Source organism: Athene noctua, chromosome 4 (genome assembly GCF_965140245.1).
Source record: "Athene noctua chromosome 4, bAthNoc1.hap1.1, whole genome shotgun sequence".
Classification (NCBI taxonomy): Eukaryota; Metazoa; Chordata; class Aves; order Strigiformes; family Strigidae; genus Athene; species Athene noctua.
In genome coordinates this window covers 25,645,894-25,713,607 of record NC_134040.1, presented here as the reverse complement: position 1 = coordinate 25,713,607, position 67,714 = coordinate 25,645,894, and the positions used below count along the sequence as shown (strand labels likewise).

The window sequence follows — 67,714 nt, the reverse complement described above, 5'->3', positions numbered from 1 at the left end:
CACCTCTCTGCAAACCATGCCTTCTTATGTTTTTAAACCATCACAGCTAAGGTCACTTACTCTAGTTACTACCTGCCAACCTTAGTATCTGAGACAATTGGGTCCTTTTGCTCGTTTAAGCCTGCTGCCTGAGTATTGCATGCCTCTGGTAATCATGTTCTAGAAGATGGTGAACTGCAATCCCCATCCAGACAGCTTCAGCACTTCAGACGAGGCTCATGCATTCCCAAATTACCAACCAGTGATTTTAGGAAGACTTCTTTTACCGCTTCACTGTTGCCTTTCAGAAGGTGATAATGAAACACAGGATCCTACAAGACTATTACTTGCTGCTTGGAAAATCCAAAGAACAACAGAAATCAATACTAGAGCATCACAAATACAAATCCTTTCTTCCTTTTCCTCTTTGAGAGCTGAGAAAGAAATCAGACCGTGCTTGAACTCATTCACGGGGCCCACCATTATTTTTCCTGTTATCTCTGGGTCATATGTTTTAACTCTTTGCCTAGCAGAGTTTTTTTGTCAAATTACTCATGGTCTGATACAATATTTTATAAGCAAAGTGAAATGCCTTGGATAAGAACTGCACTTACTTGGTTTAATAGTTCCATTTGCTTTAATTTTAAAAAAAGTCCCCTTTTTTCATTCAAGTAGACATATTTCCTTACAGTTAATAGGAGACAAAACAAACCTGTTCATATTTGACAAGCACCTTGAAAAACTATTCAGGAACAGTCACTCATCAGTCTAATCCAGCCGATGTCTACAATGCTTATTGGTAAAGTGTGGTAAAAATATAGTATCTGAGTGCCTCAAAAAGAAAGGAAATTTTAGTACAACATTTGCAACATTTGTGATAACTTTACTTGGGAATATTTTGGGTTTTTATTAAAAACTAGCTTAAAAATCCAAGTAATAAAAATACAAGATCTTTCAAACAGTTTTAGAAGGTATTAGTCTGATGTCTGTCACCAGCTCAACAACAGATGAAAATGTCGTAAGAACAACATATTACTAATGAGACAGAGTGTAGAATCACACAGGTCATGGTAAGCATCTGGAGCAAACTGCACCAAGTTCAGCAGTGTACACATAAATGACCATTTCAGTGCTGGTAATACAGACTTAAAACAGTGCTATGACAGAAATCAAACTGTTTGCAGAGAGTGTTTAGAAACAATGCACAAGAAAGAATTTTAAAGCTCTATCAGATGAAACAAAGAGCATTTAGATATGAACACACTTTGGTGTAACTGGTGGTAAGGGAGAAAAACAATGCTCATGGGACAAGAGTGCTTCTGAATAGCCATATGGTAAAGCTGCATCTGGTCTTTATGGTCTGTCCTTGCAGTAGAATGGTATTTTAATGCTATGTAGCTCACGAGCTATGTAAGGTGATACGGCAGTGTAGAAAATGGGATTATGTGTAAAGTCACCTACTCTTTCTGGTTTTACAACCTATCAGGTCTGCAAGATGTGATCTCTCATTCTCATGATTCAACATCCACACTTTCCTGAAGATAGGTATTTAGGTGCTTTATTTAAAGAACAAAAAGGTCACTCCATCTTTTATGTTTGTTTATCCAGGATGCAGGAAGACCAGTTTGTTTTCTACTCAGCCTGAGAGCAGTCCAGCCTGCCTCCCATCAAAGGTACTAATCACCAGCCTCCAGGCTACATTGGGCAGCATTCCTTCTCTCTGCTTCCTGATGAAACTGTTACTTATATAGGAAGGGGGGGGGGGGAAGTTTCATTTGTGAAAATGAGAACCAGAACAGGGATCATATGCCCCAGTCCCTAAAAAGCAAACACTCCCTGGTGCTCCATGGACTGGAATCCCAGTATTCAGGTGAAAGCCCTGAGCACCAGACTTCCTAATAATTTTTGATTTTCGGAAACAGTAAATCTCTGTTCTTTTTTCCTTCTCAGGCTAGTTTCTCTTTACAGTAGCCTATTAACTAAGGCATACTACTATCACATTAACTTCTTTGGACTGAGGAAGAAAATCAGCTCAGGCTTTCCACATCCTGCAAATATCATCTACAAAAGAATACCAATTATCTCCTTGTCCAGTCACGCTTTAAAAAAATGCAAAGAAAACCCCACCACTGCCTTTCGTACAGAACCTGAATATACAGGCTTGTGTGAGGCACACTATGAGAACATGTAGGCAATGAAGCCTCTCTTGTAGGCTGTGGAGGAGAAGCATCAACTCACTTGATCCCAGTTGGGGTAGGATTGTAGAGCAGTACAACTTTTGGCCGAATGTGCCTGGCCATGGGTGAGGGCAGAACCTGGGGCTTCTGTGACTGTGGATTCACCCTCTGAAATACCATGAGACAAACAGGAAGTTTTAAGTTTCCACCCAAGGTGCTTTCAGAGTTCAAGTTGCTACACAGTTGGGCAGTTTTGGATTATGTTTGAATGTGGGCACCTACATTGAGCTTCAGTAGCATTATAAGCCTCTGTGCTTTTCCCTCTGGATTATGCATAATGATGATTTTCTACTGCTATTATATAAAACAGTCTAAGTCTTTATTTGTGATTTGTTTCATGTAAATCTGTACCTTATTTAGTCCCTTATTAAGGGCATGATACTAACTGGTTGCAGTCCTCTGACTTAAGTGAGCTCTGGCTGAAGTACTACATTCTTATCCAATGACATTGTATCTCCAAATGCTATTTATATATCGTTCCAGACATTTAATAAACAAAATTTGAATGATAACTGTTATTATAGCACATTTGCCTACTTCGTATGCTGTAGGAATGCATGCCAGCTACATTAGTTACTGATTATCTTTGTATACAAAAGGCTTTCTGTTACTACTGATCATGAGTAAAGAATAAGAGTTGAGCTACCGTTACAAATCCTGCCTGCTGCTGTCTCTGTGTTTTTGCGCATTTCAGATGTCATGATTAATCCTCCCTCCTCTTCATTTCCACTAATACATTTGAAAATGACTTACCAGTGATTGTGTGAGAATTTTAAGCTTTTCCTTTTGTTTGGAAGCTGCTGTTGCTATGCCATCATTTATATTGTATTTTATTTAGGTGGGTGTTAGGATATGATTGGACAGTTTAATAGGCTTATCCCATTATGCACAGTGTTCTGATGGTGCATGACCTCCTTTCAGTTACCTGGCAATTGCTATACAAAAGAGAAATGTTGGCTTCCACTTGGAAGTTGAGCAGAAATATTATCCTTGATGAATTTGTGTGCTCATATAGTGTGAAGATATACCATGAAGGAAAGCAATTCAGCTTTGTTTAACTACCTTTGATTACTTTTGTCTTTATGGGCAGAAAACAGTTTTGTTGGTGTTTATTTATATTTATAATTAGTTTTTAGATTTATGTATGGCATCCAGGTGCCTGTAGCCACAGAATCCTAAAAGTCTCCAATCTTGTAAAGACTTATGCTTAACAAATATTAATTTCATATAATTTTAATGTTGCTATTCACAGTGCCTGTTATACAAGGATATAAGATTTACTCACTGTTGGTGTGTCAAAATAAAACCCACAACCACTGGAACTTTGAAAAGCAAAAACAAGCAGGAAACTTAATTTACAGAAAATTCATAGGTGAACTAGTTACAGATTTAAGCACATACTTGTAGAATATGAAAATAATGCTTGTATATTAAATATTCTTCTATAGTGAATTCCAGTTATCCTTATATGATTTGTTCTTATATAGCAAAAGTCTCAAGTAAATCCTTCTGCAACTCAAGTATAATATCTATGTTTTTCATAATATGCTGTGGACTAAGTTCACAGCCTGCAGGAAGATGAAATGTATTGATATTCTTCCAGCCCCACTTTCATAAAATGTACTGAAAAAAATAAAATTCAGGGGTAGATTTAAGTTGTGACCAGTAAACAAACTAATAACCTTGAAGTGAAGTCCATCAGTCTACTCTTAAAGCATTACCATGTTTTGGGGTTTTTTTTGGCAGAGTTTTTAGTACTATGCTAATTTCTTCTCAGTCTATAGACATTTCCCCCTAGCCTCATAGGCATGATTCCCTACAGGACCATATGTTTACAACTTTCATTGGAATCAATGTGTATTTATCTGCTATAAAAAGAAACAGGCTAATTTTAAAGGGGTTTGGTAACTTAGGGATGTGTCTTTCTCTAGGAGCAGCCAGGGATTCCCTTACACTTGAGTTCAGTCGGGGCTGCCAGCATTCTTTATGCTAGTTATGGCAATTCCCACCTCTGGATAAAATATTAGTGCCTTTGCTCCTAGTTCAAGGCTGGTTGTTCACAAATTACATTTGTCTGTTTTTTTTTAATGTTTGTCCTGGAATTAATCAACTCTAAATTGGTTTCATTACCTTACACAACACTTTGATGGAGGAATTAGACCAGCTATGAAGAAGCTGTAGCTTAACACCCATTCCAGCTTGCAATACTAACTTCTCTCTTTGGTGTACTCTTACTGCCTTTGTTTCAGTTCTTTATTTTGGTTCTACATCCTCTTTCTCTGATGCAAGACAAAGTTAGTAAAGACTCTAGCAATAACAAGTTTCATCTTGTAATTCTGTAGTTTGTTGTAATTGTTCAGTTGGCTTAATACACCACTGTGTTAGTTTTTTTTTATCCCCACCCACCCATCCCCCACCAAGTTGTGAAATTCTGTTTGGAACAGAACAGGAAATGGAGCAAATAAATTCCTTGTCCCTGGGAAGACAGAATGATACAGATTGGGTCATCATCTTGACCATATCTGTACTGTTTCTGAGGATGCTCTAAAGCCATCTTAAGGATGTCTCAGTATACATCAGTTCATTGATGGCCCTGCTGTCAGACACTTGCAGAGTTCTCCAAGTGCATCCACTCAGTGTACAGCACACAATAGCACATGGGAGCAACTTCTTCAGGTCTGGTCTCCTACTTGAGTACAGGAGTACACAATCTCCACACGTTATCTCAGTTTAATCTTTCCCCTTACCTCCTTCTTGTCATGTTTCCCTGCTGCCTCTTTATAAATGAAGGAAAGCAGGACCTCATGTGCTGAGGGGCAGGTAAAGAATTAAACATGAACCTTTGCAATAGCACTGTTAGGGAGCAGCGGGTAAGGTTCCTGCTTAATTTCTCTTGTCAGCTCTTGCCACATTGAAATTTATCACAGAAACTTCAGAGATCCAAGTGCATGCTTTTTTCTGTGATGTGTCAGCACCATTTCATACTCTGGTCTCACAAACTTGTACCACACGCCTATTATTCCAGGTCTCAGGCAGCTGGGGACCCAGCATCACAGGTACTGAGGAAGCAGAGGAAATGCAACAAAGGAACACCTACTATTGAGAAGTACTTCAGATTTGGACTATTTCAAAAGCTAAAGTTGTCATTTTAATTCCTCAATAATAACTCCTTGTTTTCATGCCTCCTTCTTATGGATGGTCTTGAAATTCCTTCCCATCTCAGTTCTAGATGACAAGGCATGAGTTGGACTTGGAACTCTCAAAATACTTCCAGGGACAAAAATAAGATGACAAAGCCCAAAATTTTAAAAGACTGGTAATGTTGCCTTCAGGTTTCATAAAAAAAATATTTCTTTATTCAGAAAAAAAACAGATTAATAGATGTTTCTGCCACATGGTGGCAGTCAGGTGGAAAGGGACTGGTGACCAATCTATCTCAATGTCTTAGAAATGTCTCCTTTTGAGAATCAGTTCAGATTTACAGCATGCCAAATGCACTGGTTTAGCACACTTAACATGCATGAAAAAAAAAGTCTAAAATACTATATATTTATTTTAAGCCTTTAATTTGTCCTTAGCTTTTATTTTCAGAAGGAAAGAACTGCAGGATTTGATACATGAAGAAATTTTATGCAATGTGACAGAGCTGATTGCATTGAAGTCAATATTGAGATTCCCTTCACAGTTACTACTACATTCAGTAGTCCCTAGGGTCCTATTTAGGAGTATGGACTGCATTACTCAATGGACCAGATAAACATGTATCAATAAAAACCTGTCTCATCTTTGGTTTAGTATAGAGAAATGAACACAGAAAAGTGGAGGGTGTGAACCAGCATTTTCTGCACAAAGTAATAGCCTATCATTTTAGCTTTCTACTCTAAAGGACTAGAATTTGATTAACAGCACACTCTGTTTCCTCAGTACCCTTATTACTTTATTTTAAAGTTAATTTTCTATGCCACACAGATGGACCTCAACATGAATGATTCAGATGCTGCCTTTGACTCTGCACAGCCAAGAAAAACTGATGTGACAGCCACAGAATGCAGGGACTACTCCTTTCCTTGTGTCCTCCTGTGACAACTTTGAAGTCTGTAAGGGAAAAGCAGGCATCCAGTGTTCTTCGCTTACCATCTTAGCTAACAAGTTAAGTTAGTATTTACTGGGTTTGAAATGGCAAGTTTGACCTTTTATGAATAATTTGCTAAATTTGATCTGTGTTCAGTCTGGCAACTAGTCATTCTCCATGGGGTACCAGAAGTAATTCTGACAAAGAGGTTTCTTTACCCAAGAAGTACTGGGTCTGTTCAAGCTACTGAAAATGCAAAACCCCCTTGGATTAAAGCAAACTGGTAACCTCCAAATAACCCTCTCAGGCTCTGCAAGTGCACACAACAGCATGAGATAAAATGAAAAATTCTGCTTTAAATTAGACATGCAGAATTATGCATTGAGTCATGGCAGCATACAGTATGACAGGCTCTGAGGCTAGGGTATGCATTGAACTAATTATGCTTAGTTCAGTGAGGCAACAGAAATGTGCAGTATGCAGATATATTATCTTAGTATGTTCATGGTATTAAAAGGCAGTTCAGTACACTTTGTATTTCTAACCTGGAATATGATGTATAGTCCCACAGCAAACAGCTGTACAGCAAAATCACTGTGACTTCCCTGTTTATTTGGGCTAAAATCCCCAAGATAGATCACTATTTCTGAAACATCTGCCCCAAGTTTGTCAAATTCTCATGACAGGCTTTCAGTACTTGTTAACAGAAGAACTTGCTTTGCAAATCTAAACCTAGACAAAGTTGCATAGTATTACCAGGTTACATGCACACAAAAGAAATAAAAGCCCCACAAAACAGGCTGCATTTCAGAAATCAAGATATTACTTATGATATTTAATTAAAACAACTTCTGATTTAAACACATCTTCAGTCAACTTTTAGTTCATAAACTTTTAGTTCAACTGATTGGAGGTTTTTTGGTCCTTTAAGGGTAAAGGTATTTTTCTTCAGAAACAAGATCCAAGAGTACTCAGAACAACTCTTAATAAATGCAGAATCTTTTCAGTCTGAGTTCTCAGATGTTTGGTCCTAAAAATCCTTACTTAAATGATGCACTTCTAATGCTGCAAAAACCAATTAAGGTAGTAGTTTTACTATTTTACTCAGTCTTTCGTTGAAGATTATTTTTTTCTGGTTGAAAGAAGTGTTTTTCAAGAGCGTTGACCAATTCATCTAGTTCCTTCTTCAGTTGCTCAATGTCACTGAGAAACAAAATCCACAAAAATACAGAAAACTGTCACAGTGGAGAAGCTAAAAAGCACATTTTCAATCTGAGAAATTTTTAATCCTGTTGCATTGTTTTGGACATTTTCTATTACTTCTAGAAGTATATACCCTTTATTTCTCATGGTAATACACTGATGTTCGCTTCCAACTGATGTGCATTAAGGCACTTAAGACTATGGAGAAACACAAACCCACAATATAATCTAAAATAGAACATAGTTTGAGTTCGGCAGATCTTCTATTACTAAATGTATGTGATTAGAAATGTAATTTTTATACTTGTAATATTATTTTCAGATTAATTTTCATCTGTGAGAAAGCATTATTTTCATTACATAAGTTAATAATTGCTTATCTTTAAGACTATATGATTTCCAAGGTTATCAGTCCTTATGTAATTACTAAACATAAAAGGGTTTAAAATATATTAGAACACTTTATATAGTTATATAAGTTTAAAGCAACTATGTATGTGAAAAGAGTGAATATACTGACTTCCATTTAAGGCAGAAAGTTTTTCTTGATACTGTTTTTACTGAATCTGAAACCAAGTTGAAGGAATTTCGGCGACAAGAATATATCAATGAATTTTGCAGAACTGAAGCTTTATGCAACTATACTCTCTAAAATAATTACTGCAGTAATGTTATTTGGTCATGGAGAGCCCCTTTCCCACCAAAACAATACCAAAAAGCCACACAGCCCCTATTACACAGTTTTTACTGCTGTGACAATACCTGTTTCCAGGAGGCGCACAAAGTTCAGTATAGTATTTGATCTTTGGTTCCGTCCCACTGGTTCTCATTGTGGCCACTCCTCCATTAGCAAAAGTGAATGTTATCATTTGGCTACTTTTACTAGTGGGAAGTATCTAGAAATAGAATAATTTTTTAGAAGCTTGAAAGTGACTCTATATAATGAATTCAAGACAAAACCCATGACTTGATGTCATATAACTACAGGATCAGCTAAAATTAAGTTTTATTCAGTTTTCTTCATCTCTGTGGTCTTGAGACTACAACAGGCAAATTACAGCCTTACCCTCAGCATTGAATCTGGTAGCAGTACATTACTGCTAGGTAGCTTGTTTCAAGCCCAGTCAATATTTTACTGCAAACAGAAATTGCTCTGTGATGGCATTTCCCAGGAAGAAGAGAAACATGGGTTGTGGAAAACTAAAGAACCCAAAGCCACATCTCAGTAGACGGTTTAACTTACAAGAAAATAATGAAAGATTGCTGTAGCAAGACAGCAAGATATTCCTACCTCCCTTTACAGACTGTCATCCTGGAGAGAAAAAACTGCCACAAAAACAAACAAAAACCTTAACCCACCCCACCTCACCCAACCTTCATTTCCTCCCACCAAGGCAAAACAATCATTCCCAAGCTAACTTATTTTAAGACTCAGGATGTAACACAATGCTTAGAGTGTTTCTCCATAGATTTGTTTATATATGTGTATATACATATTTATATAATTTATATATAATTTAAAAAAATATACTTACAGCCTTTTGATCTGGCTGGCTGCTGTCATACCCAGTAGTTAGATCCCTTATTCCAGAAACTTTAAATCTACCACAAGATTTTGGGTATGTGTTTCTTCCATCAAAATTTCTAAGGTTGTCAAAAAGCTGTTGAATAACTTTAGGATCATGGCAGATGAAATATGAAGCTTTGGTAATATGGAAGCCATATCTGTGACGACATAATATTAATTAACTGAAGAAGCAAAAGTTCTTAAGAGTTGCACACCATACACTTTATACAACCTTCCACAGAGCAACAATCTATGTTCATGGTCACCCAACTGTAGCATCAGTTCACCCCCTTCCAATTTTAAAAAGGGCCTCAACAGCTTAATTGTCCTATTTTACATTATAAGAAACTTCTGTGCAGACATCTTTTCCTTTTAATGATTAAAAATGAGAAAGTTTACTGTTAAAGCAGAAGAAAAAATGATGTCATTATTACCTTGAAGAGATCTAACCACCATAGGGAAAGATCAGACTACATCTAAATATCTTCCTTGACTGGATTCCAGCTGACCTTTTCTGCGTAAAACAAATTCCAGACTGTTTTTTCCAATCACACTTTAGAAACTGCTCTCCCATGAAAGTATTTCTCCTAAACCAAACTGTTCTGAACATCGTCTCTTTACCTTATCTGTTTACTGATTATCTGTATGATGCAGAATCTGCATCAAAGACAAATGACCTATTAACACTGACTTTTCAAAACAGCATGTTACTGAAAAGCATACAAGCCTGGAGTGGTTGTTTAAGTGAGCTTGTACTAAAGATCAACACTTGATGAGTATCCTTGGTGTCAGGGAAAATCTGAAGGAAAATCTTTCATTTGTACTAGGATGTTCATGTCAGAAACCTGAAAGGTTCCTTAAATAGTGTCATGTTTATGCCAAAATGGACATCTTGACAGTCAATAGTTGTTAAATTGGTCTTGAGAATCCAGCAAGGGAATTTACAAAATCTGTCCTAGATTTGAAAGAAGTGATGCTAGGACTGTGTCCTTTTACTGATCTACATTTACTTCTTCAAGAACAGATCCTCCTTCTATACCTCCAATATACAGAGCAGAGTTTCTTCTGCTTCAACAGTGACTCTCAAGACAAATCTGATAAAGAATAAAGTAGTAAGGAGTAGAAAACTGTAACTCTATACTAGCCACCCACAAACAAAACACACACATACACAAGACAATGCCCAAAACCAAAACAAGACACACACAGTTCTAGTTATCAAGCATCAACTTAACAAGGTAGATTTATATCCTTTCCTGTATCTGTAGCTTTTCCATAAAGAGTGACTATGTACAGTGACATTTTACTTTGAGGTGCATCTACAGACTGCTTTTATGCTAAATAAACTCTGACTTTGAGAGTCCTCTTCGGTGGCTACGTACGCAGCCACAATGTGGCACAGCTATGTTCCACTCTGTTCAATACTGTGTTTCTGAGGGCAACCTGAAGCAGGTGCTTACTGAATGAGTATTAAAAATGAACAAAACGTGAGCAAGAGAAGATTAATTCCTTGAATACACACTCCCAGCTATGAGTAGTTAAGGGAATTCTCATGTCAGATACTATATTTGCAGCTCTAGGCATGAATTCCTCTTCCATGCATTTATATTACTGTTTATTTCTGCAATGTACAATAGCTGAAATATTTAACAATTTATTTATGCAGTGTGTTAGCAAGTCTTTGCCACTTGATTCCTTCTTAAACAGCAGATGAAACAAGAATGGCTAGTGCTGCATGCAAATGAGAGACTGAAAAACAAGAAGTACCAAAGCTGGAGTTTTCCATGAGCCTCTTTGCAAGTTCCACCACTCCTTTGTTAGCATCTATACGACATGAAGCGGTGGAGAGTATCTGCCAGCCTGTGCTGCTCCCTCCTTTAAAACAAACAACAAAACTCAACCTGCCCCTCCCCCAACAAAAAACCCCACTTCCTGCACCATGAAATCCAATAGCCATCTTTGATACTAATTCCTGTAGGTCTTTGAAGTCATTAAACAAGAACAAAAGAAAAGTAGAGCCTCATTAAAAGCTCTCAGAGGGATACCCAGCTGTATATAGCCAACAGTTATGGCCAAACAGTCAGAGTATTTCTGCACAATCAGCTCAAATCTCAGTATTCAGGAGCCAAAACCTAACCAATATATACTATCAAAAAAGACAGAATAATCTAGTAAGAAGTCTAACTTTAGAGGCAACTAGAAGTAATTTAATCACAAGTAGCCCTGCAAGTGGGACAGAAGCAAGCTGGCTTCTATGAGTAGCATAAATATGCCAGAGCTACTTAGACCAGTTCTGCTATCAACATTTTTTGTGTGTCTGGCACATTTAAGCAGCGAGAAGCACTAAAACCTCTACAACACACCAGTGATGCTGGCCAAAACCCAGGCCAACCTTCTGTAAAAGGACCGAAGAGCAGAAGTTCCCAAAAGGGGGAAACCTTTCAGAAAAGCAAACAAAAATACATCAAAAATCTCATTAACTAATAGGGAAACAGTAAGGTAATTTTTTTTTTTTTTAAACACCTTAAAATGGCACAGCATTAAGTCATAAATATATTCATGCCTATGAGGCAGGAGTGCTTTCTAGAAGATTAATATTAACACAGAATTGTGTTAATAATACAACAACCCAATTTTTATTCCTTCATATACTTTAGGTTGCTACTGCGTCCCTATTAACCCCAGTATGTGGAATGGAGAAAATCTGAAAACTAAACAATTATAATCAAACTCACTCATCATAGACAGCTTTCAGCTGTTGAGACAGAGTCAGATTCCTGGTTGCCAAGAAGCTAGCCATCTCTGCAGTTATAACAGCAGCGCTGACACCATCTTTGTCCAGAACAGCAGGACAGCACATATACCCTAAACAAAGAAAATTAGATATATTTGATATATTTTAATGAGGAAATAAGATAAAAAGGGGAGGGGGGGGGGGGAAGTTAATCAAACCAACATCTTTTAAAGGAGAAATGCACATTACCATGGTACAGACATTTTACAGCTAAACCAAAACTGGAAAAATTTTATCTTCTAGTCAGTGTTAATTTTGGTAAGCAAGGTATTTAATGGAATTTCAACATAAAGACAGATTTGTATCCTATCAGTGCCAGAAGTTTTCAAGTACTTTTGGAGCTCCCATGAAAGAGAAATGCCACACTGCAGGAATAATGCAAGTATAGCACTTTGTCTCAATTTTGATTACATGGTAGCATACAATAACACTGATAATTATCCATTAAATTAGTCGCATTTTCTCTGGTTTTCAGGTATTGAGACACTCAAGAAATAAATAGCATTATAGCTTTACAATTTCCTTCTCATGAATTCATAGCTTTTATACATGGCCTTCCAGTTTACAAGTATAATTTGGGGGAGTTTTTACTTTATTTTATTCACATTTAAACTTAGCTTAAAACTGTCGGTTAAACACACTCAACTTGAAACACTGAAAAACATGTTTGGTTTTTCTAAATAGCTTGTGCAGAATTTGCAGTCCAAGTCTACATAGTCATGCTACTGAAGATACATATACTAGCTCACATCATCATACTTCATGCTCAGCAGAGATACAAAGGATTAAAACTAGTTATATCAATCATCCAAATGGATGATATTGATTACTCACTGGCAAACATTGTGTTGAGAGCACCTTTACATTGCCATTTTTTGCAATAGTCCTACTTTCACTATTTTACAGTATACTAGAACATAATATTCTGTTTCTTACCTATAGCCTCCTCAAATGCAAAAAGAACAGCTTTTCCCTGGTCCATGAGCTGTTTGGCACGGTTGCCCATCCACTTGAAACCTGTCAGTGTTTCCTGCAGCAGTGAGGAGAAAGAAAAGTATTAAAAATAAAAGCAATGTTTTACAAAGATTGACACTGTCTAGGTAAGCAAATAAAAGAACATGGAATAATCTGTAACAGCTTACCTCAAAGTGAAAACCTTCCTTTAGTGCAATCGCTCTCAGGATTTTGGAAGAAACAGTACTGGATAACATGTAAACATCTTTAATGGCACGAGTATCCCTATTGTGCTTTTTCCAGCACGTGAAAATCCACCAGCCTAAAAGAGCTCCCAGCTCATTTCCAGAAAACACTTTCCATTCACCACTGGACAGGAAAAAAAATAAGTAAATAAGTAATAGGAAGTACATGAATTCAAAGGATAATTCTGGAGAAAACAAACTATCTACCTGTTCTTCCATACATGTTCTTCCACACATACTAGGAAATAAACCCACTGCATCTGAGTTCCAAGTAACAATAACAAGATATCATGTGTTCATTAAGAACAAACAAAAAAATTGCTCCCCCAAAGAATTCTGAAGTGGTTACCTTCCTCCTTCATCATATGTAACAGCTTTTCAGTTTATCCAAAGATGAAACAATGAACAGTGATATTTTCAGCATATTTTAAGTAAAACAAAAATCTCCAGCAGACAAATTATAAAACCAGTGATTAAGATGAGCACAGAGACAAGAAAATACGATTCTCAAGTGATCAGTATTTTTAGTTCACTTGGTGACAAATACCTTTTATTTAATCACAAATACACCAGTTGGTCATTGAGGAAGATTGGAAAAAATCTCAAACAGGTAAAAAAAAAAACACAACACTGACATGTTGCTAGAACAACAAAAATTGAAGGAAAAAGGGGAAGACAGATGTCAAAATTGCCAAAAAATTCCCATTCACAAAAGGGGACAAAGACACTACCAAAGTGACAAAAAACAAGTCCTACAGAAACAGTACCTGTTGTGAAAGAGAAGCAGACTCAGTCTCCTGCATTTATTGATGCCAAGAGGCACAAAGCAATGCACAGCGACAACTTAATGTAAGAGTGCTGAGAAAGTGTGCTCTAGCAGGAGTTTCTGTCAAAGAAGAAGTACAGATACTGTAGAAGGCTATATTAATATTTGATTAGTGTCTGAACAGCTATAGCAGAAGTCTGAGAGGAGGATGCAGGACTGAAAGTTAGAAGACAACTACGGCTGGCTAAACAATTAGCAAAGAGGTAGCAGAATGAGAGCACCAGGCTCTCAGTGGTGATAAATACAATAAAATAACTTGCCTTCTTCAAGTTTCTGATAGCTATAAGTTTTTCAACAAAAAACATGAGTGATTTTGCATTCACGTTTTAATCCATCATAACTAGCACAAACTGAAGCTTTTAATGCTTTTTCTTCAATGCTGAATTGCCATCTGAGGCTGGCACAAGCCAAAACCATTAAAATAAACGTATTCCAGCTAACACTGCCCAAGATACAGAAGAGAGTGCCAATTAGCCCGTTCTTCTTCTAAAGGCGGAGAAGCCTTCTTAATTCATGCTGTGAGGCTAATGAGTTAAAAAAAAGTGCCCCAAAACCCCAAATAAAACACTCCCACCTTTGAAGCTGCTACAAGACCAAAAATATTATCTGGTGAGCAAAATGGATATTTGCACTGTCTCCTTTTACTGTAATTTTGGGAATTTGCGGTTCAAATATTATTTGCATCATCCACAGTCACTGAGGTTATCTAGCAGGTAGCCATCTCATCCCTTAGGTACCAAGGACTGTTGCCATGATTTTATATCCCTCTTCTCACTCTCATGCACAGGGAATTCATTTATACTGTCTCTGCTCCTGGTCCAGCAGCAGATTTTTTTTTCTACTCCTCTCTGAACTGAAAACATTGAAGTTTACTCTTATTAAAGATTCATAGTTCCTAACTGCTCAGATTAGTTTCTGCTTTATCAGGGTAGATAGACACCACTATTTGTAGATATGATAACAAGTTCAGTACTTCAGCTTATTTTCATTCATCATATATAACCACAATCCAGAAATGCAAACAATTGTAGCAGTATGGGATATCAGGGGGCAGGAAATAAGGGGTGGCAATATTGGGTCAGAACTATAGGTTACATGTTGCACACATATGGAACATACATGTCCCTCTGGGAAGGCCTTATAGCAGCATTCCAGTACCTAAAGGAGCCATACAAGAAAACTGAAGAAGGACTTTTTACAAGGGCATGTAGCAACAGGACGAGGGCTAATGGCTGAAACTGAAAAAGGGTAGTTTAGATTAGACAGAAGGAAGAAATTCTTTGCTGTGAGGGTGGTGAGACACTGGCACAGGTTGCCCAGAGAAGCTGTGGCTGCCCCCTCCCTGGCAGTGTTCAAGGCCAGGCTGGACGGGGCTTTGAGCAACCTGGGCTAGTGGAAGGTGTCCCTGCCCATGGCGGGGGGGTGGAACTAGATGGTCTTTAAGGTCCCTTCCATCCCAAACCATTCTAGGATTCTGTGATATGAAAAATTTAAGAGAAGCCCCTTTTTGAGCAAATTTACCTTTTGTGATCTGATTATTTGACAGCATATACATAGATAGTGTACGTATAGCTGGTCCTTAAAGAAGAGAGCACAAATGACTACACTGAGAAGTACCAAACACTGACAAAACTTAAGGTGAACTGCAGGTACGTAACATTATGCACAGAAGTGGGGAACTGAGCAAGAGGCACAGATCATCTAATGATTAGTAGAATGTCTGGTCTAGCAGTATTTGAGAAAGAAGGAACTCATGTTAAAGGGATGTTCCTTATTCCTGAGATTATCAGGGAACTATAAAGGCTCTCCTGAATATTCAAGTTATTATTTAATATAGTATGAAAGAATGTTTATAGTTCTATATGAAATATTTCTAACTGAAAACCTACCTTTGAAAAGGTATAGCACAATCACAATCATTCACATGCTTCTGTGCATACCTCAAGTACAGCAAGTGTCAAGTATTTATTCAACCTTCTGTACAGTGTCTAATATTAACCATTATTTCACTTACTGCCCCCACTGTGCTCTGCTTCATACACTCCTCTCACATTTCTATGTGTTTTCAGTCCAAAAACAACTACTGTGACTATTCTGTCTTCCTTTGCAACACAGGTAGCAAGAACCCCCCAAATGAGCCTAGCCTTTAAGTAAAAAATGTAAACGGTTTGCATTTCTTAATTACCATACCTCTCTTGTTTCTCTGCCACTGCAAGTCGATCAGCATCAGGATCATTTGCTAGAATGATTTTTGCCCCATCTTTTTCAGCCAAAGCAAAAGACAATGTCTGGAAAAGTGATAAGCAAGACGAGATGAGTGTTAATACTCCCAAATAATATTTTCACTTTCTTTATAGGTTTTTAATAATTTTCCCAATTTATTTAATCTTGAAAAAAAACCAAAATCATGATACGTCTCTACAAAAAATAAACTTTAAGCCTGGCACCAGTAGAGCAGTCAGGATATTTAACTTCAACTACATCATTCCACTTCTGCAGCCTGAGTCACACTACTTGGATTCAACAAGATCCTTCAACAACAAAGTGTTGCAGAAATACTTAGAGCAGAAATTCTAACCCCCTGTCAGGACTTTCCTGCCTCCTCCTGGTGTCATATCAGAACAATTTAGTCCTTGTAATTCAGATTGAAATTGTACAAACTTTCTAAAACCAACCATGAAGATTTTTCTATTGTTACTTCCTTTTTTAAAAGGAACTGTATCACTTTGTTCTACATGAAGATACTGCCCATTCTGTTAGACCATAGAACAAAGTAATTCAAAGCTAATCGTTATCTGATTGTTTCAAAAACAGTTACAAATGTCAATGGAAGGATACCAGCTAACTCTTCCCTAAATGTAAGGCTATGAAAACAGACACAAAATAGACCTTCAACCAGTATTTATAGCCATGACTACTGGCAGAAAGGAAACACTGAAAGACATTGCAACTATTAAAAAAGTATCTAATTACCAGAACACCTTTGCCTTCCTCAGGATTTGGATACTTCACTGTGGGAAATTCTGGATCAGGATCCTTCTGTTCCGGAACAGCAAAAGGAGGGCTAAGGTCAAATGCCTTGAAGGCCAACTGCACAAATTTATGACCTACACCATGCACAGAAGTATGAACAAATTTCAGGTTTGTTTCCTTGTTTATATTCCTGAAATAAAACAGATTAAAAATAAACTTGGATATGGAAGAATATTCTGCACAAAATTGACTACAGTTGGAAACAGGTACGAGTCGGTATTCTAGATCTTAAAATTATTAATTAAAGAAGATCAGATTTTAAAGGCAATGGCTTGAAAATTGGCTTAGCCTAATTTTGCAGCAATATGAGTGACTTGATATCTAATGTCCTGGTATGTGCAAATCACTGGAATATGATAGTACACTCTAAAGAGGGAGAGTAGAAAACAAATACAACCGACTAATAAGACGCTTCATCCCCAACTCTGGCATTTAAACCAGCTCCAAAGACTGTGGACACAGTGAACTGAAAGCAGCACACCTCATTTGAGCACATTCATGTTTATGAAGTATATTACTGAAAGTGTAGAACATACATAAAAAGGCATGCAAACTCCTAAGGAGACATTTAACTCCTATTCTGAAAAATCAGCATAATTTCTCACATATCTCCAAATTCCTAGTAATTCTGACTTTGTTTTTAGCAAGAATAAGAACATGGTTTCTAGTGGTTAAAGTTTTGATGTAAACAAGCATATCTAACAGGTTGCTACTAATCTAATTCATAAACCAATTCTACTTGTTAATCACAAAAAGAAACATCCACCTGACTTTTTTGAGTAAAGCTTTTACTGAGCAAGTGGCAGGACTAAGTGCAAGGCACCCAAGGCCACAAGGAGGAGACACATGCAAAACTAGAATGACAGAGCAAGACCTCCTTCTACCACAGCTCGTTTGTTTAACAGCCTGGTTCACCTCTCTTAAAAGGCCATTTTGAGGCTGTTGGACTGTCAGTGTCAGCTCACTCCCAGCTGCACAAGGTAGCCCCAGTCTTGCTGTGTCATTTAGTTGATGTGTCATCATGTGGCTACAGGGAGATGATATAATCAGAAACTAATTGCTGCATTAGACTTCTGGCAGACCAGCTTTATGAACTGGCTTACTATGTTACCACACAGCTGCCAGTGCTACCACAAAAGATGAACAGAAGGCACAAAGAGAACTGGATTGTGGCAGGATCGTGGCTGCCCTGACTTCCATCAATTTAAACATCCCTGCTGACATACTAGATGGAAAATACCATATTCTTAATGGATTTAATACCAGTTACCTGTGAAAGCACTGTTTCTGTATGTCTTTGAAATACTCCTTATTGACTGTGGCATATGGATCATGAAGTAGCAGGCTGCTGTCAATCAGTTTGTCATCCCAAGCCTGAGGCCATGGCTCCTGGTTCTCCTCAATAGCCTGAGAAATTCCTTTGTCATGAGGGGAAATGATCTGAGCACCATTTTCCCAGTAAACCTAAATTAGAGTATTTGGTCATTAACATTGTAGGATAGCTTTGGGTTTTTTCTGTTGGCTAACATGCACTACATTTGGTAGAGTAAGACAGTACATTAGACTTAAGTATACCCGGAATATTCCCCTCTTCATATTCTCAGTGTTTTTTCTTACATCCCATTTTTGTTCTATAAAAAAAGCTGTTTAATTTTACCAGAAGATATCAAAATCCATTACGAAACACAAAACAAGTCCCAGTTCATTTACTGAGAAGTTTCAATTATCAGTCTGTCTGCCAGCCTTGGGATTGATAACTTGCCTGTGCTATTTTATACATTTTCTTGCAGATTTTTCGGTATAATCATTATATATAAAAGAATTCTTAAAAAGGAAAAAAGCATGCAAAAGTGAAACACATTTATGATAAAAAATTAAGGAGAAAGGCACAAAAACTTTGCAGCTGACTACAGCAACAAGCACAAATTCAACTAATTTTCAAGTTGTTCATTACTTGTAGTTGTCCTCTTTTTGTTGACTGTTTACACATCCAGGAAGAGGTGTATTTATGTTTTACTTTCTGAGAGTTGTTTGCACACTACCTTCTACGGATGGTTCACAGATCACAAGTTTAAGGAAAGATACCTAACAGTTTCTGGTCCATGTATATATATAGCCCGAAGAACAGAACTTTAAGAAAAAAGTTGATTTAAAAAGTAATTGATAAAACATCCAAACAAGCTATCAAAATCAATACATGAAATATCAAAAAAAAAAAAAAAAAAAGCAATTTTAAGCAGACATGAAGTTCCAGAGGGAGAGACAGCAAGAAATCATCTCTCCTAATGCCGTGTTTTTCTATTAAGAAAAGAAAAAAAGATCTCCCAACTTCCATTTTTGTGCTTAGGAAACAGTCTGTATATGACTGTTTCAGCTACGGGATGATTGGCAGACAGGCATCTCAGCCATGTTTTTTCAGTGAAAAGAAAATTTCTGTCACAGAAAAAGTCACACTAATAACTGTGTCACTTAGCAAAAGAAAAATATACTTCAAGAAATGAATGGAATTTATTCAAAATATTTTGTACAAACAACTCATTAGGTTTCACATATTTCTAATTCTCTGGGTTTGTAAAAGTAACGAGATCTTTTTAAATCATGAATTAGACAAATGGTTAATGCTTTCAGTTAATATTTTAAAGTATTCCATAGTATGCAATGGTATTACTGATCTTCCCACCTTTTAAAGCTAAGATTATAATTATGTTATTAGTATAACAAGCTACTACCTTTAAACACATACATGTAGAAGAGATCAAACTATCAATTAATATGGTCTATACCATGATAGGAACTATACACAATAGTATTAGTGTCTCTATGTGGAAAAAAATGAAAAAAGCCAGAAAATAGATCATATAGGAATACCTTGTAACCATTATCTTGTTTTGGATTATGCGAAGCTGTAATCATAATTCCAGCACAAAGCTTCAGATGTCTTACTGTGTATGGCTGTAACAAGAGAAAGTTATCTGAAGTGGAATGTGCAAAATATTACATATTATTTATTCTTATGCATGTGCAATACTTCCATACTGCTGAAGGAAAAGAAAGACAGGATGTGATTCCTACAGACTGACTCTCTAAAGCAGAAGCTAAATAGTACTTGCTCCACTAGACCACACCTGGCACAACTTCAGTCCTTGCTTTTTCTTGCTCATTTCAGATACTTCGTAGATCTCTAGAGTAGATTCCTTCTTACAGAAGGAAACTGAATGCAGCATTGCCTACTGTAGAATGGCTTGAGATTCCTGAGGTCTTTAAGGGTGCAAAGTCTGTTGGGGTAATGGCAGAAGTCTGCGTTAGGGTAGAGAATTACAACTGGAGAAGTCTCATCCATACTATCTTTTGAGAGCAGCCTGGGGAGCAACCACTCCATCATGGTTCAGAAGAGAATTGCTTTGGAGAGAGCACTTATAAATTAGTCCAAAAGAGATAGAGTGAATTAAAAATAAAGCAGTTTGTGACCACAGGTCCAGCTGAAGTTTTTTCCTGGCTCTTTGTTTAATAGCAAATGCAATCAACTGCAGTTCTTGTAATGTGGAGAAGTTTTTGGAAGATAACGGCCACCTGGTCCTTGATACCGACATGAGTAACTCTCTGCTAGCTGCCCCTGTGTAAAGAACTTACTGTTCAATGTTCCCCTCTGGCTTGCCACTACATAGAGAGCTATTGTTTAGCAAATTCCTTAACTAGAGATATGGAGTGAAGTTGAAATATTGAGTAGGAGGTCCATAGGCTTGTCCTTCTTGCGTGTGCCTCTTGCGTTGTACCAATGAAATATGAGTTATATTGTGTGGACAGTAGCTTAGAACCAATCACAGCTTGTTTAGCTGTATGCGATCACGCCTTAATAGTATATAAGATGCTCTGTACTTAATAAAATTGGATCAAGCTGGCAAACCATATTGGTGTTATTCTTGACACCCGGGCTTTATCCATCGACAAATTGGCGCCCGAACAGGGACTGGGGCGGCCTTTTTCTTAAAACAGTGACCAAGACGTGGCAGTGAGCGGAGAACTTCGGATAAAAGCGGCGCAGAGAAACACAGAAGCTGGCGCACAGACGCACTTCTGGAGTTAGGAGACAGTTCTGCAGGCTGTCCTCTGCGAAGATAAGCTGCTATGGCACAAGAAGAGGTAGCAGCGATAAGGCTCCTCACAAGTATACTCTCTAAGAGAGGTAGTGATGTGAGTCAGTCCAAGCTAAAGGACTTGGTGCAATGGGCACAGGAACAACAGCTTTGCCTTAGTGCCTCTATGTTATTTAATCTGTCCGAGTGGAGGGCTGTAGGAGATTTAATGTGTAAACTTACTATAAAGGGTGGCAAAGCAGGAAAGAAAGCAAAGGAACTTGGATCGGTGTGGTGGGAAGTGATTACTGCTTTACAAGAGATGAAAGCTGAGCGGAAGGTCGCCGCTGCAGCAATAGAGGCGGTACAATCAGATAACACAGAGGTGAACAAAGCAGCCACCCCACATCATCGAGTGGCGAAATTTTTTGGCCTTGATGTTACTAAGTTGCCAGTTCGTGGTATGTCAGCTCCTGTTGCTACTTCTGCAGCAGAAGTCATAGCTCGTGTGGAAGGGGGGGGTGTGAGCAGTGCAGTTCCGGTTTCAACTGAGAATAAAACGGAAGTCAAAGAGACTGTTTCTAAGATGGAGGACGTTAAGAAAGAGGAGGCGGAGCAAGGTGGATCTAGCTGCCACCCGCGAGCATATCCATCCCTTCCGGTTTCTGGTTCCTCCTCTTACTCATCGTCAGCTAATAACTCTGGCAGTAACACGTCTCCAGCAGCTCCTGCTGCAGACGACCTAGAAAATGACAAACTGTTACATCAACTACTGAAAAAACTGGAGGAGTTGCATTCCAGTGCTGAGATAAAAAAGGACTCTTTAAAATCTACCACTTGGTGGCCCTCTAATGAAGGCCCTGCAATTCCTTCTGCACCACCACTGCCACCACCACCACCACCAGCAGCTACAACAAATACAGCTCTGGCTACACAACAACTTCCATCTTATCACACTACAGTATCTAACCTTGATCCTGTGCAACGACGATGGACTGGAGTAATCCGAGATGCTATTTTAGAAGGAGGTTGGCAGACAGTTGGATCTTTAGCCTGCCCCATTATGGGAAAAAAACTAAAGCAAATTGTGTGAAAAGATTTGCATGGAAGCGTAAAACTAAAAGAAAACGCCGTTAGGCTATCATGATGTGGTTAACATTAATGTGGATTTTAGTAAGTGTGTCAACATTAGTAATATCAGATTTGACAAAAATTGATGTCAGAACAAATATTTGGGTTACATGGGTGAATCAAACTGGCCAAGATTCATTTTGTTTGAGCCTTACTTCTGCTACTGACCCTTTTAGAACATGCTTAATTGGATATCCCTATTTTGACCTTAAGGATTTTGATGGTATGATTCTCAACTTTACTCAGGCTCAGAATGTTTTTCATGATGTCATAGGGAATTGCATGACCCTCTATAACAGTATACAAACATGTCATGATCTGTCTTGGCCTTTATTTCAAGGACAAATAATCAACAGTCTCAACATCAATGCCCTGAATCCAATACAAGAATTAGAATTAAAAGGATCCCTTATGGCTCATGAAAGTAAAAACACAGGAGGAATGCCATGGGGATGTTTTTACTTTGCAACATTTGATACTCATTTACACTCCTTAAACATTAGTCTGGACAGCCTTCAGCCAGGCTTGACATATAGTCGTTTACCCTATGCTACTGATGTTTCTTCTCCCTGGCCTGGTCTACGTCTCTTCAGTAATTATTGTGGAAGCATGGAGGCTTCTGTATTTTTAGGTTCACGATTACCAGAAAAAGGAATATGGAATAATGGTAGTGCTAAAATGTTGCCCAAAGGGTATTTTTTGATCTGTGGAGATCGAGCCTGGGGAGGCATCCCAGGATATGCCTTTGGAGGACCTTGTTACATAGGGAAACTTACATTGTTTGCACCCAGTCAGCATGATCTCACACAAGGTAGAAGGAAAGCACGATCTCTAGGAATCCTGACTGAAAACTGCAAGGACAATGTGGAGCTAATGAGTAGAACTCAGTTATTTTTTGCTTCTTTGTTAGCGCCAGGTATTGCTTCTGCAAATGCTTTAGTTAACTTAGAAAAATTGGCTTGTTGGAGCGTAAAGCAATTTAATTTAACTTCAGAGATCATTTCAGCTTTACTAACCGATGTAGATAGTGTCAGGCATGCCGTGCTACAAAATAGAGCAGCAACTGATTTCTTACTATTGGCACAAGGACATGGTTGTGAAGATTTTGATGGAATGTGTTGTATGAATCTGTCTGATAATTCCAAATCCATTCACAAAGCACTTAACCTGATGAAACAGAATATACAGCACATCCAGCAACATCGCTCCAGATTTGATAGTTGGCTTCAGACTCTTTTCAGAAAATGGAATCTTCCCCTTTGGTTAGGTAGCTTGTTGCAGGAATTGATTTGATTTTGCTTTTATATTATGATTGCAATGTTTATAATAGGTATTAGCATTTCGTGTATCAAGCGATTCATCACTAAGGTGACAAGCCAAGTCCTGATTGTTCAAAAAGAAAAAGGGGGAGTTGTGGAGAAGTTTTTGGAAGATAACGGCCACCTGGTCCTTGATACCGACATGAGTAACTCTCTGCTAGCTGCCCCTGTGTAAAGAACTTACTGTTCAATGTTCCCCTCTGGCTTGCCACTGCATAGAGAGCTATTGTTGAGCAAATTCCTTAACTAGAGATATGGAGTGAAGTTGAAATATTGAGTAGGAGGTCCATAGGCTTGTCCTTCTTGCGTGTGCCTCTTGCGTTGTACCAATGAAATATGAGTTATATTGTGTGGACAGTAGCTTAGAACCAATCACAGCTTGTTTAGCTGTATGCGATCACGCCTTAATAGTATATAAGATGCTCTGTACTTAATAAAATTGGATCAAGCTGGCAAACCATATTGGTGTTATTCTTGATACCCGGGCTTTATCCGTCGACATTGTAACACTGCTTTACGCTGTGCTATGAAGAGTTCGACCCTAAATCTACCAAAATTTGTATCAGTACAAGAATGCTACATACAAAGTCTTCATCCCACTATGTTCTATTTGCGGTACTCGCTGGAGCAACTGGTATAGGGAGAAACTGATGCTTTTGGTGCAAATGTAGGAGTTTTCTTTATTGCTCTAGAGGACTGACACCTTGTGATCCGGTGGTGAAAATGCGGCCACATTTAACCACCCTCTCTGAGTAACATTGCTGCATTCCAACAACCTGCTATTTAAAAAGGCTGCTTTGGATTCAATACCCCAAAAAGAAAAAAGAATTTTAAAAACTGACAAAACCAACAACCAAAAATCACAAAACTAAATATTTGTGTATGTTTCAGACTTCAGACTCCAACAGCAATCTAGAAAATGAGATGTCTTCTACAAGAAATCTACCCGAAAGCAGGAATGAATAGAAATACATCCCACTGTCACTGACATTCCACTAAGCTTCTTCCTTCTCTTGCTGTGGATGTTGTGAACTAAATATGACTAAATAAGCATAAGACTCACTGCAGGTAGAGCTTAAAAATTTAGAAGTGATTTGTCTAGTTTTTCTTAATGTAAGTAATGGAAGGTATCTGACAGAATTTGTGAGTATATGAAAAGATAGAATAGGGAAACCTACCACAAAAGGAGTTGGTGTTATATCAGAGAACAGATAAACCGGAACTCCCTGACTGATGAAGGTAGTAGCAGCAAGTCTTGCAAACCTAAACAGGAAGAAAAGATGCCTAGGAAATATATTCATTTTCACAACAGCTACTTTCCTAAAATTCACAGCTTCTCCCCCGCCCCGCTCCAATTTAAAGAGGAAACAAACAAAAACCCACATAAAAAAATCCCATATTATTATACAGACCCAATTTAAATGTGTTCTCCCACTATTCCCAATAGACAAAGCACAACTCTGAGAACTGCTTTGGAATTAATAGAATATAAAAATACTATAAACTGTTGGAGCAGATATAAAACTGTAATGGATCATACAATACATCTACAAGATACTTAAAACTAAGGAAGTACCTTTTGCTACTACCTCCACTGGAAAGATGGGCACGAACATCAAAACCAATCACAACTCCTCTCTTTTTCAGGTCACTGAAATTCTTCTCAAGGTATCTGCAAAATCCCTGAAGACAAAAACAAATCTACCTCATTATCCCAATCTAAATATTTAATTTATCATTACATTGACTACTAAGATGTTGTCATCTTAGAAAGGTGAGTGCACATAACATCCCACTGAACTGGACTGGAATTCAGTTTGTCTAGGACCAACAAACACCAAGAAATATCAGAAACCTTCAAATCAATATAGTGAAGCTGGACAGCATTTAAGTACTTTTCCAAACATCAGAACCAACTCCAAAAAGAACCACTTAACTTGATTGAGTCTGAACTGCAGATTTTGAGAAATTATTTAGCTGTGTTAGGTCTCAGATGAGGAAGAGAACTGGCCAGTATTTCAGTTTTTTAATTGAATGTCACTCTTAATAATGACACCTGTTTAGGACATGATACACCACCAGGCTGCAGTAATCTAAGGTTTTGGAGGTTTAAGCTCTCCCCTAATCTACTTTAGGACCTATATGCCTATATATAGGTTCACTGCATTTATGTAAATTTATGTCCAACATACACAAAGCTTAGCCAAATGCTGGCTACCTTTTGGGTTTTTTGTAGTTGCTACATCAGTACTAACTGACTCACTTGAGCTTAACTGTAGCTGTGTATAAAAATTCAGTTGTAAATCAAATATGGAAAATAACTTATTTTAATGGTTTAGTAGCTTCTCTCTGCTTTTTTTCAGAGATCAGCACTCAGCTAATAATTATCATTTAAATTACTTCTGAAAACTGGAGAAATAGTAAAAAACAGGTACTTCCATAGGATACCTGTTTGTCATAAATGATGCTCTTCTGCTCATATATACAACCAATTAAGTGAGATAAAGTGCTAAACACAGTACCTGGGTTGTCTGGATAATAGTCAAGTCATTCATGTGGGAAATCCCTGCTCCCATGGCAGCTCTGAGCCCTGCTGTGCCAAACTCCATCCGTGAGCCAAAGTATTTCTGCAGTTCTTTGACACTTCCTTCAGCAACCAGTTGCTTCACTATTGCAGAAGTTTTTGGATTCTGTAGACACAAAATTCAGGTATTCGAGAAAAGGGCTTGCTTGTTTGTTTGTTTTTGTACTGGGTTTGTGTGGTGGGGTCTTTGGTATCGGGGGAGGGGCAACAGCAGTGGTCCCCTGTGAGAAGCATCTCGAAGCTCCCCGGCTCCACGTGGGACCTGCCTCTGGCCAAGACCCAGCCAGTTAGTGATAGTGGCTGTGCCTCTGTGATAACAACATATTTAAGAAGGGGAACCTGGGAGGGTGTAGGAGGGATTTTGAGGAGGCATTACTAGAACACCTATGTGAACACCAAAGTCAGTGGAAGGAAGGAGAAGGGAGGCCGGGAGGTGTGCCAGAGCATGGAGCCCTCCTGTATCCCATGGTGAGACAGCAGGACCATCCCCCTGCCACCCATGGAGGTCACAGGAGGAGCAGAGATTCGCCTGCAGCCTGTGGAGGACCCCCAGGACTCTGTAGGAAGAAGCAGCCCCCGCAGTTGTAGTTTGGCACTGGGAGGTCTGAAACAAGTGGAGGTGACCCACGCCAGAAGAAGAATGCATCCCGTGGGGAGGAGTCACGGCAGAGAGAGTTTGTGGAGGACTGTCTCCCATGAGAAGGACGCCACGTGGAGCAGGGTGGAGAATGCAGAAGAGTGCTTCTTCCCCTAGGAGGAAGAAGCCGTTAACTGACCGCATCTCCCATCCTCTGCCCCTGCCCTGCTGGGGAGGGACGTAGAGATACCGGAAACAAAACAGCCCGGGAAGAAGGGAGGGGTGGGTGGAAGTGGTTTTAATATGGCAACGCTTCTCACTGTTCCATTCTGTGTGGTTTTCGTTAGTGTTGAATTAAAGTGATCTCTTTTTTTTTTCTTACCCTATCTTGGGTTTTGCCTGTGACCTTTAACGGGTGAGGGACCCCTCCCTGTCCTTATCATTCCTGAGCTTTTTTTGTTTCATTTTCCTTCCCGGCGCTGGTGGGGAAGGGGTAAGTGAACAGCTGCATGGTGCTCAGCTGCCCTCTGGGCCTAAACCACAATAGTTTTTAATACCCTTACGCTTCTTAACAGAACTGACTTTCTTTCTCACTCTGTCCTGGGTTATTTCAGTATCTAAACATCGCATGCCACTTCAGGAACACCAGAACTCCTGCTATACCTTCCTACTTTTAAGTCAGGACAATCTCAAGTATTACTTATTTTAGATTTATCTCCTTAAATGAACATTATACAGTATATATCACATTTTGAGAAGTGAAAAGATTTCCAAGATGTCTATTTCAATATTGCCTGGTTTTAAAAACAAAACAAAACCAACCAAACAAAAAAGCATCTTTACAGTTCAGAGAATTTTTATCATCACAACATAAGAACTACTCTAAACACACAAGAAAGTAAGTTAAGATGATGATTATGAAATATTTGTTACTTCCATAGCACTGTATCTAGAGTTTAAAAAAAAAAAAAAATCATAACCTTGTCCCAAGACTGGTTAACACCAAGGCAGCAGCAAAACTAAGCAGACTGGTCAGAAGATAAAAATGTCAATTTGCAATATACTTGCAGGCAATCCTTGTAAAAATAAGCACAACCATCAGGATGAAAGCTTAGCAACCAGCTGAGTTCTTGAATAAAATGACTGTGCAAAGTGGCGATGGAAAGGCTGCATCAGACTGCCTGAGAACAGTGAGGAGTTTACAAGTTTCCCTGCTTTTATTTAAATATATTGCTTGTATCGACTCTTCATTATTATCAACTCTCTTTGTTTCCAAACTTCAGAATTAGTGAAGTCCTGTATGCCCCAACATCTCAGTCTTAACAACAGAGGATTTGTGAAGTTTAGTAATTGATTTCTTAAAAACTAATGAGCCAGCAGGACAGATGGCACACTCCAGCCACTAGGCAACAGGGTCAAGCGGAGAGGCGGCATACTCCACAGGTTACTCACCGCATGATTACACACACTTTACACTGGAGTACAAAGATTATAATTTCCAAATGGACACAGGCTTTGAATTCTAGTCAACCAATTGACCTCATAAAAGTCATGAACTTTACTATTTCTTGGATAACCTACATATGCTTACAGCAAGGAAAGGCGTATCATGCTAGGCAAAAAAATGTATTTCCTGCAGCTCCAGAAAACGCTGCAGAACATGTGTAGCAGTAGGTGTGTGAGCAAGCTTGCATACAAAGGTGTAAGCATTCTGCACACCAAACTTGAGACCAGGGTCTGGATGCCCTAATCAGTGACCTGTGCACCTGCTGCTGCAGGAAAAACACCATAGTTTAAATAAATACACATAAAGCTAAAGAGCCTTTGGTACTAATGATCAAACTATATAATGCAGAATAAATTAAATAAGGAAAAAAAAAAAAAGCCAACCAGGTTTCCTGGGTGCAATAAGCAATTAGGTACCCCAGAATTACTGATTTCCAGTTTAAGAATGACTGATTTACCCATCCAAGAATGTTGTAACTGACATTTCCTTGTAGGAGGCTCAAAGTAATTCTGTATTATTGTAATTATACTCTCTAATTGTAAGAATAAATATAATTCTATGTCATTATCAAATAATATAGGTCAGCATAATTGCTCTGAGTTTAGGCTATTTAAAAGCTGACCTGAACTTTTTGCTGCAGTATCAGGCCTATGTCTTGTAGGTAAAACCTGAACGACACCTTTTGCTTCAGGCTTTGTACACTGCCTAGTCACCTTTTGCTCCCCTGCATGAGCTTTGTGCACAGGAGTTGTCTCTTACCATTGAAACGGGCATCTCTTTAGGTAGATGCCATACACATTTGTGTAGATGTTGGACAGACTAGAAGTGGTAATACCAATACAGAAGGGCAGCTGGACACTAGGATCATCCTGTAGCTCTCACAACCGAGGAGATTTTTGGTTTTTATTGTTCGAGGAACTTCCCAGGTTTGGCATCTACAGGGATCCTCCAGTGTTTCAGGTTTGGTTAAATGATCATACTTATTCAGGTGACTGCCTGAGTCTCACAGTTTCAGTCCACATCATTTGTTAGAGAAAACTTGATTCCATGAATTTAGCTGTTCGGTTGCTTTCCTCTTCTCCCTGCCCCGCCAAAGTAATGGTAAAATCCAGGCCCAAGTCTGTTTAATATAGCAGAAGGATTTTTCCAGAATTACTGTTATAATTGTTTATGGCTGTATTCTCCTAAGAATCTGCACTGTTCCCATTTTGTTTCAATTTTAGGAATGTTACGATGCCATTGTACACAGCTAAGGAAAAAAACCTAAACTTTTTTTAAGCAGAAGAAAAAGTCAAAACCAAATCTTCACAGTACCTCTACTAAAGAAAGGACCCAGTTGTATCTGAAGGATAAAGTGCTGTTTTTTTCTTCCTTCTTCATTGTCTCAGGTTACTTTTCCCACTCTCAGATAAAACTGGATCTGAGTATGAGAATACTGATTTCTGTGAATACAGTGGCAGGTGATTTAATATGGAGTGTAATTTGCTTAAACATCACCTGGTAGCCCTTGAGTTACTTTAATCTATGCTACAGGAAGGCCCTGAAGAGGTTTCATCAGTGCAGGAGTCTCCACAAGGTTTTAGAGTAGAGGGTCAGCTACTGACAATACAGGTTTTATTTCTAACAAAACCAGAAGCTACCTTCTATCCATAATTTTATGACTGATAATAGAAAGAATGAAAAATATGATTCTGTTGTAATGAATGCAATGACAAAAACAGCCTGGTAACAAGCTCAGTAATTGTCATCTAGATAGAAACTTCCTGTTAAGTCAGCAGGACTGTCTTCAGCCATAACGGCTTGCTCTTGCAACTATTATTTGTCAGAAATGAGCAGCTTATCATCATTAAATATTAACATATCGCTAAACGTCAAAAGGAACTTTTTTTTTTTTTTAGTATCCCAGTAAATGGACAAGGGTTATATCGGATTCTTCTGTTACTCAATACAAACATGTAAAAGCTCCCTCAGAAATGGAAATACCTCATTGTTTTTGAGCAATCGGCAATGGGTATTGCACACCAGTCAATTATTACTGAGTCAAAGATGCAATTGTTAGCAAAGAGCTAACCTTTCAAAAGTAAAGCTACTATAAGGGATGTCACATTGGATTTCCAGAGGGTTTCACAAAATAATTGGAATAACCAGTTGAAAATTAAATGATTACACAGAAGATAGGAATATAACTAATGTTAGTCAAGGAAGATACGGAAATTACAGGACCTTTCAAACCAGACTGTTTTCTCAAAATCAATAAACTGTAAAAAAAAAAAAAAAAAAGAGAGACAAAAGCTTATTGTCATTTGATATGACACACTAGCATTTCTGAAAGAAGGGCTGGTTTGGCACTGCATTATCACTAATAAAAACAGATCTAGCTAACTGATCACTCAATCAGTTGAATGATCTTTAATGAAGAATTACAACAAACTTGAGGTACTTTTAACGATGTCCTTCAGAAGCTGGAAAGACTCTAAAAAATGAATTATTGTGTTTTCACTGATGATCTTGAAATAAGCAGAAGACCAAACAAATACACAGGTTGCACAAAACCCAGAGAGCACTGCTGAGCCCAGGGCAGTCATTAAAGTGACCAAAAGGGGGCAATGGCCATGGCCAGGGTGTTCCAATACAGCCAAAAGAACAAATTTCATGTATAGGGACAAAAAATATGCAAACCACATGTGCTGAACGCAGGCCTGCATCTCAGCGGGAACTACAGCAGCAAGCAAGTACAGAAGCATTTCCAGAACACCACTGTGGCAAGATATTTCTTAATGCGTGTGGAATATAGAAATGTACAGAAGATTTTAGTTCTGCATATAGTGCTGCCAAGACCAAAACTGAAGACAGAAAGATAAGTCTTAAGATGTTTAAGTGCCTTAACAGGAGATAACAGGAAATAACACATGCTAATGTGTTCCTAAGTAGTATCAGAAAAAGGAAGAAAACCCATGAAACCAGATGATATTGAATATTCAGAGTTATTTTATTGACAGCGAGCATCACTAAGCACTGGGTGACACTACCAGAAAAAAAAAAAAAAAAGAGGAGAGATGCCGCATTTCCCAGTAGTTTTGAAGCAAGCCCACGTCTTTTGTAAACAAAATTTAGTACCTGGAGGGTTTTAACATTGAGAGACCGACAAAACAGCAATGTAATCTTGCCTTTAATAATTTAAGTCCATCAACTGCCCCTACAACAGAAGCGGTTGGGAACAAGACAGACCCTTTTAAAAATGAAAGTCAATACAGCTGAGAGAAACAGTGAGGACACTCAGAGGCCAAGCAGCCGGTTTCTAAACGGAAGCGGGGGCTGCTACGCCTGCCGCCAGCACCGGAAAGCGCCGGGAACCGCGGGCCCCCCCGCGCCGCGGAGCGGGAGGGCAGGGCGGGGCAGGGCGAGCAGCGCAGCGCAGCGCACCCCTCTGCCGGGGGGGCTGCGGGAGCCGGGCGGGAAGCGCCGACAAGTGCCTTCACCGCCCCAAGCACGGACCCAATTCAAAAGCCGAGGCTCGCCCCACGCCTGTCGACGCCTCACCAGCCTGCGCCCGCCGCGCCCCGCGTGGCCGGGAGGCGCCTCCCGCGCCGGCCCCCGCCGCCCTCACCTTGTCCCAGAGCAACCACTGCTCGGCCGCGCGGCGCAGCGCGGCATCCCCGGCGGAGCTCCGCGCTGCCATGCCGCCGCCCCGCTCCTTCCCTCTGCCGGAGTGCACCCCGCTCCGCTCCGCTCCGCCCGCCGGGGCCGCGCCGGGCCGCCCCACCCCCGCCCCGCCCGCCGCCCGGGCCCGGGCCGGGATCCGAGCCAGGGCCGCCCCACCTCCGGGCGCGGGTCAGCGCCAGGGCCGCCCAGCTCCGCCCCTGCCGGTCGGGGAGCCGGGGTGGCGGTCCTCTCCCGGAGGGGGTTCCGATCACCGTATCTGCATTGCACTGCGGCTGAGTGCCAGCCGTGCCCGCGCCCTGCGCCAGGGACGCGGCGAGGGGCTGTCCCGGCGGCCCCCCGCGGCCAGGGCGAGCACCCGGCGGGCGGCGGGGCTCCGCGCCCCGGGGCCGTGCTGCGGGGCTCCGCGCCCCGGGGCCGTGCTGCGGGGAGGCGGCGGCGGAGCGCAGTCCCCAGCAGCAGCGCCAGAAATGCGGTAGCAGCATAGCAGAGCTCGTTGGCGCTCACCAAACCGCTACCTCCTCAGCATGGCTGACGGGAGAAAACTAACGCTGTTTTAAAAGCGTAGCTTTTCATGGCCGCTGGGCTAAGTCTACTTAGATTTCTTTTCAAAGAAAGTATAATTGAGGGATGATCTCAGAAGAGCCCTAATTTGGGATAAAGATTATAAGCAAAATACAGACATAGAGTCATCTACTTAAATGCATTAGCTGTGTAGGTGGTATCTTTATTTACTCTCTGTAAAGTGAGAGTATGGAAAGGACAAAACCAAGGACCCAAGAAAAGTGTTGAGTCATGTCTGGTTTTTGACATCCTAACAACAGTGTAGCCAATACTTCCCGTAATAAAAGTATGAACAAGATGCATTCACCTGGAGGCAAAGAGGGAAACAGCCCGGAGAAATTCAGTATCCAGCTTTCCTCCTCTGTTGGTCTGTCTTGTACCACTTCAGAACAAACTGGAATTCTGGCATGCAAGGGGGGATATTTCAGTGAATTGACCTATAACTGGGGTTTTTTAGCGTTTAGTCTCAAAATCCAGAACTTAATGTGACTTCTGTTTCTCTTAGTTACCAACGAGTCAACCGTAGGAAGTTCTTTATGGAAGTCACAGTCACAGCGCTCTACTGCTGCTAATTCTGTGCAAGCCTCACAGCACAGCCCCCTCAGATTACCCAGATGAATCCTGCATTATTCCTATTCCATGCTGAGAAGTTGGCCAACTCCATTCCCACTATTGGCAGCTAAAAATCCCATTCCTAAAAAGAGCTTGTTCAGTATTGTGAAGGTGTTACTATGTTGAAGAATGCTTTTTATTTATTTGTGAATAAATTTTGTCTATATTACAACTTTTCAAGTTGGAGCTGCTTGTTATTATCAGCTGAAACATATTATGCCTACATATTATCATTTATACATTAAACCACATATTAATGGCATGTGTGACTGATTAGAATAACGAGTACTAATTGGGAAAATTTTCGCAGAAGTAAGGACTTGTACAGATATTTGGAAACCTTTCAAATTCATTAATATGTTACCAGAATGCATGTCAACAAAAGAAATGCTACACATCACTTCCAAAGATGTTATTGAATATCCTTCTGCATTACTATCAGTAAAAATAACTGTTGTCACCCTTCTGGAAAAACTCTGAGATGAAAGATCAGTGGAACGAAAAATCAGACAAAAAAATATGTTGTCTATCCACTTTTGGAATCATCTGTCTTCTGTAGCACTCTGGTAATGATACTTCAGCAACAGCTCCTCTGGCCTCTGCATCTTTCTGGCTGGACACAGATCTGCCCTCAGCTGCAAAATTTGGAAAAAAAAAAAAAAAAGGTAACTGAATTTCACTCAGGAAAATTGATTGGGTTCCTCCTGCCAGAATTAAATAACAGTTAATACTGCATTGATTGAATAATTATTACAGCTTATAGCATAGTGTCTTTGAGAGAAGCCTGCATTGCCAAGCTGTTGCTCTGTCTAAACAGTTCCTATAACTTAGCTTGTGTTTTGCTAGGAATCCCCTGAAGTTGCCATGATAAGTCCCTATGGCCAGTTTGATTTCTTACAGCTTTTTGGGCAGAAGTGTAGTCCAGAGAACACTGAACTCTCTTTCCTGCATTACAAGACATCTGGCATCAGCTTCCCAAAGTACTAAAGGAAACAGCAGTCTTTCACAGAATCATTCAGGGTAGAAAAGACCCTTGGGATCATCGAGTCCAACCTTCAGCCCTACTCTGCAAAGTTCTCCCCTACAGCATATCCCTCAACATCTCATCTAAACGACCCTTAAACACATCCAGGGACGGTGACTCCACCACCTCCCTGGGCAGCCTGTTCCACTGTCTGACCACTCTTTCTGTGAAAAATTTTTTCCTAATGTCCAGTCTGAACCTCCCCTGTTGCAGTTTAAAGCCATTCCCTCTTGTTCTGTCACTAATCACCTGTGAGAAGAGACCAGCATCAATCTCTCTACAATGTCCTTTCAGGTCGTTGTAGAGAGTGATGAGGTCTCCCCTCAGCCTTCTCTTCCTCAAACTAAACAGTTCCAGCTCCTTCAATCACTCCTCATAGGATTTGCTCTCCAGATCCTTCACCAGCTTTGTTACCCTCCTCTGCACTCGCTCCAGCACCTCGAGATCTCTCTTGTATTGAGGTGCCCAAAACTGGACACAATACTCCAGGTGTGGCCTCACCAGTGCAGAGTACAGGGGCACTATCACCTCCCTACTTCTGCTGGTCACACCATTTCTAATACAAGCCAGGATGCCATTGGCTTTCTTGGCCACCTGGGCACACTGCTGGCTCATGTTAAACTGGCTGTCAATCAACACCCCCAGGTCCCTCTCTGACTGGCAGCTCTCCAGCCACTCCTCCCCAGGCCTGTAGCCACACAGGGGGTTGTTGTGGCCCAAGGGCAGGACCTGGCACTTGGCCTTGTTGAAGCTCATCCCATTGACATTGGCCCACTGATCCAATCTATCCAAGCCTCTCTGTAGAGCCTCCCTGTCCTCATGCAGTTTGATGTTCCCGCTTAACTTGGTGTCATCTGTAAAGTTACTGATGATACACTCTATGTCCTTATCAAGATCATCAATAAAGATGTTAAACAGAAATGGTCCCAACAGCGAGCCCTGAGGAACACCACTTGTGACCTGCCGCCAGCTGGATTTAGCTCCATTGACCACCACTCTCTGGGACCGTCCATCCAGCCAGTGCTTGACTCAGCAGACCGTTCGCCCATCCAGACCATGGACTGATTGCTCTGGAGCATGAGGAGCAAGGCGCTTGCTGATCAGGAGCGTTTCCCTATATTTTGTCAGTCTCTGTCTTAAGCTGAGCTAGACCAGGTGCCACAAAGAGAGCTATAAGGAGTGATTTGGATTTCCCTACTCAACTCTGCAGTACAGGCCAAGGTAGGGGGAAAATCCCTGGGTATGGTATGCACAGGGAGTATGTATGGCAGGTGTACTGAGGATGCTGAGCAATACCAAGTCACTGTGGTGGTGGCATACACAGGAGGAGGAGCAGACAACCTGGAGCCAGCAGAGTAACATGCCAATCTTGCCAAGTTCTGGATATGAACTCATGTGAAGGATATAACTGTCCAGGCACTTTCCAACAGTGTTTCAATGGGAACAATCTGAGCATCCCTTTTGTCCCATGTTTAAAGGATGAGGCAAATGAGGAAGGGGCTGCCCCTGTGGAAATGTCACTGAACTTCTGCCATGCTTCTTAAAGGCAGGAGAGAAGCAACCACAGAAAAAAAACCAGCATGTGTGTAAGTGAAGAATGATATAGCCACTAAGACATTGACTTTGCAAAGCATCCTGACAAAGTATCACCACTGACTCAACTGAAGGAGTGCTGGCAAACAAGAACAGGTCCATGGAGCATCTCCTCTTTCTCCTGAGTGCCTCAGGTTGACTATAAATCAAAGATTTTCTTCAGGATGGAGGAAAATGGCCGTCAGGATCCATCACAGCCTAGGCTCAGCTGTGTCACTGAGAACCTGTTTGAAAGTCCTCGCCTAATACCTCCTATGACTGCTCTGAACCGAGTGGCCAGAACCATGCAACTTGTGAAGTGTCGCAGTCCTAAAAACTTCATGATTTAATGGGACTAGAAGAGGCTGAAAAAAGATAAAACAGCCAACTGCTGCCTGCAGTTGCTCCTGTGATAAAATATTTTTTATGCAAATAACACAACATAAATGATTTCAAAATACCAGATATTCTAACAATTAGATTCTTCCTAGACACTCTCCCAGAAAGTGAATTTCCGAGAAAGAATTAGAAAACCAACAGTATTTCATGAGAAGCCTTAGATACTGGGTTGGAGAAAAGTTATATTTGTTTGACCACAGGTTAAAAACCAGATAAAACTGAGGCATACTGGATGGAGTCTGTTTTCTTTCTTTTCTCCAGCTGTTATTAAAACCAACTGAAGTTAACAACATAAAAAATAAAAGTTAAAAAACAATCAATAAAACAAGTAAATTTGCTGACTTTTTATTCTCTTTCTGGGAACTTCAAATACTGTAGCTAATTTTACTTGAAACTTCTTTAAAACATGGGGAACAATTACTAAATTCAAATTAATGCTAGAATTTCAGAATGGGGTTCTTTGTGGGGTACTTAAAGCATCCTTCTTCACGTACACTTCCTGAAGCAAAAAGCTTCAGATGAATATTTAATATTGTAATTTGGACTCAGTATGGCTGCTGCAGCACAGGATTTTCATCCCACTATGAACTAAATAGCACGTGCTTATCAGCTGTGTTATTTCTTTAGCCATAGCTCCATAGCAGTAAACTGCTTTATTTAACTTGCCGATAGGAAGAAAAATTAGCAAATTATCACAATGGTGCTCATCAGTATTTTCTGGTAAGTTTTGAATTTTATGTTATGAGGTTTTTTTAAAGGGCTTAGTCCAAATTTGAGAGAACCAATCAGGGTGTGTGGTAGTTAAATAATATAATTTCTTCTCAAAGTATGCCAGTCCATGAACATGCCTGCTCTCTGAAATAAAAAAAAAAAAACACACAAACAACAACAAAATGGTTGTAAAGCTTAAAAATCACTCGTGGCTGCAAGTCAGCCACAACGCAGGACATGTTTAGACCATGGCATACTGTTCAAATTTTGTTATATTTCATGGAGTGACTGCTGTGTTGGGTAGAAAAGTAGACTGTAGACACAGTTTTATTGGTCAGTCAGAATACCAGGAATCAGTTTGCAACCTTCTGGAGAACTTTTAGGCTCACAGGCCTTCTGCTGGTGCAGCAGATGTTACTTCTACAGATTGCTCTCTAAGCACAATATAACTACAACAAAAGAGAAATCCTGAATGAATTTTAAAGAAGTTTCAATTTCAACTCAGTCTACGGTCACAAACAAGATCATTCCCAAGTCAAAATAGCATGTGATTTCTGTAATTGTCAATGAACATGGCATTTTGATAAATTATATATCTGATGCTACTTTTCTGGCTGATGAAAGAGGTTTATCTAATATATCTGTGTGGTGGTGCAATTCTCACCCCTCCCTCCCCCTCTTTGTTGGGCTGCTTGGTGCTAGGTGTGATTCCACCCACATCCCCCCGAGCTATACACCAATCCGTGGAGATAAGGACTGATAATGTTAAGGCCCCCTCTTTAGGAGCCTGGCTCCTGCCTCTCCTGCTCAGAAACGGTTCTAATGGCCCATCATCTCCTAATGGCCTGGCCCACCTGTGCCTGGGATGTGGTCAAATGGGAACAATAACAGTTGCACATTTATCAAGTTCTAGTGCAACTGCTGGAAGGCACCAGAAGGTATCTGACAAAAGTCAATTATCTTGGACCCTATAAACTGCGACCACCAGCTTTGGATTGCAACGGGGCTGTGACCAGCATCTCCCCTGAGCTGGGACGCCTCTCAGGTGCCAAAACCCTTAAGGTGTCACCTGCTGCCAGAGCTGATGGAAGGCCAGGGTGAAGTCAACCTGCTACAGTCTCAACTATCACCTGTTGAGGAATGCCAAGGCATTGTGAGTATTTACTCTAAACTTGAGAAGAAGGAAATTTTTCTTTGAGCTAGCTTCTCTTTCACCCACTCTTTCTCTGCTTATTGGTGTTTGGGTATGTACTTGATTCTACTGGATACAAATGCTTTTGTTTCTGTGTGTGTGTTTGTATGTTTTATGTATGTGCATGTATATATATATATATATATGTATAAATCAAGGTACCATTAAGTAAGTTAGTGTGAATCTTGTCATTTTAGAATCTGTAAGTAAGTCGCCTTCCTTTCTTTCAACATCTCTGAATTATTTTGTAATTATAAGTTGCTAATAGTTATTAATAAATGTAGATTTCCTGCTAAATCATTACTGTGTCAATATTTTCATCCGCGACAATCTATTACATATTTTTTGGTAGTCATATGGCTGTAAGCTGCAAGGAAGGATATTTGTTGAACTTTGTAAGTTATTCCTTTGTCACAGTTTTCACACTGAAGAGTGTCATCACTGGAAGGAAATCAAAGAAAGAAAATATAGGGAAGAAAGTAGAAGGAAGAAAGGAGAAACAAGTATGGAATACTGGCAGTAGTTGGTTTGCCCTCTTCTGGTGGGTGCTTAACAAGGTGTGAGCAAGGCTTTGCACTTGCTGTCATGTGCAACTGCCCACCATAGGAATAGGGGCATTGCAAACATAAGAGATGAGACAAGCAGTTAATGGTTTGATGTAGGCATAGTTTCTCTCTTTTTGTCAGTGCCCACACACCAATTTGTCAGATTCAGTGTGTTTCAGTTAACACCTGAAATACAGAGAGCAGCGACAAGTTAGAAGCCAGCTATGTCTTGCATTTTCAATGCCTCATATCGGTTTAGAACTAACTGTTAGCACAAGTAATTTTTTGTGGTTCTTCAGGTAATAGATGTGTTTGCTGTGTTGCAGAATAAAAGGCACATTTATTAAGGCTGTGGTGTAAGCCGATGAGATCTGTCAAAGAGTTACAAAAATCTGAAGCAGTTTAAGTCATAGACTACTTGGCCTTAAATATGTTATCTTAGAAATTTCATAGGCATCATAAAAAGACATTTCCTAGGGAAACTTTCAATATGGCATACAATTTTGCACATGCTGAAACAACATGAGAGATTACCAGTTAACTGTTATCAATAAGGATTTTTTTAAAATCCACTTATCTACAGCTACAGGTTGTGCAGGGGGATTTTATCAATGTGCATAAATACCTGAAGGGAGGAAGTAAAGGGGATGGAGCCAGGCTCTTTTTCAGAGGTGCCTAGTGACAGGACAAGAGAAAACAGGCACAAACTGAAACACAGGAGGTTCCAGGTGAACATTAGGAAATACCTTTTCACTATGAGGGTGACTGAGCACTGATAGAGGTTGCTCAGGGAGGTTGTGGAGTCTCCCTCCTTGGACATATGCAAAAGCTGTCTGGACACGATTCTGGGCAACCGGATCTTAGTGACCCTGCTTGAGCAGGGGGGTTGGACCAAATGAGATCCAGAGGTCTCCTTCAACCTCAACCATTCTGTGATTCTGTGATACATGAGATGTTGTATGTTTTAGCAAGGAACCTAAATTTTTCATTGCTGACTATTGTATTACTGTGATACAGATGTACAGAAAATGTGTGAAATGCTAACAGAAAGTGAATATCACAGTCAGTGATATTTTCGTGTTATATATGCAGGTATTACATTTAAACTTTTCTACCCAGTTCCCTCACTTTCTGTGTGCTTTTAGTGCATAACCATTCTCCATTTACTGCCAATTGGGACACAGAAATTGATATTTATGGTACCTAAGAAAGAAAGAAAAGGACTATAAATTATAGGGTATTACAGCTAACAAGTTAAAGTTAGCTGTAGGTTCTCACAGCTTAAAGTGCATACATGTCCTAGCTCTAATACTTTGGATAGTCTGAAAATTCCTAGGTATTTTATTAGTTTCCACTTTTATCACTAGCTTGAAATGCCAGTGGGAGGCAGGAGAGAAAGCTTTGATTCTACAGCACAGATTGACTGGAAAACTGCAGCACACATTGCACGTTTCAAAAAGCACATATAGCCCTCAGAAGGGCATGTTGTCTTAAATAAAGCACTGTTCTTGTAACCTGATGAGAAGCAGGGGGAGGAGCAGGGGAAGAGAAGGAAGGATGTAGTGGATATTGTATTCCCAGCTTGAATTTTAGTGTTTGTGCTCCACTCTGTCGTCTACCAGCTAACCCAAGGATGTGTCAGGTTATTTTATATTTCCTCTTGGAAATTTCTTCTCCATTGTTTATTGTAAGCCTCTTGTTCACAACTGAAAGTCTTGTCTAATTTCCACTGTTTGGCATAAACTCCTGACCTCTGGCAGGCAGGCGTATCTCAGATCCTGTGGCAGCTGAACTACTAAAACGTGATTTTTCTGTTTTGTTCTAGACAGCATCCAGTTCAAGGACAAATTAACTTACGTTTGTTCAACAGATAGGACAAAGTTAGAGCTAATGCCAGTTCTTTTCAAGTATATTTTGGATTGTTGCCCCTTCTCTTAGATGTTGCTTCACTTTTAAAGCTCAAAAATGCAAGTTTAAGTGAAAAATAAAATTAGTCTGACTAATAAACACATGATCTTGAACTCACCCTTTATGCAAATGATTCAAATTATTCTGTGACAAAAGTGAAGTATTTAATGCTTTGGTTTCATAGAATTAAAAGGTAACATGCACAGATTATTTTCACCCAATTCCTTTATGAGTGGGGTACACTATTTTTATCTATGTTCTTCAGCCCTGTTGTAACTGTAATTAAATTTTCTTCCCTTATTAGGTAAATTTCTGGACACCTAGGTAGTCTTACTAAGCCTACAACTTGATTTGGACAACACTTCTCTCTGTTACAGAAATGGAATTGAGAGTGATTCTGACAGTTCTCTCGCCCTAAATTATGAAAAGTTTTCCTTAACCAGTATTAGTTATCCAGAGTAGAAGAAATCTAAAGTGGTTGCAGCATAAATAGAGTGGATAGATATTTGCCTTAACACCAATAAATTATGAGGATTATAGACAAGTTTCCAAAAAATGTTAAGCTTCTAAATCTAACTTTAGACTTTTAAGTAAGCTGTTCCTCAAAAGTGCTGAACCTGCAGCCATTCCCAATGAATGCTCAGGCTTGTAAATGCATGACTGAGAGGCATGATGGCAATATCAAAGGGGAAAGGCGGTTGCTTTAAAAAAAATGGCATATTATGCTTTTGTGATATACAGCTACACTCCACAGTTTACATCACCAAAGTTGAAATATTTGTTTTAAAGCCAGCAAAACTGAGCTCACATGTAAAATATTTATCTGATGTCCCATTGATTGAGGAAATAGTATCTAAAATATGGAAAGTTAGTAGCTTCATATTTGTGCTAGAAAGCTGCTCTAAGAAGAAGGTAACACTAAATGCCCTACCTTGCTTTTCCTAAATAAATAAAAAAAGCTGCAATTAAGAAGCTGATTTAAAAGAGTTAGACTCTTACTAATGTAGAGTATTTATTCTTGGTAGAAGAGATAAAGCATATCCCACTGAAACCATACAAGCACTCACTGAAAGACTATACTGAGAAATTTGTATAGCAGGTCTTAAAATGTCTTCAAACAACTTGGAGATTGAACTGCAGCTGCACTTTTAAACTTCAAAGAGTTAAAATGTAACAGAATAGTTAAAAAAATTAACTAGGTTCTTCAAAAGCTTTTATTATTTTTTAGTCATGTCATGATTTAATAGGAAAAGGATGCCCTCTCTTGGTCATAGCAGAAATAATTACAGAAATATTGCTATAATAGTTGAGATAGAACTGCATTCTTAGTGTCCTGCCTTGTAAAAAATCCCCACGTTTCTGCCAGGTAGCAATTGTTTGATAATTTAGTGCTAGTCTTCCTGTAATTTGAGGGCAGGAGTTTCCTCTACTTGTCTTTAAAATTGTGCAATAGAAAACAGATGTCAGTGAATAAAAAATACCTTCACTGTTCCTCTTGCTGTTACAATATTCCTGTTTCCATGACGTTCTATTATCAAGGAATGAAAAGAAATACTGAGAACATAACAGGACCTCCATGCATTTGGAAAACTACCATCTTTCCTATATCCCATTTTGCTTAAAACTTTAAGCTGAAGTTGTATTCAACTAAATTTTACTGTCTGAAGTCCTATTGTTATTATGTGGAAAACTTAAGTAAATTATCACAGTAATAATCTTTAGTAAAGACTGAAACTTTGCTATGGGTCTAGGGGTTTCGTTTTGCTTTCTACTTTTCATGACCAAATTGTTGAAAGGAATTCATGTTGTCACCTCTGAGAACAATTTGGTTCTGTAGTCATTCCTGTATTAATCAATTTTTCTGGTGTCATGTGCTTGCTCGGTAAATGCAAATATCTCAGTAAGTATTTGGCTCAATGCCTTCACTGCTTTAGAAATTGTTTGGAGATTGGTTTTCTGATTAGCATAATTATGCTCACTTTTATTCCTGGTTTACTTGCCAAATACTCAGACTCAAAGCTACTTCCTGCTTGTTCATATTTTGTGGGTGATAGACTGATCATAGGATGCTTGTTTTTCACAGCAATATTGAAATGATACATGCCCAGAAGAAGCAGTATTAGAGTCTTGCAATTCTACCCCATGTCCCACAATGGGAATGCATTGAAAAGGTTTAAGTGTGTTTGATTTAAACTATAATTTATTTCTTATATAAAACAAAAACTTCATAACATCACAAACAGTAATTAACTCTTTGCAAATAACTCTACAAGCAATTCATAATAATTGCCCCCTCTAGCACAATTATCTGATACTAGTAAGAGATCTGTCTGCCTTGTCTAGGGCTGTATGATCACCATACAATTAGATCTATATTAGGAATTGATAGTTCATAGTGTAATGCTTCGGATCATATGGTAACCAAACCTTAAAAAACAAAAGACTAGCAAAATTTTTTTTAAGAAAAAGAATTTTACAAAAGCTTTACTCTTGAGGAAAGAAAGCCTTTGTATGCAAAAAATGTACTTGCAGATAGACATGGGTAACAGGAAAAGAAGAAGCCCAAGACAAATTCCTAAGAAGTTTATTTGAAACTTCTTAGGAAAATATGACGTGGTACAAAACCAGCACTGCAGAGACCCTTCAGTACAAGCTCTGCAAAGGGAGGAATATTATTGATTCTGAAGGACTATCTTTCCATTCCTAGTTGTGTTAAAATCAGATTTATCCTTAGAATATCTTTTTGGGTCTGAAGCAGCATTAACTTTCCATTTAGCATATGAATCACTCTGAAAAAAGGGAAAAGTTTTATTAAAGTGAGAAGGCTGTTAATAGGGAAGAGACAGAACCACAGTATTAAGTAACATAAAAACAAGTTAAGTAATACATAGATTACACTTATGGGCCCAAATTTAAAGCTTCCATTTGTCCACAAACAAGCCCCAGATAACCCAAGACAGCTCTATTTGAGGAGGCATTTATTGCCACATCTATAGTCAGCAAAGAGGCCAGGATGGCTTGGTGGCTCTACTGTACGTTTACTCTGTTAACATGGAAGAGCCCAAATCTGATAACATGTAGACAGGCCACAACTGCCATTCAAACCCTCTCTGGGAATGAACTATAGGTATTGTGCACCAGTGTCAAAGAGGGAGAACAAAGTTTCTGTAGGTGCCAGATGATGACTATATTGGATTATGAAGCTTTAACACTACATTCTGAAACCTGTTCATTATTACAGCACCCTACCATTACTTTATTGTACATACTGCTGGTGTATTTTAATACAATATTGTTGTAGAGAAAACTGTACTATTTCCTCTATAGATAGAAATATTTTCTGGAACAAAGTCTTCCTGACAAAAACACCATTAAAGAATTCTCAAGCAATTCAGTGTCAGTAAGATGAGATAATGCTTTTCTATTTAAAGACTTGCTTTAAAGCAATAATCTGTTTTATAAATTAAAAGACTAGTAAGTATGAAGTAAACTGGAATAATAAATCTCATATATAGCAAATACACATGGGCTCATCATCAGCGTGGGCAAGCACACAGCATGCCATGCAGGCACAGACAATTGTCCACATCTTTCTTTTCATGAAGCTGCAGTATGTGAGCTCAGTCACACACCAGATAAACCGTTAGTGAGAAGACTTACTGAACACACTATTCTAAATTCTTAGCTGAAATGATTACAGCATTCAGCTCATGCTCTAAAACCAATGCTGATAAATACACACAGACACAAGTCACCAGTTCTCCATGCTACAAACTTTGAATCATGCAATAGCTGCAGTTTTCTTGCAGTATATCCCAAAATATGTGGCATATATATAAAAATTTTGGATACTTTATTTTTAAACACACATCCTCTCATTAAACACACATCCTCTCATTAAACACACATCCTCCCTTCCCTATATTGTGTGAGGAACTTCTACTACTGTTAGCATACATTGCAAACATTATTAGCAAACATTGCAGCAAATTTAAACTGTAGACAGTACAACACAGTACTGAAGAGGTAAAAAATAATCACATAACCCACTGTTGAGTACAAATGTGTAGTGCTTTTTCATAAAGTGCTGTAGGACAGGACAGACAAGGAACATGAAGCAGCACAGTAAGTTTGCAGCACAGCTAACATTTTGTAGTTGCCTAGATAGAGAGATAGATTATAAAGAGTCATCACTACATACAAGTTTCATCTACAGTACTCCAGGTTGTAATTAGAGTTTTGACTTTCAGGACTTCTAAGCAATTTTAAATCTTAGTATAATATTGCAGATTATCATGTTTCTCATTTCATAAAACTTGTATCATCACAGCTATTATAAGTCTTTCATAACCAGTCTTAATATCAGTAACTTCGCTGAAAAAATATAAATAGGACAAGCAGCATTTTTCTGTGGGAGCAAGTCTTTAGGAAAAAGTTGCAGAAGTTACCACAACTTTTTAAAAGGTAAACCGCTTTCTGCTCAGTATTTCAAGAAACATGTTCACTTAATTCTGATCATTTATGGATGTGCTACACTATAATTGAGTGACTTTAGAGAGTTCCTTAAATTACTACCTATTTCATGAAAAAACAGCAATTTTTAATCTCATAGCTGTGGAGAATAAACTAGCAACCACTGACATTTAAACCAATTTAAAACCAATGCAGTTACTCAGATTTGGTTTTGAAGTGCTGTGAGAATTACAATGACAATTAGGTAGGTTTGCAGGGTGGCGGTGGATAAGAGAGGCATTCAAACATAAAATGACTTCTTTCCTCCCTGGCTCAGAAGTGACTCATTAGAGATTAAATTTTGCCTTATGTTGCCTATACTTCCAGGACCTAAATTTTACCAGCTAATTTCTAATGGTGAAGTGACTTATTTTTAACTGACAGAAACTCCCCAGAGAAACAATGAGCCATGATTTTCATTTCACATTTACTGCAAGACTTAGGAGCTATGTAGGATCCTTCTGGGTTGCTGTGATGGCTTAGAGGTTCCCAGTAGGTCAGCCAGCACTGAGGCACCAAATACAATGTCAACAATGCTGTTAAACACATGAAGAAACTTTACTTGTCAAAGAAAAGAAGATGTGCTGACCATAGCATAAACAAGCAAACAAAAAAGCGCCTCTCTATCATTATTTGGGATATTCATAGGTATAGCCATTTGACCAGACAGACTAATATAAACCTACAAGAGTCAGAAAATGGAAAAAAGGGTTATAAGAAAAAGAGTGAGACTGAGTGAGACAAAATTCCAGGTGTCAATAGGGCAGTTCTCCACAGAATTATTTACTATAGATGGATTTATCATCCAGGTAGTATTACAGCCCTTTGAACACAGAAACAGTCAGCAATATAGCTTTACTTATCTGTACAACGCGGGGGGGGGGGGGGGGGGGGGAAACCACAATAATGCACAAAGGAGCAAAAGTAATCCCTTTCTCCACCATATTCACCACCCTAAGTTAACCTGAAAACACTATTATTGCCTACCTGAAAAGGCTGGTAAACTGCATGACAGGCAAGAATCACATGTCAACATTTCCTCAGCTGATAGAACCACAAGCTCTTGGCATGGCTGTATTGGAGCTGGTAACCTTTTCGGTTGCTAAAATAGATCTGTGTTCCTATTTTAAGGTGCAGAGCTCCTTGCTCTGCAATGCTCAGCTGAACTGATCTTGATATGTACCCTTATTTATGTGCTGTCTACCTTAGCAAGCAGCCGTGGACTTTGTGACTAGAAAGTGCATCAGTCAGATGTCCTGTGCAAGAATCAGAGCTTTGTTGGCCTCTTTCAAAAGTTATAACCTAAACTGGTTAGTGATTTTATGAAGATACAAATATGCAGTCCCATTCTCACCTCCTTTGCTGAAGCGGAATGTGCTGCTTCAGAAAACCCCTGATTTCACTCAATAGTTCCCAAGTTTTGTTATCATTCATTCTCATGGGTTCCCTCAAACACTCTAACATTGTGTTTCCATGTGACGACTACTGACACTGTGCCAATAAATCATCTCTTGCTCTCCTTCCTCTTACAGTGATGACATCGTTACTTTTTTCCAGCTCTGATACTATCAGTGGCCTCACAAGAAACAGCAAAATTTATCTGTATTATTTTGTCTCCTAACAGCAAAATGTAATTCAAACTGTTGCTTACTCTTCTGCTAGATTTCAGCTGCTTTTCAACTATAAATTGCATGAAAGGCAGAGTAAAAAGCTGGGTTGCTTTTAACCACAAATGTGAATCCATGGCAAATGCCAACTTCACTAGCATGTCTTAGACTCTTAACTGCTACTCCAGTTACTCTGAGCTGCCCAAGGGGCCAGTCCTCCTCCTGCATCCCAGCTCCCCTGAATCCCAGCCCCCCTCCAGCCCACAACCAGTATGGCCAAAATGCAGGATGAAGGGCTGACAGGGAAGCAGTGTAAACTACTAACACTAGGTTTACAGAGTGTTAATGCCCGGAAGTGTTTTCTCTTGACAGACCTTACACCCCTCTTGGACTCTGATTTTTCTCTTGAAAAAGGATATTTCATATTTTAAAGGGAAAAAAAATTCCTCTTGTCAGAATTCCTTGCAGTGGACAATTAAACAAAGGATCTGACCTTATTCAGCAGCACTGTTTTGATTTGCCTTGCACTCTGTTATTACTGTGACGTATGGACAAACACTACTAGAAAAAAATGCCTTTGCTTTTTTCAGTCAAAATATTTTGAATGGAAGGAATGTGAAAATATTCAGCAGGACCTTCTTACCTTTACCATAGGCCCTCAATAGCAGAGATGAGATTACATTTCATAAACATCAAGTGGAAATACTGATTATGGTTTCTATTTGTAGTGTGCTATCACCAGAAGCAAATATTTGGAGATGCAAGGCCTTTTGTTGACTTAACACTCTTGATGGATCCTATGGAATAATTTGGGTGTTTACTTTAGGGAGGCTGAATAAAGGTCAAATGAATCCTTAAAAAAAATCTCTAGTACCACATACTACTTATATGTTCCCTGTGAAGTGATTTAAGAATCTAGGATTGTTACCTAACATAATTCTAGGTGATAATATTTCTCTGTAATATACATTATACATATGCTAAAGAGATCTGTATCATATATCACACAAATATTATAGAGGGGATATATCTATCTAGGCACTGATATAACTCTAGGCAATGGCTAGGTTAAGTATTATTCCTGCAATAATGACAATTAAGGATATGATTATTGCAGAGTAGTGTTTCATGTATATAGTGATTCACACAAAAAATTTCCTTTATAAGTCTGTTCTCATCGTTATGTATTAATAATATTTGCACTATTCTGAGATAAAGCTTTGCAAGTCTAGGCTGGTTATAAAGCAGTTTTACATGTATGTTTTCATTCCTGCTCCCATTTCCATTAGAAAATAGTCTGGTAGGAAGAAACTGATTTGCTTCATACCAAAGCTGGGGTTTTCCTGAAAATAAAAAGCAAAAAATTTATCAGAAACATTTGACTTAATATAAAGTCTTTGAAGCTATTAATAAGGAAAAATGAATGATAAACTATGGAGGTGTTTCTTTTCTTCTGTGCCAGTATTCCAGCGTTTGCTATATTCCCTCAGAATACTGAAACTACATATTCTGGCAGTGTGCTAAATCATCAAACTGGGCAATGTTTTGAGACTTAGACACTGTTTTTAGTATAAAAAAAATTTTCAAATAATCATTGAGGTAGCAGATATCCTTGTGATTAGAACACAAGATACTGCTCTCTAGTTTCTGCTGCTCTGAAGGTTTGACTAGTTGTGTGAACCAGAACAGCATCCACAATCGAGAAAAAGAGCAGCCAACTTCAGCTTCCACAACTTTTTGATTAAGGCTGTGATTAACAAAGCAGGACTTAGGGATTTAAGTCATTTCAGATCCAGAAGGAAATCAAATAACTTGTCCACATCCAGAAGGAAGGCTAACACACTGGGCTTTTTGATTTAAAAGTGTCTTCTCCCTCTAAAAACATGTGAACCTGATCCCACCTTTTGTAGTATGTTTTCTCTGTCATCATACTTCAAGAAGTTTGACTGCATTTAATAAATAGTTTGGGAATATCTGAAATAATATTTTTTAATGAATTTAGTAGTCACCCTTGCCCTCGCCCCCATCACCCCAGCCAAAAGAAACTAACTTGCTAATACTTGATATGTATGGGTATGTCCTCACCAAAAGTCAATTAAACCACAAGGTGTTTTTCATATTAATTTCATTACCACACACCTAATAAAATCCTGTTAAAGATATTGATCTCAAATCCTGTGGCAACAGGAGATTATACAACAGAGCAACCAGGACAATCAACAAGACTGTGTGCTCCACACAAAACAGAAGATGAGCAGCTCCTTTATCTACCACTGTTTGAGAACACAACCTACTTCTTTATGCTGCCTTCTGGTAACAAAATTATTGTTTAAGTGGAATTTGTATCGAAGTTAGCCACTACAGTTTTTCAAAGTGTGATACTAAAAATAGGTGAGCTCTACAGTGGTTTTAATTTAACCAGGGCAGACCCAGGTTTGTGACATTCAGTGAAAGGCACCAGGATCTTTCTTAATACCACAAGATACTCTTCAAAAAACATAGCATCAGAGTCCATTTTTCTTGCTGAGCCTTCTCCTTTCTCCCCAGAGGAACTCTCAGCACTCCTGCTGGCCTTTGGCACTAGTTGTTTTCCGATTGCACTTTTTTTCTGTTCCCAGTGAAAATTCTAATTAATTTAAAGCAAACAAAACAGAAGATTAGTATACAGATAATATTCTTGGGGGAAAAAAAATTGGATTTCTCAGAATTACGTGTTACCTTTTTAAAGCTGTCACATACACTTACTGTTCATGAGCTGTTAAACCAAAAAATATTCTCTTTTAATCACGCTTCAGATCTCAGCTTTGTCCTGATACAGAAAAGAAAAATCTGACAAAACCTTCTAAGTCTTCACAGTCAGGGGACATTATTTCCTGACCAGCTCTAGGAAGCAGCCCCTTCCATTGAGAAGTTCTCCCTAGACTCCCAACCACCTGCCTCTCCTATCCCCATCCATCCCTTGATTCTCTCTCAGTCTTCAAAACTGAATCGACTCCTGAATCAACTGTGCTTCAGATCCACATTCCCAGGTAGTTGATCCAACAAGGTCTTGTCAGTACAATGAAAACTTTGTGCATCAGAAACCAGCTAGGATTTCACTAGCTCTTCTCATTTCAGTCCTTGTCAATAAACTATTCTGCGTCTTCCAGAGTAAAAGTTATTGCGAGATGCTACCTTGGTCTGAACATTACTGCACATCTGGGCTTAGAGGAGGCAAGAGAAGCTGCAGAAATTCACAATATTCCTATTAATTTAGGAAATCCCAAACATTTTCTGCCAGAAAAGAACCAAAATAATACCTAGCATGTTACATTTAATAAGCATCCATACAACCAGGTCCACTGTATATCTTACTGTATTCCAGCTTTATATTTTCCTAGCTTTATTTGTGTACAACTTCTTTTAAGTGTTCTCTGGCTCTAAATAATTGGTGACCTACTAAGGATTATATACATAAATAGAAATACTGTTGTGAATACAATGGAATTCAAATAAAATCTCTTCCCTCTCTGTACAGCTTTTCAGACTGTATGTGGCTTCTTATCTGAAGAGTTTCATATAAAAACCAGTGGAAATAAACAGGTCTAACAAGATTTGAAGTTTACGTCAACAGATCTGTTCTTGACTGAGCTTTAAGCAGAACTCCTTGCATGTAAACTTGGTGAGTCATATTTGCATAAAGCAGTGTGCTTCTGAAATCTTGGCGGAAACAAAGGCTGTCCTCTACATACTAAACTTTAAATTGTCTGGGATCTGGGCTTTTACCCACATGATATATTCATGCTCAAGGAGATTAAATGTGATAGCTAATAGTTTGGTCAACCAACATGAGAAATCTAACTATATCAGGCTGACAGATCACTGTCCAGATTTTCAGCCAATGAAAATGTATGAGGAACTGTTACCACAGTACTGTGACTTGTATTTTTCTTTAATAGATTCAGCCTCGGTATTAATTTGAAGAAATATTCTATTCCACTTGAACATGCTCAAATTAAAGTAGGGGATTTTATGAGGAAGTGAGCCTCTAAGCTAATAATGGAAGCACTTAAGTCCTTTGCTAGAGGTCTCTTGGGAGTTCTACATTCTTTTTTTTTTTTTTTTTTCCCCCCAGGAAATTAAGTTCATAATTCTTAGAAATACATTCTAAGTTTTCTGAAAAATATGAGTGACTAAGATCTGAGAAAGCAGCTTCTGAGCTGAAATCCTCAAAAGTGGTTAGGCAGCATACAGTTAAGTGTAAAATTTGCTGACCGGCCAGGACAATAAATATTTGCAATGTGAATGCCAAACAGATATATTTATGCTATATCTCCTTTCTAGTTTACTGTCATTGTATTCTCATAGCCTGTTTTTTGTTATGAATACAATCTCCAGCAGGTCATTTTTTCTGTGTGTTCCACAATAAAGCTGTATGTGGCATAATCTGTACAAATTACTGCTATTTGGCTAACTTTTTTACTTAGACTAGTATGGAAAAAAATAATCACAATGCAATTGGTTTCATGTTAGCTCTTTATACACTTTACAAAAAGAAAAAAAAAACTTTCATGAAATCATAAGGGAGCAAATGCATTACAAAGCTACTTTTTGAAGAGTCGATGGTAGCATATTTGCCATTAATAATTACTTTTTACAGGGATTTAACTGCTATCTCTCATACAACTCTGGAGACAGAGGAGTGCTTTAGAAAGACTGGTCTATAAAAAGACAGAAAACAGGAGAGCCAAGCAGTCCATCTCTACTGAAGAGCAAATCTCTATGTCGCATTTGGGAAAAGTCACTCCTAAATTACCTCTGATACAGAAACTTGATTAATATTTATACTTTACAAAGTAGTTACTCTCTTAGTCAAAAAAATTAGCGCTATCATTTTACAGGACAGGCAGTTTGTTATTGATAATCAAATCTCAGAAGCTAGGGAGACTTGCTTCAAATCTTATCTGAAGTTTTCATAGAATCATAGAATGGTTTGGGTTGGAAGGGACCTTTAAAGGTCATCTAGTCCAACCCCCCTGCAATGAGCAGGGATATCTTCAACCAGATCAGATCAGAGTTGGTTGCTCAGAGCCCCATCCAACCTGGCTTTGAATCTTTCCAGGGATGGGGCATCTAACACCTCTCTGGGTAATCTGTTCCAGGTGTTTCACCACCCTCATTGTAAAAAATTTCTTCCTTCTATCTAGTTTGAATCTACCCTCCCTTAGTTTAAAACCATTTTCCCTTGTCTATTGCAACAGGCCCTACAAAAATATCTGTTCCCACCTTTCTTCCAAGTCCCCGTTAAGTATTGAAAGGCTGCAGTAAAGTCTCCCCAGAGCCTTCTCTTCTCCAGGCTGAACAATCTCAAGCCTCTCAGCCTCTCCTTATAGGAGAGGTGTTCCATCCTTCTGATCATTTTTGTGGCCCTCCTTTGGACCCGCTCCAACAGGCCCATTTCTTATACTGAGGACTGACTCCAGAGCTGAACATGGTACTCCACGTGGTGTACATTAAAAATCATTTAACCTGAAAGAAATTCAGCTTTCAGTTACTCTGTTTTCCTAATAGGAACAGGGATAGAGAAGATGAAGATAACAAATATCTTTGAAGTGGCTGGATAAAACAAATCAATAGAATTTGGTTAATTAGAATATCCAGGCTTTTAAATTTGTACTGCCCTTCTTGCTAGCTCTGGGAATTGGAAAACATTTGAAATGCCTGCCCTGGGCAGAAAACGGGGAGGGAGTCCACTCAGAAGCACCTTCTGCCCCCCTCTACACAGCCAGCCAAAGGCACTGCAGAGGCAAGAAGCGGTTCCAGGTTCCCACACATCTCCATGCATCCTTCCTGCTTCCCTGGTGAAATGTAGAAGTGACCTTCCTCAGTTATTTTCTACTTTCATTTATGGATGCTGTCAAAATGATTAGAGATTAATCAAAATATTAATAGAATATTTATAATTCTACATTTCCTTTTGTATGTACATATATTGCTTTAGGCATGCAGAGTTGTGAATGCACTATTCATAATAAGGCCATTAACAAAGCCAATTCTTTCATGCTTAGTGACTTCACACAATACTATTGGTCTTTCTTAGTTTTCCACCCACCAGTACTATCACTGAATTCCCCAATGAGTACTCGCCCAGCTGTGACAAATTCAAACTCCATTAGATTAATTCACAATAATGTATGAATGGGGAATGGGAGCCAGTGGATTTTGGTTTTATTACTGTGGGAATACAATGGAAGATTGGCAAGGAGTATTGTAAACACGCTCAAGTGACTTGCAGCTGGGGTGTCGAAAAACACATATATCATATTAATTGTTGTTTAGCTTTGTGTGCTTGACAGGTACAACATCTGCGTTCAGATAACATAGGCCTGTGATAGACTCAGAGGCACCTTATCGAACATCCTTGAGATTCCTGTCTTCTGTGGGAAAGACCGAAGCACAGTGGAAAACTATGCCCGCAAAAATATCCCTGATATATACAGGCGAAAGCAGCAGGTTCAAGATCTTCTTTTTCTTCTCCTCTTTCTGGCTAGCAAGGACGGGACTCCATGGTGCCTGTGTCCCCACTTGCGTGCCTCCACCCGGGTGCTGCTGCGGAGATCCCCTCGGTCGCGAGGTAACGAGACTAAATTTACTCTGCATTTCATCTGTGGTTTTGTGGTTGTTCCTGCATCCTGCCTGTGCTGGCTCACACAATTACTGTAGACCTTTGCTTCACTTTTAGTTTACTTAAAATAAGCATTACAATATAAAACCTTAATACAGTATTTATATGCTGATTTTTACTTAGTAACTATGTTGTGAGAAATTCCTTAATAACTGTGCCAGCACAAAACCCATGAAAAAGATGCCATCTGTAGGGACTCGGTCTACTTCACGCTACTTCAGTTTCTGCCTTTACTACACACCAAGCAAGCCACCCTATACATTGTATATTCTTAATATGGTTCTCCACAACATTCAAAACCACTAGTCTTCTTTCACAACTCCTTTCAGCTTAGGATGGAGTTTGTTTTTTCCTGTAGTCCTCTTGTCAAGCTCTGAAGCTGCTTTTGTACTCGCTCGAGATGCTCTCTTTTCCCTATGTTCCAAGAAGCTGATCTAATAACATACAACTCCTTACAGTCCACCAAAGCCCAAAGCTGTTGATTAACTCAGAAGGCATATGAGCTTCCTAAGAGCCGTAGCATAGCCTTTAAAGTTTCCCAGCCGTTGAAGGCACATCTGTTTTTATGCTTAGGATTTAGCTAATACCGAATTGTGCCTAAACCTGATCAGAATCCAGAACACCAACATTCCTCTCCTTCAGTGCCCTGAGGAAAGCTCTATCTACCAGATGTTCTTGGGGAACACCTACCAAGTATCAACAGGATTTGGTGTCTCAGGAAATGTAATAGCAGCCACAACAGTTTTAAGAATTAAAGCTAATTGCACTGCTTCCTTCATTCCCTACCACAGTTGCTGGCATCCTGGAGGGATATGCTAGGCTCCAATTCTTACTTTCAATAGTTTGTTTTGTTTTGTTTTGTTTTGTTTTCAATCCACATGCAGATGATTGTAAAGTATTGGCTCTGTTCTTGGGACATCAACTCTCTTTGGACCTTACTCTCTTCTCCTCAGGCAAGCAGAGGAACTACTTGGTTCCAGAATCAAGTCCAGCATTTTTTATTCTCTCTGGTCCAGAGAAACAGATTTTATCCTCATCAGCGGGACCCATCACAAAGTGGTGACAGTCCTGACCAAACCAAAAATCTAGTGGTTAAACTATTTCCTTGAAAGGTACCAGCTACAACCTTGGCCTTACACAGGTACAAATAAAACTGAAACTGAATTCCTGCTTACAAAGAAAGTCTTGTAACCTAACTGATTATTGCATTAGAGGGATAGCATCATGAGATAGATCCAGAGACAGGGAGAGAAAGAGAGGGAGCAGGAGAGAGAGATTGTAGAAAAACACTACTACCCTTATAGCTTAATTTCTTTACTGATGTTTTCTCAACTTGACAGGCTGAAATATTGTAAAAATGGGCAATTTTTCAGGTATAAAGTTTAGAATTTTACAGGAGAACTGTTACAAGCTGTTAAGATTTAGAGATTTATTTTTCTGTGTAAGGCAATATCTTTCACAAATCCATCTACTTTCATCATCAGAAAGAGCTGCATACTGGGCAAAGTGGAAAGTAATAATTAGTTTAGCTTTTAAATAGTTTGCTGTGAGTGTTCCTTATAACTTTTTCTTGACTAAAGGTTTGAGGAATATAGCTGCTTTGAGTTAGAGCTATCATTTCCAAGTGTCATGATTTAACTCCAGTAGGCAGCTAAGCACCTCACAGCCAAAACCAATACAGCAAGATAGGTTATACTGTCTGGGTCAATGTATTTTATTTTTTAATATATAATTTGCCATAAACAAATACAAGATATTTCCTAGCCTTCAGATTGTAGACACATATACTTAGAAATGGTCTCATAGAGATTTGTAATAGCAGTTTTGTGAATGAGGAATTGAGTTTATGAATACATAAAACCCCAAGTCTGTCAGAAATCCAGCAATTAAACTTGAGTTTTTTAAGTACCTAGTATCTTACTCATCAAATGATTTTGCTTATTCCTCATCATCCCAACTCCTGAATTTAGTATTTTTTTAACACTTCTACATTTTTATTTTGCTCATTCTGATCTGTAAAGTAAACCACTGTCAGATGACTTACCACTAAAGAGTGCTTCTTTATATGAGTGTTTTAAATACTGCTGGTATTTGGATGCAGATTTAAAATGTTTTGGAAGTATTCTTGTCTTGAATGTATAGATAATACGTACAAAGAATGCTTTTAGAAAGAACTCTTAGAAAAAAGAGTGACAAAGAAGCCCATGTCTTAACTGTGATTCCAGTAATAAAACTGAACAATTAAATGATGTGGAAATATGTACCATTTGAATTTCAAAGGGAATTTCATATGTTTGAGCTTTATTAGCACTTGTGTTGGTCAGTTTTACACTGAGGTATTTGTCCATATATGTAATAGAGGGGTTTTAATACATATTTATGTATATATATATATATATATATATATAAAATGTGAAATTAGCATGCTGGTTAATGGTTTTCAAGTTCAGTATAAAGTATCTTGTTAAGTCATATAAAAGGGTTCGATGATGTGACATTCCCAGTGTCACTTTCTTTGTTTTGAAGTTTAAGACCACGTCACTTAAGATGTGAAAGCAATAGGTTCTGTCTTCTACTTATTGCTGCCAATGTTTTTTCTTTCTGTAACTTTTATAAATGAGGATGGCTTGCTGTCTGGCCTGTTTAGGCATTCTTACCAATAAAAGTGAAATCCAGAAAAAGTCTTCCAATAAAGAAAGTCAACAATGAAACAACAAAGGAAAAATAGGTAAATTAATTAATAAGACATCTTCTTAATAATACGTAAGTTAATGTGTGATTCAAAATAAAATAACAGAGAAATACCAAGAAAAACCTACTTGTCTCTTAGTAATAAAGGCCAAAAAAGGCATATCTATTTTCCAGATTTCCAGTAACAGAAGTGAGGACTTCCAAGGGGAATTCAGAAACATGTAATACTACATATGAAAAGAGGCCAAACACAAACTCTTCAAAGCGCATGTACAAACTAAGTACAAAATAAGGTAATTAAATTTGGTTTTGAGATGAAGTGTCAACAATTGGGAGTGGGAAAAGCCAAAGACTACTTAAAGAAGAAAATTCCTTGACTGGTTTGCATTAGAAAAACTGCTTACATGTTTTCTAACTCATTGCATTCCCTACTAATAGGAACAAACTGAAGATACATTTTAGAAATCTTGAGGAAAAAACTGACATAGTTTGAGTCAATTAAACCTGATTGCAACTTAGTTTTGAGTCTGATAAGGAAACTTCAGAGTGTTTTGAGTGAGATTTATTATTCTCTGTAAAAGCTGGCAGGTGGTTTCTTCTAGTGTCAAAGCTGATGTAAGAGTTGCCCTGTGCCCAGGGGTGTTTGTTCCAGTGGTTGAAGAAGGGTAGGAAGTTACTGCCTCAGAAATTGTGCTGATTCACTGCTTTGGGGCTGTGTTGTAAACCTAGATTAGTTCTCTAATATTTTTTTGGTTTGCTTTTTAAAAAGTACAAGCTTTCTCAAGTCAGAGGGAGAGTCTGAGATAAAGCCCACCTCTGGAGAGCTTGTTTCATGGAGTCCGATTTGGTCCAGAAAACCTCCTGAATTTTACAGTTACTTGTGAGTTGGGAACCACAGTGCTACGCTTAAGCAAAGAGAAAAGGAGGAATCCCCCTCTCCCTGAGTCTGTCTCCTTTACAACACTAAGGGCAGTTGACACAGAACCACACCCTCAAAAAAAGAATAAATCAAAATTTAAGAGACATAGCAGAGGCAACTCGGGTGAGCAGCAGTACTTTCTGTAGGAAACTCAAGAGGAAGAAAGACTTGTTTTTAAAAGTGTGAAGAACCCTGCCTCCTGCTGCTTGACTTCCTCTGTTGAAAAGGACAGTTCTGCTCATACCTTGTTAGTTTTCTTTGTTAATAAATACATAAGTCTCCCACCAATTCTTCAGATAAGAAGAAATCTGAGATTTCCCATTCTTGGTATTTACTTGACTGAGAAGATGCATTTCCAGTTATAAACATATTAATTAAATTCCTGAACGCCTTCAAGCTGGGCATTTGATTTGGTACACGTTAACCTTGCCAAAATAAAAAAAAAAAAAATCAGCAATCCCTACTTATTCTGCTTAGGTATTCTGTTCTGTAGCTTTAGGGGTTCATTCTAATTGGGTTTTAACATTTTATTATCGGTCATAACTGTTTCTGATGGCTTACATCATCTAGTCTCAGGACTGCTGCACTGCCTTTTCTATTTGGATGCTGCTGATGAGCAAATAGCAGTCAAACTCAGCTAAAGGGTTTCAGAATTTGCTTCTACTGGGACTCAACTTTGAATTGTGAAAGAAATTGTAAAATCATGGTACTAAGAGATGCTAAAAATGGAAATGTAAACAAGTATCTAAACAATCAATAGTGCTCTGTCACTAGACTCAGAAAATGCTTATTCTCTGAAAGGCCTTTTTCCCTTGTGCCCAAAAGGATAAAAGACAGCTTTTTCACTTTTCGCTTGTCAACATGTTTAACTCATATACTAAATCATCCTGATCTTTTCATACTTGTATCTGAAAAAAAAAGTTATAAAAATTAGTGGCTGCAGTTTGTACCATGAATAGAGCTGATAGTCAAGCACAGCGGAAAAGGGTTAAAACTTTGGTTATTTTCTGAGCACTTTATCTTTTTCAAGTGCGCGTATAGTACCGAGGTACTATTTTTGAGGACATAATTTTCTGCCTATTTTCTTTACCAGAAAAGGAGAATGAGGGGATTGGGGGATTGGAACACAGTGGGAGGAAATGTCAGATGGTGTCATTGTCTCAGAGAAGAAGGTGGCAGCTTGGTATGCTGAATCTAGCTGCGGATAGCTCTAGTCAGTGGCTGATAAGGATATTTCTGCACACATAATTGGCACTAGATGAAAAAATCATTCAAGAATGTATCTGCCTTGATAATTATTGCAATATTGTTTCTGAGAGTGGTGTTTTTTGCTTAGATATTTAAAATGAGTAAAAGCAAGTAAATAAATTATTTAGATTGGAATAATTTAGAGTAATATATTTGGAACTACAGGGAAGCTATAATTGCCTGTGCCTTGATATAAGAATATGACTTAGTTTCATGCCATGTCAGTAGAAAAGTCCAGTTGCAGATGCTGAAGTACAAAGTGGGCCAAGGTCTAAGCGTGGGAGTTAGTTTACCAGAGTGTAATTCTAAACTGGCGTTTAGCTGTGAAGAACTAAGGAATAAAGCATGAATTTGAGGACTTGTGGATGGGAAGAGGTAATAGGGCGAGTGTGAGCAATGTTCCCATGCACTAAGGGGCAGCTAACGAAGGGTCCTATCTAGTTTCTGAACACTTGCAGGTCCCAGTGCGAACGCTGCGGTGGTGACAGCAAGGTCCACAAGGCCCTGCAGCCCCTCGGGGGAAGGGGACTGCCCTGCCCTTACACTAAGTAGCCTCAGTGCAGCTCGGCTAACAAGCAGGCTCTCCGGGGGTGTCAGGGGAGCCCCCGGTCCAGAGCGACTGTCCCTGCCGCATCTCCTTGGCCCTTGTGCCATGCTACGCCCTGGCAGGAAAGATGCTCCCAGGACCGTGAGCAGGGCACCGGGGTGGCAGCGGCAGATGAGCCTTCTCTGGCCACTGCTGAAACCCACGGGTCTCAAGGGAGCCAGGCCTAAAACCCACCTGGATGAGAGGCCCTGGGCAACCTCACGAGGGTAGCGCGGCACCCCAGGTGCTCGGGAGCCACTGTGGCACAGGACAAGTGCTAAGCAGGCCGGGTGAGGAGTCCAGCTCAGCCTGCCCCGCCTCCCTCTTGCCTCCCGCTGCAGCCCAGCTTCCCGGGCTGAGGGGCCTGCGGGCTGGCCGGGCTCAGAAAACCACGTCTGGGAGCTGCAATATTAAACTGCGGTTGGGGTAGGGGCAAACCTCGGAAAAATCCCCCTCGCAGTGCGTAAACACCCGCCCCCTTCGCCAAAGCCAGGCCAGGGCGCCCTGCGTGCGGCCGCTTCCCGCCGCCCACAGCCCTCCCGAGCGCGGCAGCCGCCGCCCGCCTGGCGGAGGGCGGGACGCCACGGCGCGGCCCGGCCCGGCAGCTCCGCGCAGGCGCCGTGCGGGCAGGGCGCGCCCCGCCGGTGGTGAGTTGGGCCGGGCCGGGCGGCGGCAGCAGCTGCGCGGCTGCCAGCGCGTAGGCAGCGCGGGCATGGCTCCGGCGGCGACGGGCGGGACCCCGCCGACTGCTCCCTCGCTGGGCCCGACGGCTGCCGGGCTGGGCAGCGGCTCCGTTCTCGGTGGGTCGCTGCGGTCTCGGTCCTTCGCCGCGGGCGGGAGCTCTGTCGGAGGGGACACTTCAAGGCGGGACCCCTTTGCTCCCCGCCGGCGGCCCTGGAGCCTCCCCCCGGGCTCCCGCCGCCGGCCGTGACCTCGAGGGGAGCGCGAGCCGCCGGGCCCCGCCGGCCTCTCCCGCCGCTCGGGTGTCGGGGCTGACCCCGCTGCTTGGCCCCCGGGCGCCTTCCCCCCCACCGCCGCGGGGGCGCCGCGGGTAACTCGGGGGTACCTGGGGGTACCCGCTGTTCCAGTCCCTTCGCCGCGGCCCGCTGGAGAGTAGGAGGAGCGGAGCGCGTTCCCCCTCCGCCTCGGCCCCAGGGCAGCCCGGGCGGAGCGAGCGGGGAGGAGGTCGAGGCTCCGCGGCGGCAGCGGCTGAAACTTCTCCCGCCTGTCAGCGGAGCGCGGCCGGCGGGGGCGGGAGCGGAGCCGCCTGGTTCTTTCCCGCTCGGGCAGGCTGGGAGCACCGCTGCGGGTTGCGCTCCCCGGGCCGGCGCCATAAAACGGTTCTACATGTCGCGACATCCCCCGACTGTTAATTTAGTCATGTGTGGCCATGAGTTGCGGAAAAAGAGACAACCCTCGTATCAGCTATATAAACTCGAGTCTGATAGCTCCTCCGTAGCTGATTTCACTTTAATCTGGCATCGGATGTCTCGCAAAATAGAAATGCATCAAAGAATCGCTCTTACTTCGCCATCTGTTGTGAGATCAAACTTGGCTTTGCGTTTAGGTTTTGGAAATTGTTGACTGTAACTCATGAGGTCTCTGGAGAACACCCGCACACGTACAAGCGCCAGAGGAAGTTGGTTTTAAATGACACTTTCTTTGTTTATATCTAACCCTAAATGTTATGCTGGTTATAATCTCAGAACTGATTTTGTTGCCTCTGTAGCCTGGAGGGGTTGTTTTTGTGTGCTGTTTATGCTTCTCAAGCATCTGTATTGAAGCTGTTGATCATTTTTACCTGGTGTGATTTTCAGTTTGAGCAGCTTTATTACCTTTGGGTGGTATGACATTGATAAGAGTGTACCAGCTTGTCTGAGAATAAACTTTTAAGCTTAGTGGAAATGGTTAACACGGGCATACTTATTAGCATAAAATTAAGCAATAGATGTTTCTAGTCTTTCTTCACTTACTTTTGTACATCTGTAATTATTACTTGGTGCAAGCCAGCTTGGTCTGAAAGGACTGAGACATCTGCTACCTGCTATTTGTTTTGTCAAAGAAAGAGGAATGGAAGGCTTGTCATCCAGTCCATCCTTCTCTTTAGGAGAGCAGAAAGAAAGAAGTACTGCTAAGCACAACTGGGGCCCAGTAAAATGGTGCTAAAGGTGCTAGTATTATCAGACCTTTTATTTTTTCCCACTGATTTCAGTGAAGGAGTTTAAGCATCTTGAATTTCAAATTTGTATTGACTGGTAGATAGTGCTATCCAAGGCCCTAATTCTTTCTTTCAGGTTTTGTATACAGAGGTAATAGGAGAGGAGTTGTGGGTTTTTCTTCTGTTCTTGTTCATGACCATCTTTTATTCCTCTCTTCTCAGTTGCTCTAGTGTAAAATATTTTTTAATGGATAAAAAATTCATTTACTCTTTGATGCTTGTTACTTTGGCGTATTACTGCATGTTTCTGCATGTCAAGATTATTTGCCTACTACTGGCATCCTGGAGAGAGTATAAACAGATGTTTTAGTAAACCAAAGGATGTGTATGCATAGGCTGATACTGACTTTTTACAGATGCTTATACTTAGGATTGGTTTATTGAACTTGAAGGCAGTGATGCTGGAGGACTGTTAGTATGCCATGTGCATTGGTAGGATTTAATGCTAACAGTAATTTGGTATATCTAGATGAATAGGATTGTACTTACGAAAGCTAAAAGTTGATAAGTCTAGCAGGAAAAACAGAAGCGATGAAAGAATTTTCTCCTTTGAGATTGCCAAATACTTTCTGTCAGTTTATCTGCTATATCTTCACGTAGGAGATACACTGGTTTTGGTTAAAATAGACTTTTGACTTAACTAAAGTGGATGTTTGTTTGCATAGATGTATTGACATGATGTGTTTGGTAGCCTTAATTTAATGCTGCTTTCTAGGTGCTGCTTGCATCTGTAAATTTACCCACGATACGGAATACTTTCAATATCTGGTCTGTTCAGGAAGGATTTTTTTTTTCCCGAACAGCCAAACTGGTGAAGAGTGCTTTATTAAATGCATGTGGTAGCTGCATGCAGTGCATATTTTATTTGAAAACTGAAACTTGAGGAAAAATTTTCTCACAGAAATGCAACTGCAAAGCACCAGTTCTGTGTGTTTTTACAGTAGGAGCTATGTGCTGCACAAGTAGTGACCAAAGCAATTACACCATAAGCACTGCAGTTTTAACACTGGTAAACAGTGAAACATGAGCTTTTTGTCTCTGTATATGTTTCTGCAGCATTGTCAATGGCTTATTGTGTCACACACAAGGAATGGACTGAGTCTCTGTTATTGCCCTTCATATTGCAGTTTTTCCTTTTTTTCAACAGGATGAAGCTGGTCTAGATAGTCATCTTGTTTCTCTCATTGAATTCTTAATAATGTCAGATGCCTTCATGGTGAGATTATTTGGATAGGCTGGGTGACTGACAAGATGGTTTCTTAGGTTTGGTCTTCCTTTTTGGTTCCTAACAAACTCTATCTGGGAGTGTAGAAATTGCAGTGGTTTAAAATTGTTAAGGGATACGTGCATTACGCAGTGTTTGCTGTTAATAGGCTCTATCCTTACATAGGAGGTGTCTCCTCTCTGAATCCCCACCCCCAGGCTTTCAGGGAAGCTGGCCTAATTTGCAGACAATTTACTGAAAGTGTTGATAGGGCATGTAATTAGGAAAAAAATAGGAATTAGGAAAGAACTCGTCAGGACAGAGACTTATCTTTGAAGAGTTTGGAGTAGAAAGCTCTCTTTCCAGACCTACTGCAAAATTTGCCCACAATTACAATTTTTGTGGTGATTTCAGTGACCCAAAGACTCAGTCTCTCATTTAAGGACTCTTAGCAGGCTCCAGCTTGAGGTGCTTATAAAAGACTCACAGTCTTATGGTTTTTATTAGAATGTTGGGTAATAAGGACACTACTAGGTATGATGTTCATGTAGGTGATCTCTGAGACTTGATCATAATGTGTTGTCAAAGTAGGTGCAGTTAGAATGAGATTTAAAGAAATGTTGATCCTTCTCACTTTTTGAGATACCGGTTTTGACAAATCTCATGAAGGTTTTGAGATCTGTTCTTAACAGAAAACCTTAACCTTGCTTAACCTCTAAGGCAATTAGCAGTACTGCTACTGGTTGTCAGTGTGTTCTTTCATCATGTGGCTTCCTTTTTGTCATCAGACTTCCTGCTTATTTCACTTCTGGTGTAGGTTCTCATTACTACGAGGAAGCTAGAAATTAAGTGGAATTCGCAAACTTGTTGAATGTTCCTCTTCGATGATAGGTGTTTTTCCTTTGTTACTCCGTTTATGGGTATTCCCTAAAGTACAATTTCCTTAAACAATGGATACAGCAAATGGTAGGCAATGGGTTTTCTTTACTTAAGAGTTTTTTCCTCTAAAAAATATTTTTTTTTTAACCTGTTCTTTGCTGTCTTTTCTAATTTGCCTGGTCTCTTCTGTAGCTACCACTCTACTAGAAGGCAAAGCAGCCCAAACGTTTCCTAAATATCTTTGTGTGTGTCTGTTTTGGGCAGTGATATATTTTGACTTGTGATTGAAATTGCTTGTTATTTCATCTGCTTAGTTATGCAAAGCCAATTTCACTGTAGTGTCCAGAATAGATAAATATATTTAAATCGGATAACTCTTTAAAAGTGTATTTAATTTGAAGTTGCAGCAAACTGTTCTGGCTAAATTTACTATAATTAAAATAACTAAAACACTATATTAAGTCAGTACATAATTACTGTCACAGTTCTAAACAAATTCATTGCTAAAGACTTGAATTAAGAATCTAAAGAATGAAATTAGACTTTGATAACAGAAATCTCTACTTCAGCTCTTGTACAGTGCTTTATATCTAAATAAGTTGAATGTACTGAGTGGATGTAAATAGCTGATTTAGAGGTTATTTCTTTTAAGAAAATACTAATCACTTTTGAAATGCCAAGGGACATAAGATGGTAATTTTTTGGCATTTAGTTAATTTTACTAACACTTCTTTACCTTAGTAAGTTTTAAAAAATAAATTTAGTTTTCTTGAGTGAGGTATTTAGTGTGTATTTAGAAAATTCAGTTAATAAGCAAGTTCTTTTATTTTTATGTCTGAATTTAAAAAGAGGGTTAATTTAAAATTAAAAAAATTACTTTAAATGTTACTTAAAATGAATACTCTAAGTCAAAGCGTACATCTATCGACCTTAGAAGTCTGGCCTAGAGGTGGGAAGTGTCATAGTTTAATGCAGTTCAAAGTGTACTTGCCCTAGAGCCAGGAGAGGATGAAGCACTATGTATGATCATTAGTGCCTCTTCCTTGCAGGGTGAGAGGAGGTTGCAGCTGCCTGATTATTCCTCCTCATGACATTGCTAGCTTAAGCAGTCCTTTGATTATGCCTTTCAAACCGTGTGTAGGTCCACATGGTGAATTGAACTAGAAGTGATCCAGGCATGAAAGAAATAAAAAGAAGGAAAAAAAACCCCAAACAAACAAAAAAGAACCAAAAAATCACCCAAGTAAACCATACTCTGTCTAAATTATTTTGAACCTTAAGTGATTGCTCGTTTTCCACAGGTGGGTGAACTGGCACATTAATGGTGAGAAAGGGGAGAAATGCATAAGATGATGTTGCTACTGAGATGTGTTTTCTCCATCTATGCTTTGCTGTTTGAGCAGATCATGCCAACCTGAATATTTCATTTGTCTTGTACTTCAATAGGCTGTACATTGATTGTATTTAATTTCTTTAAATATTAATTAACATTAAGGTAAACAATAGTTTGTTTCTGTATACTGTGAGATTGATAGCTGCACTTCATATTTGTGCCTGAAAGTAGGAAATACAATCATGTAACTCCTTGAACTTTATGAAGATGATAGTGAATATGTATGTACTTATTTTTAGCAGGTAGATTGCTAGAACAATCAAATTCATAAAACGTAAGCAAAGTTCTTTAAAGGGCATGCTGTAAGAAATAAATAGCATGGGTGTAATGGGCAAAATCCTGAATAATCAAATAGGATTCTTTATCAGTGGAGCAGAGAGAAGATTATGTCATTGTTTGTGGGCTGCTGTTTCTGTAAATTAAACAATAAAAAAACAACTAGAATGTGCTTGAAGTAATCAGCTAGATGTAGATTATGCATGTTTAGTATAGGAGATTTAGAAAAATATAATGCATTATTTTAATGAATTTTATATTGCATATGTAACAACTAAAAAGGTTTGATCTTTGTTATAAAAAAATAATTTTCAAGAATCTGAGTTCTTTAAGCAATATTAAATCTTTCTAGAGATTTCTTGGGTGCTTTATGAAAAAGTTTGAGAATTGTCTATTTGGATCAATACTAAAGGCAAAGCTTTGAGATAGCGGGCTCATATTGGGGAGGTCCTAGTGATCATGCCAAGTATGAAATCTTTTCAAGTACATGCAGCTAAAACCAAGGAAAGAGTAATTCTGTAACTCGTGCAAGCAGAATCTGATATGTGTTAGCAGGTGTTAAAGGAGGAATTGTTCTGATCCTCCATTTGCAATGAGAAAGAAAATAGGAGTGGAGGGCAAGCTATTACCTTTGTAGGATCTTTAGCCATACTTGGCAAATAGTTGTCTTGATAAAGTTAATCCTGCTTTTTGACAATGGAATGACCTCTCTAAGGTCTCTTTCCTGTGAGTTTATAAAACCTTAAGGGGAAAGAAAATTTGTTGCAGAGCAATACCTTTGCTTACATGGTCTGCTTTAGCCTTCAAGACACTGTACTCTTGGAATATTTTTGTGGTCAAACATTATTTTACTAATATGGAAGAAATACAGTGTTTAACTAGAATGTTAATAGATATGTCTAGGCCAAGTAAAAACTGCAGTTTAATGAAGGATAACACTTTTTCATTCATGTGCTAACTTTTCTCCTATATTGTTTCCTAAAGGTGCTGTAAAATTTTCTTGAGTTGTTGCTGAGATAGAACATTATCTTTGTGTCAGAGTAGTAGTGATTAGAACCAGTGTAAAAGGCTTGTCTGAGGTTGTCTGTAAGGGCAGACAATATTCAAGGTCAATACCCAATGTATTCATTTCGAAGGGAACAAGTACATGGGATGTGAGTTAGTAGCATAAATGCAATCTGGGATCTACAGTTTAAGCATCACTTTAAATGTGCTGAATACTGTTCGTAAATCTTTTTATTTAGATCACATCTTCAAGTAATTTTGATATGTAGACTTGTATACAATGACAGGTATATAAAAATGCCAGGACAGCAAAACACCAAAGCAAATGAATTTCCATCTGAATTGATTTGAGTCAAAGATGGCGGCTGTGGCTTGCACTTGTCATTAAGAACCATTGTGAAGCAACATCATACACCATGAGAATGAGGCAGACTATCAACAATCTGTTAATAAGCATAATATGCCTCTGGGAGAGAGGAATAGGGATCATACAATGAATGATGTAGCTATGACTTGGGACATAAAATATACTGCTCACCAGCTAGGCAAGCCTTGGTCTTGCATTATGTCGTAACTGCTGAGGTTTTTGAGGGCAAACTACTTGATATGTGTAGGGTGTTTGATAATGAAAGCTGAGTGCTTTGCTCTGCTTATAAGGTTACACAGTACCAAGTATTTGAACCAATTAATTTCTTCTGGGATATTTTTCGTTTGCTTTTGTTGAATTTTTACATCTCTGAAAATAAAATGAATGGCATCAAACAGTTTGTGGATTTTGTGTAAATTATGGTGTATAAATATTATTGGTTCAATGTTTTACTAGTAATAAGGAAAATACCTCTCAAAGTTGTTTGTATCTTGTTAAATTTTAATGCAAGAATTAGAGTTTTAGGTATCTAACAACAATCATGTAGGCCTATCTATGTAGGTATCTAAGAAAAATCACGTAGGCCTATCTAGGTAGGCTGGCATGTTGGAGTATCTATGTCTGATAAAGTATTTTTAAAATGAAGAAAATACTTTGCTTTCCTGCCTAGTTCAAAACATCTTTAAATCTCAATCCAATTAGTGGACTAATCTGTGCTACAGAATATTCAGTTTTCAGGGCTGTTTTTCAGGGCTGCAGTCTGTGAGGTGCACAGCCAGCAGGGGAGCAGAGGACTGAAGGGGAGGGGACCTCCTAAAACCACTGGAACATCTGAAGAAATTGTAATGAACCACAGCTTCAGAGTCTAAAGCATGGGCCTTTAGCTGTGCAATATGGCCCACTTGCTCTCTAGGTTTGAAGTGGGAATTACCTACCACGGTTGTGGAGAAAAGATACGTTATTTGTTTGGGCAATCCTGTCACTCTCGCCACAAGGAGTTAGAAAACTTGAAAAGTTGAGTCAGATTAATTTTGTGGCCCTTCCACCTGTTAGCTTGACTAGTAAGTGACTGTTGATGTCTTGGTGTAGTAGGGTTTTCCCATTCCTTCTTAAAATGAATAATGCGCAGCAAAATCCAAAGCATCTGCCTATTTTTGTCTCATATTTGAACATGGAGGGTGCTTATTTTTTAATACCCTTCTGAGCTTGTGTTGTATACTGTTTAAGTTGGATTTCTTAGATTCTGAGATACTCTAGTCATCAAAACAATACTTCTCTGGTGTGATGTCTTCCTTTCTGTGTGGGAAATAAATTAAGCTGCTTTGTGTGATTAAGTTGGGGACTTGGTAGCTGTTGCTATCTGATGAGATAGCAAAAATTTTTTTAAAACTTATAACTCTTTTATTCTATTAAAACATGAATTAAAAGTTCTTAGAAAGCAAATAAACTGTATGTAAGATCAACTTTCTCAGTTAGAAGGTTGTGTCCGTTACCCTTTCCTGTCTTTTAGTTTCCTTGTAGTGTAAAACAATTGCAGCCTTAAAGTGTTAACTTCTATATCTTGTTCAATTGTCCTACTCAGGCATAAGCTAAAGTTTCTAAAAGTTGCTTATCTAGTAAATTCTGCGTACAATTATCTGTAGGATTGCTTTTAAAAGTGAATAGCTTTCTCTTTTGGTTTTGGGAGCAGGCTAGTCCATCCGGCTTTGTCCAAAGCAAACATCCTGAGATTTTGTTTAACATTTAGCCTCGTGATCTGTTCAGTTAGTTTTTTTGCATTTCTTTTCATTTTTCTGCATTTCTACTATTCTCTAGAAAATTAGTTTAGATAAATGCTTAACACTTTTTCCTTTTTGC

The 67,714-nt window shown here is 39.3% G+C and overlaps 2 protein-coding genes and 1 long non-coding RNA gene across 5 annotated transcripts in view; 1 reads left to right on the top strand and 2 right to left on the bottom strand.

Moving 5' to 3' along the window:
* Window positions 1-7,102: 7,102 nt before the first annotated feature.
* Window positions 7,103-31,830, bottom strand: PGM2 (phosphoglucomutase 2). The gene is made up of 14 exons (XM_074904639.1): window positions 31,709-31,830; window positions 25,956-26,123; window positions 25,010-25,116; window positions 24,612-24,696; window positions 19,779-19,862; window positions 18,181-18,374; window positions 16,851-17,040; window positions 16,068-16,165; window positions 12,995-13,175; window positions 12,789-12,882; window positions 11,794-11,923; window positions 9,027-9,216; window positions 8,254-8,387; window positions 7,103-7,491 (listed from the first exon to the last, which is right to left on the bottom strand). Exons 1-14 carry the CDS (start codon window positions 31,778-31,780, stop codon window positions 7,389-7,391), a joined length of 1,830 nt encoding a protein of 609 aa, XP_074760740.1. The 5' UTR covers window positions 31,781-31,830; the 3' UTR covers window positions 7,103-7,388.
* Window positions 31,831-33,268: 1,438 nt separating this feature from the next.
* LOC141959609 (uncharacterized) lies at window positions 33,269-45,898 on the bottom strand. The gene is made up of 2 exons (XR_012633473.1): window positions 45,788-45,898; window positions 33,269-33,572 (listed from the first exon to the last, which is right to left on the bottom strand). It is a non-coding gene; the product is annotated as an uncharacterized LOC141959609 (long non-coding RNA).
* Window positions 45,899-59,172: 13,274 nt separating this feature from the next.
* Window positions 59,173-67,714, top strand: part of RELL1 (RELT like 1) — a 23,398-nt gene continuing 14,856 nt past the window's right edge. For all 3 annotated transcript variants that reach the window (XM_074904637.1, XM_074904636.1, XM_074904638.1), the window contains exon 1: window positions 59,173-59,315. In XM_074904637.1, the coding sequence (XP_074760738.1) occupies window positions 59,228-59,315 (88 nt within the window). In that variant the 5' untranslated portion in view covers window positions 59,173-59,227. The remainder of the gene's footprint in view (window positions 59,316-67,714) is intronic.

What these genes read in the sequence shown, in the direction of transcription:
- PGM2 (XM_074904639.1), bottom strand. Translation starts at nt 31,780, where the DNA reads ATGGCAGCGCGGAGCTCCGCCGGGGATGCCGCGCTGCGCCGCGCGGCC. An exon ending in AACAAGATAATGGTTACAAG is followed by an intron (nt 18,375 to 19,778) that starts GTATTCCTATAT and finishes ACTCTAATTTAG; the next exon opens with GTTTACTGGGAAAATGGTGC. An exon ending in AGGAAGGTTTTCACTTTGAG is followed by an intron (nt 12,883 to 12,994) that starts GTAAGCTGTTAC and finishes TCACTGCTGCAG; the next exon opens with GAAACACTGACAGGTTTCAA.